Below are 72,089 nucleotides of genomic sequence, written 5' to 3'. Positions count from 1 at the left end.
AATATGGGAAGTTCACATAATATAAAATCTTAAAACATGGAAGTCCTAATCTGTGAGCCTCCTTCCACAGAATTCTACTGTACTTGTTTTTGATCAGATTCAATTTCAAGCGGACTTAGGTTAATGTTAATGTTTCTAGCTAGTTAAGACAATAATAGAATTACTAATATCTATGACCTCAGGGCTGCACACTGGAAGGCATTCCAGTGCAATCCTTCACATCATCCATCAGTTGCTTTCAAGACATACACAGCTGTATTCTGATACATCTTCTTCATCTCTATGAAATACTTGTGCTCTATAACCAAGTGCATCCCAGTGCTGAAGTTGTTGATGTGAAATCCCAGGCAGTTCGCTCAATAAGCTTGATAAAGCATAAGCCCTCATCTCAAAATGCCTCATCAGTTCTAAATTAGATTTTTGCTGTTATTCATACAGTTTAAACTAGAAGGGACCATTGCAATAATCCTCATGGTAACATACTATAAAATGGAAACCAGTAAAGATTAATGGAACCCACAAAGGAAGATTTTTGGATGCTTATAGGAATTGAACAGTCAATCTTTTCATGTTTCCCCCCAAATAGTTTTATATGCAGCTCTTCAGTGTTGAGGCTTGTTTCCTGTGTGCTTTTACATCTATCTCAGTTTTAATGCTCACATTTGCACGTCATTTAAAAATTATATCACTCTCGTAGAACTAGAAACAAGGCAAGAATTATGTAAAAGAGAAAAGACTTATTTTAGTCCAGGGGTCACATGTGAGCAAGGAAAACATGGCGAATATAAGATAGGCCTATAGACCAGGAGTCAAAAGCCAAAATCTTTTCACCTCATCCCAGCTCTATTTTTTGTATGTGGCTGCTATGTAAAAAAACCCAGAACATGGTTGGGAGGTAGTTGCCTCATTAATTTCATTTTATATATTGTCCCTGGTAAAGATGCTCTGCGCTTGATGGCATCTGCTCTGGTGGCCCTTCTCCCTTGGTGGGGCACAGGGCTGGGCATGCACGTGTAAGGCACACCTTTCTGTACATTACAGTAGTTCTGATGTGTGAGTCAACCCCACAGCTAATCTCCTGCATTAAGAGTAATATAGAGAGAGGCAGTGCCTAGAGCACCAGAATGGGAGTCAGGAGACCTAGTTTTAGTCCCAGCTCTGCCACTGACCTGCTGAAAAACACTGGGTAAGTCACTTCATTTCTCTGCCTCTATTTCCTCCACACCCACTGTTTGTGCAGTGCCCAGCACAATGGGGATGGGGCTCTATACACTACTGTAATGCAAATAAACATGCTCCATTCCTCATCCAAGGAAGATTTTGAAACCTGAAGCTCTCCACCCCACTATGCTCTACTGTCAGTTAACATCTGCATCCTCTCTGCTGCCTTCCTTCTCCCTGGCAGCTCATCCCTGCCCCCCAACTTCTTTCCTTTCCTCTTCTCAGTCACAAAGAGTCAGCCTGTTCTACCCTTACACTGAATAGTACTTAACATCATGAAGAGGTCAGAGATCACATCCCTTATGTTTTATTTTGTTTACATGACTATATATGTCCAAACTAGAAAGCTGACTGATTGCAGCATTTAACACAGGCCAGCTAAGAATTCATCACCACTGACTTTTAAGTAGTAGCAATGTTGGTGCTGGTAAACATTTAAAGAAAAATATTGCTACTTATAATGGACAATGTAGGTTCCTAGTACGATTTTTTTTTCTTTTTCCATAAACATTTTTGGTGCTGTAAATAAGTTCCACACAATTGTTTTGAATCTGACAATATAAGATCACATAATTTAGACTTTATGGACTAAAGTTAAAACATATAGCCAGCCTACCACCTATTGTGTTTTCCTGCAATATTATTCAATGACATTTGTAACAACACAACTGTTAGCAACAGTGAATACAATCCAAATTTCACTTCCTTTCACATTCTATTTTTGTTAATGGAAAATAGCTGAGACTTTAATGGGAATAATCTTATGCAGATGGAGGAGGCCCAGATGCATTTAAGCAAAGCAATTCTTTGCCAGTCAGAAGGAGTCCAGTGGACAGATGGGTTGTTTGCCAGTCATTCAGAACACCCTTGGGACAAGAATCTCTTAGATCTGACAAAGCAAGCCCATAGAAGAAAAGATGCACTGTACACCAGGACCATGGTGCTCCATTGGGGAAAAGACGAGCTTCCTCAGCCAGAAATCAGTAAGAACAATGTAAATGAGGTTATGCATAAGAGTCAAATAGGCTACACTGGGAATGGAAAGATGTAAATCCCATAAATCAAAGAGAAAGACCTGGTAAAGGGCAATATTCAACTATCTTACAAGTTAACAAGGCTGGAAGAAAAGAGAAGAGAGAATTTCCTTAAAACTCTTACCCATAGAAAACAGAGATTGAGGCTTGGTCCTACACTAGCAACTTAAGTCAGTATAACTGCATCGCTCAAGGGTGTGACATCTTTATACCATCCCAACCCCCGGTATAGACAGCTTGTGCCATTGATATAGCTACTGCCACTCGGGGAGGGGGATTACCTGCACGGATGGAAGAACCTCTCTTGTTGGTGTAGGTAGCATCTTCACTGAAATGCCACAGCTGTATCAGTGCACTGCACCTTTTTAAGTGTAGACAAGCCCTTAGAACTAAGCCGGTAATTTATGACTCCAGATAAAACACAAGTGGAAGCCAGCAGTACCAGAAACCCTTAAAAGTCATATGTTATAACCTCAACAGAAACTACTAACGAAATGAGTACCAGAGAACAGGATAAATAGTGAGTATACAATCAGAACTGACATTAGTGATAGGCAAAGATCATGTGGAACGTGGGAATTGCTGACATGTATCGAAATATCACACTTGCCCAGTTATCTCTAAAATACCTGCACTTAACATGAGTCTGAAAATGGCTATGGTTAGAGAAGGCTGGTTTTTTAAAACTCAACATAATGATTATAGTAGCAAAACAGCACATGTTCATCATAGTTCTGAATGCTAAAAAGGCAATGTTTAGTCTAACCACTGTATAATAGCTTTCAAGTCATTTCTTCAAATACTGAAAACCTAACTTTCTCCTTCCCCACTGATCCTGCTATCAATAACTAGGTCCATGGGATGGATGAAACTTCAACATGGACCTCTTATATTCATCCCTTGCTGAAAGGAATACCTAGCCTCCTGGGAATAACAGGTCAAGCCCAGCGAGGTTAACTCACTCCTTTATTGTTCTGAGGTATGTAAGTAATTTTACTTATTCTTCAATGTGAACAAAATCATTTTTCATCCACTCAATTGCCATTTGATACAGAGTTCTGGTGCAATGAGTAAAGTAAATGTAGATCAAGTATTCAGAAAGGAAGTGTAAGCTATTAGGTGACCATTAGGAATAAAAGCAGAAGATTGCACTGAAACAAAGTTAAAATTGGATTGATTCCTTGCTACTCATTCCAACATTTTGGTTCTCATTCATATGAGGCACGGTTTGTAACAGCAATTATACACGCCAGGAACACACCACCAACAAATAATTCTATGCCAATAACGTATATTTTGTTATGAATTTACATTTCTATTGCTTTATTGTGATATTGTTAATACACTGTGGTGGACAGTAAACACAAGTAGGCCAATACGATGATCCTGGAACAAAACTGTATCTTGGACACAGTACGAAAACATCAATATACTTAAGCCAACATTTAGCTCTCAGCCTCTCACTTTTGGTTTTAACCAGCAATGTTGCCAGCTGTCTCAAAATGTATAAACAGTTCATAAACCATAATAGTTCTTTTAGGCAGCTGTAAGTCCATTTTTCTTTCTCAAAAGCCTTTGTGAAACATAACAGTTTCCAGAGCGAGTAGATAATTCACAAAGGACATACAAGAAATGCAGAAGAAACATATTTTTTCTCTGATAGATTAAATTTGGGTTTGTAGAACATGCCTGCCACTTATCCCCACAAATTTAGTCCTAAAAGGGGCATATTTGCTAGATATATAAGGCTAGATTCTAAGGTAGTATAAAACAAAGTAGTTCCATTGCCTTTAATGGACCTATGTCAATTTTCAGCAGCTGAGGATCTGGCCTGTAGCCTTTTAGATATTTGGTTTTTTCCTTTTTCAGAAATGCAGCATTGGATCCTGATCCATATGTTTTTTAAACATATCATTTCTTTTATTCAAAAAAAAAAAAAGTAAAAATGATTAATTACAACTGGGCAAAACAGTACCAGTTGTTAAAGTCTATTTGTCCATAAAAGCAGTACCATTTATACTTGGAAAGAGGTTCAGCCCTTTTATCCTACATGTCATTGATGTTCATTACAAAGGGCTATATTTTACTCCCCCCAACTGCCTTCAGAGGAAGGAAGCATATGGATATAAATGACTCCAAAAACATAGCCTCAATAATTTCTATATACAAATTCTACAGCATAATTTTTGCCATGTGGGAAAAATGGAGAGTGGACCAGTAGAAGTAGGGAGGAGCCAAGGAATAGAAGCTCTATATGGCATGAGCCCATGGCAAACTAATAGCTAAAAGATATCCAGATATTAATTCTGCTCTATGTAGCATTTACTGCCTCCTTACAAGTCATGTGTCCCCATCAAAGGAGACATGAGTGTATGTCACAGAACTACTAAGGCAGCAGCAGCACCAGACAGACCCCAGCATCTGGGGTAAGGGGAGAAAAGGGAAAGGGAACTGGAGAGGTGCCTGAGGGCAAGACATCTGGCCTAGGATCCATTGTTTTGGGGCCATTTTTCACCTTTGGGTCTTCCTCTTCACAGACTCACGGGGCCATGCCTCTGCACCTTGCTAGAGGTGGTACTGCCTTACAGACAGGAAGATCTGACAAACCTTGGAGACCACAAAGCTATAAGTGAGTTAATGCTTCCCTGGCATGTATTTTTCCCACATAAAGAGACATACAAATATTAGTGCAGAATCAAGGGGTTGCAATCTCAGATCCTCTGCTGATTCTATAAAGCAGTGAATTCATAATGAAAAATGTATGACATAACAAAGTTAATTGCCTCCATATTATATAATTTATTTTTCCAAGTTTACTGCTGCTTCAGATTCTGCTGTAATCGATACATCCAAGTGTAATATATCAAGCTGCTCATAACAAGTTTTCACCTTGAGGATTCTAATGCATCAGATTCTATCACTATTACAATGCAGTAGTTTCTAAAACTCACCTATTCAGTAAGCTACAGGGCAATAAAGTAAACTGCAGCATATACCACCCTGAATCAGATAAACGGTAGCATAAAAATGCACAGCTAACTTTTCAAAACTGACTAGTGAATGAGGGCCTTTTTTTGACTGCCCAACTAAAGACACTTTGAAGGATTTTGATTTTCAGAAGTGCTGGGTATTTGTCCTCTTAAAAAAAAATCAAGCCCAATAAGATGTCCAAAGTTGGACACCTAAAATGCAAGCCCCCAAAACACTACCCTTTTTTTGAAAGTTAGGCTTACATTGATAATCCTGGTCACGCGGACAACAGAAAACCTATTAGGTAGATTTATGAAGCTTCTCTATCTAGTTATTACACTTTTTAAAGCATTCAGATGCTTTTAGGTATCTGACTACAACTTTATTCATTAAAAAAAGATTAAAAATATCACCTAGAAACTGAGCAAATAGTCCCTGCAGTTCACAGTCAGAAGACTCAGGTCTGAAAGAAAGATCATAATTTCCAGAGTCTCTTTGGGCTTCCCTGTAGGAGAATCGGTCTGCCATTCTCTAGGTTCCTGCCTGACATCAATCCTGCAGCTAATACTGAGGCCCTCTTTCTATAAAAAGATAACCAAAAATTGCCCCCTCTTTTGTCCCACCCTATATTTGTATTTTGGAGCAAAAAGGAACCCTTATCTTATTAAATCCTAAAAACCACGTCAAGTGTAAATATAATTGTCATGGGCTCACCTTAGCCAGTGGAACATCTCACAATGCTCACCTAATCTTACAGCAGTCCAAATAATCAACGCAGGATGGCCCATCTGGGCCTTACCACCACAAAACAAATAAAACACTCCCACTGATTCAAACAAAAAAGTGCAGCCAGAGTTAGACCCTGGCCAGGTTAGGCTTCTTGGGTTAAGACAGATAAAAGAGCTTTCCTCCCCTGTCCCAGTTTCATACAGTACTAACCCCTTTAAGAAACAGTCAGCCATTTTTATCCTACCTACTGGGCCCTGATTGACTTATGCCAGCTCTGCAGCCTTCTAGCCAGTAGAGAGGATCAATACTCATTGGTTCTATCCGCAGCTGATCCTGGCACTTCTAGACACCTCCTGGAAAACTCAACTTAGTGCTCTTTCCCTACAAAGACTTTGAGGCAGAAGGTGACAGTGAGCTCAGAGACAATATTTAGAGGATGCAGTAGAGCCATGTCAAACTTGGCAGTTTTCCTTTGCAGGGTTTGTGTGAACACTTTCTTCTGTTTCATATTCTTGAGATTTTTGCAACTCCTGAGTTTCAATTGAAATGCATGGTTGAACAATCCAAAATTCTCATAGCAAAACCTTAGTCAAAACTGCCAAGTCTCACCTATCTTTCACATCGCTACCAAGTAAAACCACAACTTTTTCATGACTTGGATGCAAAATCAGTGGCCCCGATTAGCTTGAATGGCTTATCAACCATAATGATTCTTTTGACCAACATGATTTCAGCATTAAGTTTATAACAAAATGTGAAATCTACTAAGATTCACTGAGTTTCAGATTCTCTTGTGATTCTTTGCATGGCCCTAATTCTGATAGAAAGTGAACGTGAGAGTGGGATTTGCTTGGTGACTCTGGTATAACCTGCTATCCTTTTGTAGCATAATATAAACATGAATTCCTCCACATTAGTCCCTTCTAAATACATTAACTAAGGTGATTAACAGAGGACATAATGTTCTGAAAGTTCTGCTTCTAAAGAGCCTGTTCCTGCTTCTACCTGGTATATATCAAAGCAGATTTGTGGAATATCAAGCTGTTGGTACTGTGCCTCATTTAATTTGATGGCTTTCTTTGCAGTAATAAAGGTACTTAAAATTTATAGATGAAGCCAAAGTTTATAGCCTCCAAAGTTCAGGTTTCAACCTATAATAGGTGTTCAGTTTCAGGTATTAAAACTTTTACTTTATTTTTCAGTAGCACATGCTCAATGGCACATTTTTATGGCTACAAATGTACTATTAACTTCAAATTGAATAGCTTTCTCTTTTAAAATCATCATTATTATATAATCAGTGCCAGGGAAGAATTACTAGAAGTGTACTAGCAAAATCGTGAAACTGAAATGTGCATGTTTTTACTAAGATACAAAAAGATTAGAGGAAATAAATTATGAAACTATGTGCATCAAGTAGAGAAGTGTTTGGTGACACCTGTCAAAATTGTTGCTGGAGGAGATGGCTTAGTCATGTTTGAACAGCTTACACTCTCTGAAACCACAGGTCCAACACCCAACAGTCACCTCAGCATTTCGTCCTTCCAAGGTACACTGATCCTATGCTTCTTTCAGCAGAGACTTTGCTAGAGGAGGTGCTGTTTGTTATGCAACAGAAGTTTGTCCGGCCTTGGACTGTCTTAGAAGGTCATTTAGAAATTACAATTGATTAAGTAGCCGTGCGCCTGCTCTGTGGAGTAACGAGATGGGAGAGCACAACACAATAGTGCTCCATCCTCTACAAAAGCTACTAATGCAATTCTGGAACCATTTAAAGGTTCCAGTTCTTGTCAAGAAAGTACTAACCGGCTAACGTTTGGCTACTGAAGAGACTGCAATTGCTTCTCCGAACTCCAGTTTGACAGCTCCACTCAGTACAGATGTTGTTGTTGACTGAGTCCAGGTCAGAAAATCATGGAGGTGGGAGTTAGGGACAAAGCATTCTCAGCGGAGAGTCCTCAGCTGTGGAACTCACTACCACTAGAAATTATGCAAAGCCTGAGACTTTCAACCTGCTGAACGTAATTTAGTTCTACCTTTATAGGCCCCTTGATGCAGTAAAGTGAAAAACTGTGCCCTGGCAGTACGTGGTTCTAGTCTGAGTAAGAAGGGAAGAGTCCAGTTTATTTCCTAGAAGGAAATAATGCCTTTTTAAAGTTATAGAATGGAGCCCAAAGAAGGGGTGAATGAGAAAAATCATAGATGAAAAAATGAAAGTCTCATGGAAAGTCTTCCTATGAGAGTTTTTTCTTCTGATGTTCTGGGGCAAAACTACTCTGCTCACCACTGTTTTGCAGTACATGGTGCATTAATTAGCTCCCACACACAGGTGGCTGCATTTTGGCAGTTCTGCTTGTATACTGGTACAGGCAAAGATTCTCTAGGCTGACCTTTAGGGGCTGTTCTAACTCCCACCAGTCAAGCATAGGTGAAGCACATAAGTCTCAGCCACATTCTCTGCACTGGGCCAAGCAGAGGGCTGGGGGTGCATGGGCTATATGTGCCAAGGAAGTTCTCAGCTGGGCAAGTCAAGCTACCTCAAGCAGCACAAAAGAGCTGCAGTTCACCTGAGCATCTGCCCCATAGCTTTTAACCACTTTGGTATCATGAAGAATGAAAGGTGCTAGAATACATATAAAATATCATCCAATAGCAAAATAATCATTCTGCTCCTTCACTCTTGCTTTTATTTGTTTCCACTTCTAGAACAATGGAAGAGTGCCTATTCTCATGTTCTAGGTGCACTTGACAAATATTTTAGAAATGCAGTTCTTATAAAATTACAGATTCAGCAATTTAATGATGAAACAAGAGAGAGAGAAAAATACCCACACATTCCACTACTTGCTAACGTTCACTATTCCCCCCCTCCCCAACCCATCTTCCCCAATTCAAGAGTTTGAGAAGGTCTTGAAGTATGCCTTAGAGTCAACAAATCTGGGGTGTTTCCAAGCACAGCAGGAGCAAGTTTGAAAGCAGATTTCCCACGAAAAATGACCTGCCAGGAAATCCTACCTATTAAGCAAAAAGTGCTCCAGCTTGAACATCTGCACTATCAGACAGGAAGAGAGGCAGTCTGCCAAATTTGTAGGTTGTAAGCTACTTGGGGCTTTATAGGTCAAAACTAACACCTTAAACTTCACACAAAAATTGGCAGCCGGGGCAGATCATGAAACACTGACAGGTGCCTACAGCAAGATAACCCATATCAGCAAGTGACCTACAACATTCTGCATTTGTTTCCCTCAACCAACCACCATCAGTTTTTCCTAGACTATGTCTCAACTAGGTACACTCATTCATGCCCTAATCTCAACCAGTCACTGTTTAAGGAATTTGACAGCACTGGGTTGACCCGATGAAATAGAGATGGCTGATATACTCAACACACTGCATTTGTGTCTCCTCACTAATCCTCTCAACTGACCCATGTGCAAGGTCAAATTTGAGCAGACCATGGGTAAGGAAGGAACAAGTCCTAGTTTCAACACAAATATACTTGATAATTATCAGTTGCTACATGAACTATATAATATACTTAAAATGCACATTAAGTTAGATTTAAATCCAATATACTTGAAAGATATCCCTGGTAAAATGTACATCTTTAAAGAACTCCTTTTGGTCTATGAATATTAGGACTCTGCAAGTTCAAATACTAGGTAGCTGAAGCTGAAGTTTGCCAGAAACTGTCTACAATCTCAAGGCAGCCACAGGGGCAAAGTAATCAAACCTCCCAGATGGGATACAGTCAGACTGAAAGAAGCTAGGTAAATAGGAGAGATGAATGATGAACAGTGAAGAAGAAAGATTTTTCCCCCTCTCTCTGCATGTTCTCATTTGGGCTATGGTTTGTGAGGCCTCTCTAGACTACCAGAAAACTTCAAATGTTCATAAGGATTGTGATGAAGGCCCCATAGAGTTCACAGAGGTTGGTGACATTTTTTTCCATCTTGGGCTTCATGGAGTTTCCTGTTCATGCAGAAAGTCAAATCATTCAAGGATATGGAAAACTGCCTTTATGCTTCATACCATGAAACCTGTCATAAGTAATCATTCAAGCAACCAACAGGAGTCATCTGTTTAATGGAGATGGGCTTGCAATGAAAATGAAACAAATATATGTTTGGGAAATAAGTTAGAACTGAGTCTTAAGAGAGAAGTTTATCTAATAAGGATGATTTGTTATACAGGTCTTGTGTACTTGGATGAGATTCATATTTTGGTCCAAATTACAAAGCCAGTCAGTATTTGTTTATCAAGATTCTGTTAAAAATGGGTTAGGGTGTAGTCTAGTTCAGATAAACTAGCTTTCTCTTCTGTTGACACCATCAAAATCAAAAAAATCCTTTTGTCCACACTGAAATTCATTCACCTCTGCCTGTGTCACCATGTATGCGTATATCAACGTATGGCATCAGATTTGCCATTTTCTATTGTCAAAGTGAATTGGGTATTTCAAACACAACCATAAATATTCGACAAAAGAAGAAAACAAAACTCTAACAGCACAACTCTTCCAAGCTATCATTATTTTACAAATCAGTGAGTCTGAGACTCTTTATTTATGAAACCTGTAGAATGACAAATGGCCTATCACAGTTTCAGCCAGTACCCTAAAGCAATGTGGCTCTTGGCTCACTACTAGCAATCTGAGAAGTTCAGTCCTCCTGGTTCCAGCCTATATATATTTACCTTTCCTTTGTGCCCTCTTTTCTTTCTTCCCCCACTTTAAAAAACTTTAGTGCCCATGTCTTGACATATTGAACTCTGCACTCCAGGCTGCTTTTGATTTGTGAGGAGAGTTACAATAATTAATTACAGAGCATGGTCTTCTGTGACTAAACATTTTGCATTTATAGGTTCTTGATGTAATCCAGAACAGGAGGCTAAACCATATTTAATTTGTCCAACACGTTTTTGGTTAAAGCTCCATCAAATGAGTGACTGGATTCCCTCCAATTCAGCTGGAAGAGTCACTTTGAAGAAAGCGTTTATTAGCAACATTTTCCTTGTCACAATAGGAGGCCCCGAGGGCTGGGGGGAATCAGTTGTTGCTTGTAATAGTCAAAACTGGCTAATTCCCTGCTGGATAATGTGTCAATAATAGGTTAGATATTATTTTGAACTGGTTTTACAGGGAGCACACAATTAAAGAAAATGAGTCAATTTCTATAGGTTGTAAAAGTCTATTCTTTGAAATGCCCTCAAGTTTGACCCTTACATCTGTAGTACTATAAGAACATTTTTGAGCTACAGCAGAGGTTTACCTACTGATCAGTGTGTGGAATCTTTACACAGATGTTGCTGGTGGAATAGGGGATACATAACTGAAGGAACAAGGCATTTAACACAATTAAATCATAGCTCATTCATCCAATCTGGAAAAAGGAAAAAGATCAAACATAGACAGATTTCCTTTTTTTCCCTAGCCTAACCTTTTTACCCTGACTTTTGTATCTGTTCTTAAGGCTATTCATTCTATGGATTTACACTCTGCTCAGCACCATAGCACATTAACATGAAGAGTCAGTGGACATGTGGCTTTGACTAAAAAATCATAAGTTTAGAATATCACTAGGTAGCATTCTTTTAAAATGCCATATTTAATATTTCATTACTTTTTTCTTTATTTTCAGAACGAAGCAAGGAGGTCATGGCACAGAACAGCAGCAAAGTTGTCCAATAAGCAGCAAAATCCACTTCAGAGGAGCTTTATAAAGAATAACACCCTGATATATTTTAAAGAAATCAAAAAGAAGAAGAAACAACAAGGAATACCTCCTATAACATAACTCCAACAGGCCTAAATTCCTCTAAATAACTCCTCTGCCCACACTGTAATCCTCAAGTGAAAGCCAGGGAGTTTTATAAAGGGCTTCCTTACTCAGAACCCTTGGGAGGAAGGGAAGTCCAATTCTGAGCTCTCCAAGTGATTGGCAGCCCAGCTAGTCAATCAGCTCTATTCTCCCTCACTCTGAGCTCTACAAGAGCTTCATCCCATCACAGAAAGTTTCTAACAGTTTTGTCTCATATACTGGAACTTGTGCAGTCTATAATCACATATCTATTTCAGTTCTTACGAATGAATCCTCAACCATGGTATCTGAGCATCTCCACAAAAAACAACAAAAATTACATAGCAAAAGTCTCATTCTAAGATTGTTTCAAATTTCAGGAACAAGGTTCTCTTGATTTAGGCCCAGATCCTCAGTTACTTAAGCTCTTAACTTTCACTGAAACGGTTTCAGTGGAAATTAGGAGTACAAATACTTGTGAGGAGTTGGGCCTTAGGGCCTATGTAACTTGAAAATGAGACTTTAGGATAACATTTTCAAAAGTGCCTATGTGATGCCTAAGTCACTTCTGAAAAATGGGATTTAAGCTGCTAAATTTCTGAAAATTTTACTCAATGAGCTAAATTCAACGCTGGTGTAATAAGGTCCAACTCTATTAGCATATTTGGACTTGCTCCCAATTATCTCAGATCTGAATTTGGCCCAATAAATTTAGAAACTTGAACAAATAAAATATAATTTAATTCCTTTAAACTTGGCTGTCATCTTACTCTTTTACCCAACAATTTTCCCATCTTTATTCCCTTTTCCTCTTTCAAACACCCCTTTTCATTCCTCTATTTGCTTGTTTTTCTATCCCCTCTGTACCCCTTCACCATCTTTCTTTCAGCCTCGTTAAAAACCACACAGTTTCTTGGTATGTCTACACTAGAAAAATAGAAAGGAGTCTTATCCACTTTAACGGTGCTAAACTCTGTCTACAGGAAGAATTAAGTGTTGTTTTTTTAATTGTGTTAGCTATCATATTCAAAATGCCATTTAAAATGTTAGTCTAGACAGGGCCTGTGACTCAGAAGATGGTGGCTGCTGCTTTATTATTGAATAAGGTGTAAAAACTTGCACAGATATAGTATATAATAAGCTGAGGGGAAACTCTTTCTGCCCATGTCAAAGCACATAGTGTCTACCGAAATATACTTAGATTTTGGTAAGCAGCTAATGTTTCCTGGAGGACTGATTTATTTTTGTAAATATATTTTATAATTTTCTCACATGAAGTGCCAGCAATTACAATTAAAACAACATTCATGTACAGGGTACATTTAAATTCATTACATAGCTCTGACAGAGTATCTCACTTTTGCAATTGATCACCCTGGGCTGAATCCTGATTTTCTCTCCAACATGGCAGTAAGATGTGTGGCAACTCCCACTACATAGCCTGGTTTCACAGTGGGCTGACCAATCCAAAAATGGTTGGGCCCAGGTACAGAAAAAAATCAGGGCGTTCTGTGTTCATTCTATATTCAAAAGCCATGGAGTGCTGGGCTATGTAAATTAACTCTGTTCCCTCAAGCACCCCTCTGAAAATCCTGTTGTGCCTGTAGAAAGAGCCAGGGACACTGTAGTGGTTTCCTTCCGTTTATGAATCCCAAAGTAACTGTTTATCTTTTGGGGCAAATGAGATCTTATGCTCCATGTCAGGTGTGGGGGTGGAGAAGACGGTTGGCCCAGTGATGCCCTAGGTTCTCTCCAAGTCATCACCAGAGTGTGATTTTTCACGTGAGACCTCTTTAAGTTTTCCTCACTAAATGGGTCATCCTCCCCACAAGAAAGCAATGAATGTCTGACATCAGCCCAACAGCGCTCAGGTTGGACTGGAACAGAAGGTAGGAAATGGGTAATTGCATAAGGACTATACAGGTCCCCCAAGAAGGGGCATTATACACTTCGGTCATTGTAGTTGTGGATCCTAGATGCGTCATGTAGATTATATATTGTGGAGACATGTAGGGCCAGTATTTGGCCTCATGAAACTCTATTAATATTATTTATAATACTGTAGTGGATAGAGGCCTCAGTAAGGATCAGGGCTTATTGTATTAGTGCTGAACAAATAATAAGTAAAGAGACAGTCTCTGCCCTAAGTAGCTTTCATATATAGCCTTCAACAGATTTGTCAATCATATAACAACCTTACCTACAATTTAATGACCTTAATAACTGTGTGTGCTTTATTAATTTAATTGTAAGCAGGTATTATACCACAACCATTCATCACTAAGCATGCCAAGGGTTTTGTGCTGGGAGAGCAGCTGAGCCCTGCCTAGGGGGTGGGGCTTCTGACTAGGGGCCCTATAAAGGTAGCCAGCCAGTCAGGCAGTGGCACAGACAGCTGCAGTGGCACAGGAGCTAGCAAACAGAACTCTAAATGGGAGTTGTAAGGGGGGGTTTGGATTGTGGTGCTTGTTTGGGGTTTGCTTTTGCTGGGGGGGGTGGTCGTTTTGGTGTGGCTTGTGTTTCCCAGATTAACAGGATTTAGGTGGGAAGGAGATGACAGATACAGAGGCAGCTGTGGGAGTGACTCCTGTAGTGAAAGACACATTGAGGATGACTGGATGTGGAAGCTGTGGTATGTACATGATCCTGGAGGGGGGAACCGGTAAGAGTTTCTTCTGCATGAAATGCCGTCTGATAGAGCTGATGGAGGAAAAGATCCGAGGTTTGGAGATGCAGGTGGAAAGTCTGGTTGAGTTTAGGAAGGGGTTTGAGCAGATGATGGAGCAAAGACATGAGGTATCTGAAGGGAAAAGCTCAGACTCACAGATGGAAGCAGGGCTGGGGAATTTTGAGGAGAGACTGGGTGAAGAAAGTGGTCAGTGGAAACATGTGACTCAAAGAACCAGGCAGAGAAAAAGATGGGCTAGTGAAGGAGAAATAGAGCTTAGGAACAGGTTTGCAGAGTTGGAAAATGAAGAAGGGGCTCAGCAGGTACTTGTTGAAGGTGGAACGGTAAGGAAGAAGAGAGGCTAGTCCTATAGGAAAAGGGAAAGAGTCAAGGGAGACTACACCAAATATGAGCCCCAGGAGGATACAGGATGGGTTGAAGAGGATTGTAAGGGAAAATAGGAATGGAAAGAACTTGCAGCCAGAGGGAACAGGGGAGAGACTGGAGAATACCACTGTCACCAGGAAAAGGCAGGTCTATGTGATCGGGGACTCTTTATTGAGAAGAATAGACAGGCCTGTAACTAGAGCTGATTCTGAGAATAGAAGGGTGTGCTGTCTTCCGGGTGCTAAGATACGGGATGTAGACCTGAGGTTGAAAAGGATCCTCAAGGGAGCGGGAAAGAATCCCCTAATTATCCTTCATGTGGAACAAATGATACAGCCAGATTCTTGCTGGAAAGTATCAAGGGAGACTATGCTAGGCTGGGGAAGACACTTAAGGAAATTGAGGCTCAGGTGATCTTTAGTGGGATCCTTCCTGTTCCTAGAGAAGGGCAACAAAGGTCTGACAAGATTATGGCTGTCAACAGATGGCTTAGGCAGTGGTGCTATAAGGGGGCTTTGGGATGTATGGCCACTGGGAGGCATTCATGGACAGAGGTCAGTTCTCTCGGGATAGACTTCATCTGAGTAGGGAAGGAAATAGACTTCTAGGATCGAGGCTGGCACAACTGATAAAGAGAGCTTTAAACTAGGAATTGGGGGGAGATGGATGGGAGATGTCCGGAAAATCTCCACTCCAGATTTTAGCATTGAGAGGGAAGAAGATGAAGTAAGAAAGGATACAGCCGTGGGTTTGGAGAATGTATATAAGGAGCGAGGGCGGTGTGGATACTAGTCTAATAGGTTATACTGGCTGTAGAATGACTGTGCCTAATAGGGTACAAAATGTGAGCGAGGCCAAACAGCAAAAATTAAGATGTTTGTACACCAATGCGAGGAGTCTAGGTAACAAAATGGAGGAACTAGAGCTACTGGTACAGGAAGTGAACCAGATATTATAGGGATAACAGAAACATGGTGGAATAGTAGTCATGACTGGACTACAGGTATTGAAGGGTATGTGCTGTTTAGGAAAGACAGAAACAAAGGTAAAGGGGGTGGAGTAGCATTGTATATCAATGATGAGGTAGAATGTAAAGAAATAAGAAGCGATGCAATGGATAAGACAGAGTCCGTCTGGGCAAAAATTACATTGGGGAAGAAAACTAGTAAAGCCTCTCCTACGATAGTGCTTGGGGTGTGCTATAGACCTCCGGGATCTAATTTGGATATGGATACAGCCCTTTTTAATGTCTTTAATCAAGTAAATACTAATGGAAACTGCGTGATCATGGGAGACTTTAACTTCCCAGATATAGACTGGAGGACCAGTGCTAGTAATAATAATAGGGCTCAGATTTTCCTAGATGCGATAGCTGATGGATTCCTTCATCAAGTAGTTGCTGAACCGACTAGAGGGGAGCCATTTTAGATTTAATTTTGGTGAGTAGCGAGGACCTCATAGAAGAAATGGTTGTAGGGGACAATCTTGGCTCCAGTGATCATGAGCTAATTCAGTTCAAACTAAATGGAAGGATTAACAAAAATAAATCTGCAACTAGTGTTTTTGATTTCAAAAGGGCTGATTTTCAAAAATTAAGGAAATTAGTTAGGGAAGTGGATTGGACTGAAGAACTTATGGATCTAAAGGTAGAGGAGGCCTGGGATTACTTTAAATCAAACTGCAGAAGCTATCGGAAGCCTGTATCCCAAGAAAGGGGAAAAAATTCATAGGAAGGAGTTGTAGACCAAGCTGGATGAGCAAGCATCTTAGAGAGGTGATTATGAAGAAGCAGAAAGCATACAGGGAGTGGAAGATGGAGGGATCAGCAAGGAAAGCTACCTAATTGAGGTCAGAACATGTAGGGATCAAGTGAGACAGGCTAAAAGTCGAGTAGAGTTGGACCTTGCAAAGGGAATTAAAACCAATAGTAAAAGGTTCTATAGCCATATAAATAAGAAGAAAACTAAGAAGGAAGAAGTGGGGCCGCTTAACACTGAGGACGGAGCGGAGGTTAAAGATAATCTAGGCATGGCCCAATATCTAAACAAATACTTTGCCTCAGTCTTTAATAAGGCTAAAGAGGATCTTGGGGATAATGGTAGCATGACAAATGGGAAGGAGGATATAGAGGTAGATAATACCATATCAGAGGTAGAAGCGAAACTGAAACAGCTTAATGGGACTAAATCGGGGGGCCCAGATAATCTTCATCCAAGAATATTAAAGGAATTGGCACCTGAAATTGCAAGCCCATTAGCAAGAATTTTTAATGCATCTGTAAACTCAGGAATAGTACCGAATGATTGGAGAATTGCTAATATAGTTCCTATTTTTAAGAAAGGAAAAAAAAGTGATCTGGGTAACTACAGGCCAGTTAGTTTGACATCTGTAGTATGCAAGGTCCTGGAAAAAATTTTGAAGGAGAAATTAGTTAAGGACATTGAAGTCCATGGCAAATGGGACAAAATACAACATGGTTTTACAAAAGGTAGATCGTGCCAAACCAACCTAATCTCCTTTTTTGAAAAAGTAACAGATTTTTTTAGATAAAGGAAATGCAGGGGTCTAATTTACCTCGATTTCAGTAAGGCATTTGATACCGTGCCACATGGGGAATTATTAGTTAAATTGGAGAAGATGGGGATCAATATGAACATCAGAAGGTGGATAAGGAATTGGTTAAAGGGGAGACTGCAACGGGTCCTACTGAAAGGCGAACTGTCAGGTTGGAGGGAGGTTACCAGTGGAGTTCCTCAGGGATCGGTTTTGGGACCAATCTTATTTAATCTTTTTGTTACTGACCTTGGCACAAAAAGTGGGAGTGTGCTAATAAAGTTTGCAGATGATACAAAGCTGGGAGGTATTGCCAATTCGGAGAAGGATCGGGATATTATACAGGAGGATCTGGATGACCTTGTAAACTGGAGTAATAGTAATAGGATGAAATTTAATAGTGAGAAGTGTAAGGTTATGCATTTAGGGATTAATAACAAGAATTTTAGTTATAAGTTGGGGACGCATCAATTAGAAGTAACGGAAGAGGAGAAGGACCTTGGAGTATTGGTTGATCATAGGATGACTATGAGCTGCCAATGTGATATGGCTGTGAAAAAAGCTAATGCGGTTTTGGGATGCATCAGGAGAGGCATTTCCAGTAGGGATAAGGAGGTTTTAGTACCGTTATACAAGGCACTGGTGAGACCTCACCTAGAATACTGTGTGCAGTTCTGGTCTCCCATGTTTAAAAAGGATGAATTCAAACTGGAGCAGGTACAGAGAAGGGCTACTAGGATGATCCGAGGAATGGAAAACTTGTCTTATGAAAGGAGACTTAAGGAGCTGGGCTTGTTTAGCCTAACTAAAAGAAGGTTGAGGGGAGATATGATTGCTCTCTATAAATATATCAGAGGGATAAATATAGGAGAGGGAGAGGAATTATTTAAGCTCAGCACCAATGTGGACACAAGAACAAATGGGTATAAACTGGCCACCAGGAAGTTTAGACTTGAAATCAGACGAAGGTTTTTAACCATCAGAGGAGTGAAGTTTTGGAATAACCTTCCAAGGGAAGCAGTGGGGGCAAAAGATCTATCTGGTTTTAAGATTCTACTTGATAAGTTTATGGAGGAGATGGTATGATGGGATAATGGGATTTTGGTAAGTAATTGATCTTTAAATATTCAGGGTAAATAGGCCAAATCCCCTGAGATGGGATATTAGATGGGTGGGATCTGATTTACTATAGAAAACTGGGTATCTGGCTGGTGAATCTTGCCCATGTGCTCAGGGTTTGGCTGATTGCCATGTTTGGGGTCGGGAGGGAGTTTTCCTCCAGGGCAGATTGGAGAGGCCCTGGAGTTTTTTTGCCTTCCTTTGTAGCATGGGGCATGGTTGACTGGAGGGAGGCTTCTCTGCTCCCTCGAAGTTTTGAACCATGATTTGAGGACTTCAATAGCTCAGACATGGGTGAGGTTTTTCATAGGAGTGGGTGGGTGACATTCTGTGGCCTGCGCTGTGCAGGAGGTCGGACTAGATGATCAGAGTGGTCCCTTCTGACCTTAGTATCTATGAATCTAAGTAAAAAAAATAGAGAGAGAGAGGAAAAAAAACACCACAAAAAAAGGAGGAGCAAATTTGAGCTGCATCAGTCTAATCAATTCACCCCATAGCTTCCTCTCAGCTGTGTCCCCCTTTTTTGGTTCTTGAAATTCAAATAAATAAATAACCCCACATAACCTTGATCTGAGTGAAATCATCATATAATAACCTATATATTAAATAGTTATTGGAGATGATTTTCAGCATGTCCTCAGCAGTATTTTCTAATGGATTGTGTAAAGAAAAAACAATTTGGACTATTAAGCATATGTGCTATTTAGAAATGTGTGCAAGAGGAACAAACCACCATATGTGACAGACTGATGAAAAGGCTAACAGTCAATTCTATAAACTTAAATATGTGCCAAATGTGGGAGTCTGATTCTGATCCTACACGTGTGTAAATCTGAGATAATTTAACTGAAATCTCTGATGCCACACTGGTACAAATCTGGCAGGAAATCAGAATCAGGAACCAGAGTGCTAAATGGTATTCCAAACTGAACCTAAAGTAGTCAGGGTCCTTTTCTTTTAAATAAATAAATACATACATTTTTCTCTTATTTAATGTGGCACAGTGTGAGATTTTTGTATAAGTTTCTGCACTTTTATGTGCAGATGTGTCCACTTTAAATGAAATATTTGCTACATTGCGGAAAAGTTGCCTTTAATTTTCCTCCTATGATTAATATCTGACTAAGAATTATTTTTGAAGAAGAAGTTTTATTTTCATAGCCCTCTTGTAAATAATATTTTGAAGCCTATTTCACTATTTGTATAATTGTAAACAATGAATCAATCATTTTTCAATAAAACCTATAGTAACCAAGCTAACCCAAAAAATTCCTTTGGCTAGTTAGAGTCATGATGAAGAAAATAAACTGAACACACAAATCTTGACTAAGCATAATTCTTGCCTTTAAATATCAGTGTTGATGATGCCTAAGATGTTCAATATTTTTGTAGCAAGACTCAGGTGCACCATTTTTAACTTTCTGATTGGTTTCATTTATAAAATTAGTAGGTAATAGTGATAGTCCTGGTAGTAATTACACATGGAAACAGAAAAAAAGCTGTAGTAAATCTGGTAGCATTTTAAGAATCCAGTCGTCATGAATTCATCTGGTATTTACTGAAGTAGCCCTGTTCATAATGAATTCATGATGTATTGTTATCAGTGTGACATGTACAATCATTGTTGTTCTACTGAAATCATCATTTAATTTACTCAGTGGTAGAGTAGATCAATTTTGCTTCAACAGTAATGGTTTGTGTAGCTTTTCTGCATGGTACTTCCTATAATACAAAAAAGGAAGATGTTGTAAGACAAAGTGAAGTCTAGTATGTGCTTTTAACTTTACACTTTCCCCCACAATAAGCACAAAAGTGGCCATAACTTTAAGTATATAAGAGCTATACAAATTCAAGAGTGACTGAGATGCAGTTAAGTTAATGTGGCACAAGTTACTTCAGCTGAAAAGAAAATGATGCCGTCTCTGCACAAAGACACTGTATAGTGTGTCATTTCGGTATCTTTGCTTTGTCAGATTTGCTAAAGAAGAAAAAAAGCAGCATTAATATGCAGAAGGTTTCTCAGATACTAAGTGCACACTTGGGGCATGACAAATAATGAATTAAGCAACACATTCACTGGCTTTGTTTGGAAGGGAAAGATGTTCTAACCTGTACTGCTATATTCTAGGAGCTGCACTAGATGAGTAATTTTATTTTTAAATATATGGTATCCAATTTGCTATAGTAATACACAAGGGAGATGCAAATTACAGGTGTACTGCTGTTTCTTATATAATTCCAGAAATGAGGGTAACTACAAAGTGAAATCGGAGAGAATATTTTCAGCTCTCTATTGAAGATGTTTACAAGCTCACTCAAAATCTTAGTTTCTACTCCTAAGTGACTTGGTGTTTCACGTTTGACATCATTTTCAACACAATGTATTTTGCTTGAAATTTTAAAATGCTAACTTTAAAAAATGAGTTATGGCCACTGAAAATATTACATGTGATGTTATATTGAACAAGAGTGTCAGATAATCAAATCTATTATCCCTTTTTCAACGTAGGTCCTTTATATTTTTGGGCTTACATGACAGGCCGAGGACCCAGACTTCCATGAGTTCTTTGTGTTGATGGCTCAGACCATCAAACTTCCTGGTCCGACATCAAGTGACATCCCTCAACATTTCGAGCTTCTTCAGACATAAAACAGAAATGTCTGAGTTTACTGGCTCAGCACCAATGGTTAAAGTAGATCAAAAAGGATGGGGGAAATTCATATATTATAATGTTTGGATGTTTTCATTTATAGATTCCAAAGCCAGAGGAGACTACTGTGGTCATTCAGTCTGACCACCTGCATAACACAGGCTATAGAACTTCCCCAAAATAATTCCTAGAGCATATCTTTTAGAAAAGCATCCAATCTTGATTTTAAAATTGCCAGCGATGGAGAATGCATTAAAACCCATGGTAAACTGTTCCAGTGATTAAACTCTCACTATAAATATTTACACTTATTTCCAATCTGAATTAGTCTAGCTTCAGCTTCCCTCTATTGGATCATGTTATACCTTCCTCTACGAGATTGATGACCCCATTATCAAATATTTGTTTCCCATGTAGGTACTTACAGACTGGGATCAAATCATTAGTGTCAATATGAACTATCGCCAATGGGTCCTTGCCCATCATCTTCAGAAGCCTAATCAGTCTTAGAGTGGCATCTCCTGTTCTGGCTCCAGGAAGGCAGCACACCATCCTGTTGTCCACTTGTCCCTTGCAGAACGTTCTTTCTATTCTTCTGAGTGCTGAATGCAAACATAGCTGTTTATAGCATGCAGTGAAGTGACATTTATCATCTTGAATGATGAAAAATGGCACAGAGCAAAGAATGAGGACAAGTGAATGTGTATGAAAGAAGCAAGCTTATAGAAAGCCAAAGTATGTGTACGAGTGTGCACAAGCACATACAGTGTGGGGCTGTGTAGAGGAACAACGCTTGTGCTCCTAACCTTATTCCTCATCCACATTCCTTCTGTGGAGAGCCAGAAAAGACAAGGGCCACTGCATTTCCCCTGGATTCTAGGCGGATGAAGGGAGCTGGATGTGCCATGATTTTATTCTTTCCAGGGGATAGCTAGCTTGAACAATTCCTCTCCTCCCATCAGATACACGTGTTGTTCCCCAATGGGTGTGTAGGCTTGGAGTCACAGAAACGCCTTACGCAACAGCATCTTCTCAGACTCCCATTTCAGATTCTTCTGTCCGATAATTCCTCTCTCCACTGACCAATGGCAAAGCAGAAGGGAGGCAGAGCAAAGTTCCTTACATGTGTGTCTTTAGGCCCTGTCTTTAAATAAAAACCAGGAAGATCTAAAGGGTAGAGAAATGGGATCCAACAAGACTTTTTTCCTTTTATCTCATTGTCAGATTTATATCTGAGGCACTAAACACTGTGATTTCAATAGCATCTCTTTCACAGGTTCTTTTCGTTTACTTATCATATGACCTGATAATCTTATTTCTATTACTACTTCCAATTTCCATCCATAGAGATTCATCTCCAGCTTTAGTTCCTGTATGCTGCCTACTTCTATTTGCAGTTAGTATTTCTTTGTCCCAATGACACATTTCATTGCTCTTTCTTTTAAATGGCCACTCGCCTGGAAAAACTATATTTCCTTCTGGAAAATGTTATACTTGCTCCTATTACATGTAACCCATAAGATTAATGTAACAAAGATTAGTGAAATATTTCTGCTCTTCTCTCTCCATTTCAGTTGTTTTGTGCATTACATTGTTCTGTTGACTGTGCATTCCCTTCCCCAGCCTCTGTAAAAGGGCACTCACCAGTGACAGCCATGGTAGAGCTGAAAGTGACACTGAAATGAGGCAGCAAACGGGATTGTGTGAGCACAGAAAGAAAAGGGAGGAGGAGATGTGAGCTCTAGCATGTTTGGTTTTGTTGCTCTCCACCTGCCCAAAAGAGCCTTCTGCACATAAACAGGGAGTAGAAACAAACATTTTAAAAATTCAGCAATACTATGTATGCTATTTTTAAACAATTACTACAAAAATTCAAGGTGTCAGTGTACCTCAAAGGGGTCTATATTACTCAGTGTTCATCCACATTAGTTTTCATCACCCACCAGGTTTCTGTTATGGTCATTACTGCATCACAGCCATCACTTCTTGACTCGAAAGTTTCGCTCCACTGGTGGTACCACTATGAAAGCGTGTATGTTTTAGTGAAGGAACACAACAAACAAATTGAATACTTCAATATAAGTCATCAGCTGCATTTCTGCATACAGAAATTTTTAAAAATCTAAACAGGAAAGTCTGGAAAATCTCCCCCTGAAAATATTTTTGTATAAAATAAGGCACTTTGGAACTTAATTAGGAGCAGACCAGTTTTTATACTGAATAATATGCTCCCTGAGGGGAAAAAAAAATCATAGTTAAGGGGAATTCAGGGAAGTCTCACCCAAGTTGTTTGAAATAGTTACTATAAGAATTTAATTTTTCAAAGAGTGACAAGGAAAGTGGTCAAATTTATCCCTGCGGTAAACCCACTGGCAACACTAGAGATTAATTTTGCTCAGTAAATAAAATAACTGAACATATGACACTACAGAACTTAACAAAATGTACTAAATATTTAGCCAGTCAAGGGAGTGGAGGAAGAGGCATGTTTTTGTGATCTCATGGAATCAGGCCAAGCCACATGTGTGCAAAAGGGCCCTCATTATTCTGTCTATCTCTAATATATTCAGAAGCAGAAATGTTCCTTTGAGGATTAAAGGAGTGATATAGCAACTCTGGATATAGATCAGAATTGCCAAGAGGAGGAAAACAACTCACAAGAAATACCACAACAGGGAATGAAGTGGCCATCAACCAAAAAAAACACAATACAATAACTGTAGATACCCAAACAATTTAACCACACTATTTTCATTACTCTATTAATGTAATATAAATAGCCAGAGTATCTGGTTTATAACAAGATAAATACCAGCATGGAAAGGTTATTAGCTCCTCCATTTCACTCTCTGGAATCCAGGGGCCTTGCTGGAAGAGTAGTTGACTGGCTTCTTTCCATTCTGACTAATGAAATATTTGTTTTTCTTTTTGAGTGCCAATCCCACCCTTTATTATATGAAATTATTTTTAAAATTTTCTCTATATCCCAAATCAAAGTTGGACAGTAAATACATTACCATAGATGCTGGAACAGTTTTTACAATGGAGGTGTTGAGAGCCATTGAGCCAAACTGTAAACGCTGTATCTGATGGAAATCACTTCAAGCTAGGGGATGCTGCCACACCCTCAGCACCCTTAGTTCCAGCCCCTACGTACATAACTGGCCATTATGGCACATTTTCAATATGACAGCTTAGATTCTGGAAAAAAGGAGGCAAACTCAGGAGAGGTGGGTATACAACATACATGTCCCATACACTCACCTAGTTTAGTCTGGAATGGATTAAAGCTGAGCTGACCATGTGAGAAACAGTCTCTTCTCCTCTCTCTGGAACCATTTCCTGATAGGCTATGTACACAACAGAGCTGGTCAACATTCTTTTTCAGCAAAACCTTTTTTCCTCTAATGAACAGAGTTTTTTTTTTTTTGTTTGTTTGTTTGTTTTTTACCAAAATGAATTTTTTTGTGGAAAATTTTCAAAGCTTTCTATATTTTCAATGAAAAAGCAGAAACCAACATCTGAAGTTTTTCACTGAACACTAAAAAAGTTTTTTGAAAACTGAAAAATTTGGTAGATTTCAATCTTGGTTTTTCATCAAAACCAAAATGTTTAGAAGAAATTTTTTTAAAAATTCAAAAATTTTTAAAGAATTGGTATTTCTCAATTAACTTTAGGGTACAGTTTCTTTAAAATTGTAGCAGCAAACCAGGCAGCATGGGAGCTAAAGAAAGGTGCAGGCAGAATTTCTCCAGAGAAACACACAGAGAGTAGCTGTAAGGATAATGCTGCTTTCTTGATCCTAATCCGAATAAAGATCCTTGTTCAATATTATAGAAAGAGTTGATTTCTTCTAATTCTTTATTGTTGTCATATGACACCTCCCAATTCAGGACCTCTTGTAACCACAGATTCTGCAGCCTCAAAACCAACCCTGCCTACAGCCTCTCTCTCATCCCCAAGTCAGCTGCTGCCTTTTCAGCTCATACAGGCGGCTGGTTAGCCAAAAAACACACACACAGCTGAATAAAATAAGTGGCCTTGCTCAACTTGCCTGTTCTTAAGACCACTCCTAGCTCGGACACTTATTAGAATGTGATTATTTGGCAGGATATACTCAGCACAAGCCTGCTGCGAGCTTATAGAGTAGATTGGGAAATGATTTTTTTCTCTTTGAAAAACTTGGCCAAAAAACATTTTCATTTTAGTCAAAATGTTTCTTCCAAATGTTTCTGGTTCTGTCAACAAAACAAAAAAACAAACATTTCTGGTTTGCTGAAATTAAAAAAAAAAACCACTCTGTTTTGTCAGTTTCAATAAAGCCAGAATTTTTTTCACAAAAAAATTCATTTAGTCAAAAAGCCATTTTTTGCCAAAACACATTTGACAGAAACTTTTCAAGTAGCTTTAATTCCTAGTCTATCCAACTTGTATGGACTCTCCAACAGTCTCATGAACCTAAGCTATTTGTAGCTATACCAAAGTTTTTGATCATTCCTGACTTATCTGGTTGTCAATGTGGCATGACAGTACTTCTGCTATTGTTAGCTAGGTTGGCACAAAACACATCTGTGACATGCTGTACCCCATGTTCACACCTTTATCTGGTTAGGATATATTTTCTACAAAGTATGCCTTGTGAGGTATCATTTGAAAACTCATAGTCTGCTGAATATTACTATCCTCTTAAAAGGTATGTAACAACACTGCATGTACAATTATAACATTTTACAGTACGATTGTTACTGAAATATGTTGTAGTTCTGGGTAACACCCACAAATCATTTTCTCAAAGACAACGGCACACTAGCATGCCAGCAAGGTGCTAAAGAGCCATTACCTCCTTAACTGGCCGTTCACTAGCAGGGGACAAGGTATAAACAAGAAATTTACATTTCATCCTAGACACAAGTCCAAATGTCACATACACAGGTAGCTATTTGTTTACACTCCGGCGGGGGGCTAATCCTCAAAGAGAGGAGAAGAGACAGTGACCTCCATATCACCCATCTCCTCCTCCAGTCCCTCTGCTTGCGGAATCAATGAATACCTGAAGAACACTGAGGGAGGGGTCCCTGGCTGAAAGGAAATTCAGCCTGTGAACTGTTACAGCTTATGCTGAGAGAGACGTCTTGCTTTTAAGTTCATGCAGGTATTAGCTTGTGGTTTTATCTTTTTATTTCTTTTGCAACCAGTTCTGACTTTTATGTCTTATCGCTAGTACTCACTTAAAATCTACCTTTCTCTAGTTAATAAACATGTTTTATTGTTTTATCTAAATCAGTGTGTTTGGACTGCAGTGTTTGGGAATCCCAACTTAGGATAAGAAGGCTGATGCATAATCATTACCCAGTGTTGGAATGAGGGACTTACTATGAGCTTGCACTACCTAGGAGAATACTGAGCAGTGCAAGATGCACATTTCTTGGGAACAAGGCTGGGACTGAAGAATTTGCGGGTGTTGCCCGCTATGTAGTTCATGAGTGGCTGGGAGAGCATTCGTGTATTTAGCTGGGAATGAATTTACTGGCTGATGACTGCATGAGCAGACCAGGAGTGGCTGTTCTGGCAGCAAAGCAATGTAAAAGGCACCTCAGGGTAGAGTGTTCAGCAGACAGAAGAGTTCAACAGTGCAGATTGTACCCTGGGGAATGTCACAATGTCATGCATGTCTTTAACTTATTTCATCAGAGATTTCCCCACCTACTTCATATTCTCTTTATGGTTTTACCATTCTCAGCAGGATTACGTTTCACATCAAATTGTTCTTCAATTTCATCCTGCAGAATAAAAATATTGGTCAGTAACAGAACCACAATGCTTCAGTTTAATAAGAACAGAAACATTCACAGACCTTCACATCCCATTTTCATAATATTTTGGTTTCATTCGTCTTGTCCTTGATGAGATAGCTGCTGACAGCTAACATTTCTCAGAATACCACTAGACAGATAAGCACATATTGTGGATATTGATGTCTTCTCATTACAGTATTATATATTCCCTTGAAAATATGAAACTGACAATAAACACTACATTGGCTTTTGATCAAGCTCTTGATCCTGTAACCTACCTCTCTGTTTTAATAATACCTACCTCAAGTTCTTCCTATAGGGTCATAAAAGTACCACTACCTTCATCTATATATTGGACAGTACACTGACTGCCCTCAGACAACCATGGAATTAATGTTCCTTTTCAAAGTGGGTGCATTGTAATTGTCTTCATCAAGTGCAGCCACAAAGTGTTTATAATGCTTTAAATGCAGTCTTTAATTAGCAATGGCAAGATCAGCAGGTGTGCTGATGAAAATGGCATGCAACACAGCCTATCACTTTTGGATGTGCAAATAAATACCCAGTGGATGTGATTTTTTTTTAATTTCGTGGGACACAAGAATGTCTCCATAAAATTGTCACTTCAAGGGAGGAAGTGTTAATTTCATGCAAGTGTAGGTGAAAAATATATTTAATTAAATTTAGTGGCATGAAGTTCATGGAATATGTAGTAAGCATAGAAAAATGACAGCCCTGTTATATGGATGAAGAATGGAAAGGCACATAAAAGGTAGAACCATCACTTGAGTTTTCTTGCACAGTGCTCGTGAAATAATGAGTTTGCTGAGTCAAACTCATAATAATGAATATAAATATAAAACTATAACTCAAAAAACAAAAAGATCCCAGTATTTCATTTAAAATTAATATTAATGTTCTGGTAACACGGCTGCTCCAAGGTTTTCATAGTTTCCTGCTAAACTTCTCTAGAATTTGCTATTACACACCAAAGGATCTTTCGCAATTATTATTTGTATTACCATAGTGCCTAGGATCCCCAGTCATGGCCCAAGACTCCATTGTTTGCACAAACACCAAACAAAAAGATGGTCCCTGCCCTAGGTGGGTCAAGAGTTTCTCCAATTCATGCCCCCCATCCCTTTTTTGTATAATGCTGTATATAAATCAAGAAACAATGTACTGCTTAGCCCAGATCTTTGATTTTTAGCAGGATATGCCAGTGGAATATGAACAAGCTTTCCAGCTCTGGGCTCTATATATTACTTGAATTCACCAAAATGGAAGAAGTCTGTTTCTGCTCCCTCTTTGCCCACCACCAATAGATTCTGACCTTTTTATACCTACTAGTATACTATGTGCACTCAGGTAATTTCATTAACATACGTTAGTTGGAGGTTTCAGTGTTTGTTCTATAAACTTGTGCTCAGTATTAACAGTAAGTAAGTCCAGGGCTCTTCCTAAGTGAATGGATATCTTGTTATTTTAGGCATTAATAGGCAAATAGATTTACCAACGATCTGATCAGCTGTATAATTAAATACATTGAGAAGCCATATCATATGTGAACATGAAAGGGGAAAGAGAAATCTGCTCTCTGCAGGAAATACATTATGCTGCTTTTACAGTATTTATTGTAAATAAACAAACTGATATTTTGGGCTGGTTTATTAAAAAGACAAAGGCTACAAATAAATTATTTGTAAGCAGGAATAATATAAGATTCAGAATAATTATTGCAAAATAAGTGTGTAACCAGAGAGTCCATTTTTGATAAATTAATAAAAGTAAGAGAAGCATCAGATTACAAATATCCTCTTGTTGCTACTTGTGAGTTGTAGAAAGACACCTGGCTTTTATGGCAAAGTTTGTTGTCCTTTACATTGTGTAAATCTGGAGTAAATATATTGGTTTCACAGATTAGCTGAGCCTTCCTTGCTGAGAATTTCCGTTGGGATATTAGTCAGCATTCCTGAGGACATTCCCATGTGGGATTTGTCATGTCATGACCACTGCTGAAATTTGTAAGGGTGTTCTCTCACATGGCAAAGGCTTTAACTCCTTAATCATCACACAGGATCTTAAAGTTTCTACATTTATTGACTATTGCACAGAGGGAAATTGCAAGTTACAAAACAGTTAGTTTTGTAAAACTAACTTTTTTTAAATGGAACAAGCAAGACACATGCCAGACTTTACTGTTGGCCTTTCCCTCCATTGGTGCTGAAAGCTATAAAAGCAACAGAACCACTGTACTTCCATTGTGGGGGGCCTGCAGAGAGCCAGAGTAAGAAGATCCACACTCACCGCATGCTGCAGAGTCTCTCTCTGCAGGGGTGTTGTGAGAAGAGCATGGAAATAGCCAGTAAACTCAACCTCTTTGTAGATCCACAGGCTTCACCGTCCCTCTCTGCAGTTCTGTAAGAGAAGTGCAGAGACCCCAGCTCTTAGTACAGCTTGTAATCTAGAGGTGGGGCTGCACGTTTTATCCCAGGGAGATAGAGGAGATTCCTGTCCCAAGCCCAATCTACCGTAGATCCCCTGCACAAAACTCTGTCACTAGGATGATCAAATTTGGCCTTGAGAAGGAGAGAGAAACAATCACAAGGACCAAATGTACTTACTTATAGATATAAACAAATGCTGGTAATCTAATTGCTCACTTAAACTTTCATTTCCTTCAAAGTGTGAGAAGGAAATGTATTATGAATATGTATGATTTACTCTTCTATTACCTGCAACAAATATCACAGGAAAATCCATCAAAGCAAATAGAAAACTGTCTGAAGTGGAATTAGTATATGCAAAATACATCATGGTGAATTCAAATGAATAATACTTAAACCTTGACTTGCTAATGGCTGTGTTTCATTCCATCACACCTAAGTTTTATATATCTTATTCCTCTTATTGGTTCTTTATATTAACTCAAAAAATTCTGTTTTTCACTTTACTCAAATATGGACAAATTTGGTGATTTATAAAATCTGTCCGCAAGCTGTTGCAAATTTTAATAGATCCCTGATTTAGACTTGTTTTCAGTTTAATTGACATTTTCTTATTTGAAACACAAAAATGTCCATTGAGGGAAAAAATCACAGTTTTCACAGCATCATGGCAATATCAGGAACAGCAGACCATAAATCACCAAACATGATTTCTAGATTAAAGAACTTTCCCCACAGAATGAGGAATTTGTGTGTCAAACAGAACAGAGAGTTTGATGGAGAAAACATATTTTTTCTGGACTTAATTATTTCACTTTACAAAAATGAGTCCAATTGTAACAGGATATCACATTCTGAAGACGGCAAAGTTGACCTGTTTAATAATTAAATTAATCTAATATAACTATTAATTTTCAAGCTAATTCATGAAACAAAAAAAATTAATAATGGCAATCTCTCCAGACAGGAGAAAAGACAGAATCCATGAAATCTCACTTTAATGCAGTGAAAGACAGACACTTTCTACTATAAATCTTGAATGGAAATAAGACATTCCATATATTTATACTTCTGCAGCCACAGCTTATGTCCTGTTCATTCAAAGAGAATGAGACAGGATCTGCAGTTGGAAAAAAGAAAAACAGAGGGGCAAGGGAGGTGTGAAGTGCTGGCAACCTTATTGATAAAAAAAGAACTAAAAATATATTGACTTTTGTTGAGGTGAATGTCAATAGGTATATTTCAATACCCAATAGGTATATTTCAAATGAGAAGCTCAGAGATAATATATCAGTAAATATTTTATTTCCGATCAGTGTGTAGTTGTTTTCATCAATAGACAGGTCTGTTTATTTATTTATTTGTATTTGGGCAAGGAACTGTTTATGAAATATATTGCAGTCACCCATTTTTCAAAATGTTTTTAAATTATCCCAGTCATTTAAGTGCATCATTAAGCCACCTATGCATGAGATCTTCAAAAGCAACAATTTCTTCTGTACAAGAAAACCAGTTATTCAATGTAGAAGGAGGGAGATTCTGCCATTAATTATTTTTTGCCTAGTAAAACAATTGCATACCACCGCAAATTCATGTTTAAGTATTTTTGCTGGTGGGACTCTGTAGGTTGAGTGCTCAGAAGTCGCTAGCCAGAGACAACATGAGAACTCTCTCAGCAGGGGCTGGCTATCATGGGTATATTCCCACATCCACTGTCTGGCAACTGGCAGAACATATCCAAGGATACAAAGTTCTTTACAAACATAAGTTAATCATGGTAATTCTAAATGATAACACTCCATGTTATAGGTAATGAAACTGAGGCACAGATGGGGTAAGTGACACACACAGCAACTCAGAGAAATGAGTGGGAATAGATCCTGGGATTCCTGAATCCCAGTCCTGTTTTAATAATTAGAACACACACCTGTATGGAAATAATCTCCCCCTGTATCAAATTCATTTGGTTTATTGCATATTTTGGGGGAGAAGGGTCACATTTTTTTTATTTTCTCTAATAAACCATTTGAAACAGGATCGGTATTGCTTTGATTATACCGTTTTGTGTAGTCCTGTAGAATTTTTACCAAGTGTTGCCTGTCTGGTCAAGATAACACACAATCATTCAACTAGGGAATCTGCAGAAACCTGAAGATCACAAAGAGCTATTATTGCTTTTAAATCTATATGCAATGTGATATGGCAAAACACACAAAAGGATAAACTAAAATTAAGGCTGCTACTGAGATGAAGTCTAAACATCATTAATCTAATGTAAAACAGTTGTATAGCAGCAATCAGAGATATGCATTCACTGTAAGAATTGAGGCACTCAGCAGAGGAAGGTCAGCAAATTGGTAATTTTTTAGAAGGGAAAAAGTTGCTCACAGCTTTTGAAGAGTTTAGGAGTCCTAAAAATATACTAGGGGCCCCATCAGTTATATCAGCTACCAACATTTCAAGCATTTAAGATTTTACTTGGCAAACATTGAATTATTTCTGGAAATGATTCAAGTTAAAAAAAAATGGTAAGTTTCCAATTACAAAACACCCCTAAGCATTCCTACTACTGCTAAAGTGGCATGATCTTGTCATTTTCTGCCCATATGTCATTCTGAAAAAAGTGGCTGATTTTCCTAGTTTTAAGGACTGTTGTGAAAATATTGCATAAAACACACTATCAGCTACATATAGAAAAGCACAGGTTAAAAAGAGATTAAACAAAAAATAGTTTAATTTACAATGGGTCATATCAATACCTTTGGATTAATCTTACTTTCAAGACTCATTGGCACATGAAGGAAAACCTACCAGCAGCGGAATACACTGCAGCTCCTTTAGAAAGGATCAAGTATACTGCTAAGTAGTTGCAGCACTGAGTGAAACCCTACCATGCCTTATCTCTGTGTTTCAGGAGCTAGATGTTTCAAATACAGCCACTTTATTGATACTAAATTCAGCAAGCACTAAAACTTAAGGGAGGCACTGCTGTCAATAGTCACTGGGACTTGGCCTTTGAAGGAAAGGGGAATTATGGAAAATGTAGTCCCCAGGGAAGCATGGGGCTGATGGGAGGTGAAGGCTCAGATGGGTCACATGACAAGGTTAAGTAATTAGCCCAAATTCATATTATGAGTCACTTCCAGAGATGGGAACACAACACAAAAGTACTGATTCCCATTTCCCTGATCTATTCACTAGAAGATACATTTCATCCAATTTAAGGCACTTCCCTCTTATTTGTATTACAGTAGCTGTAGTCATTGATCAGGGCTCCACTTTACTAGGCACTGTACAAAAATATAATAAATAGATGGTCCCTGCTCCCAAAAACTTACAATGAAAATAGAAAGTGAGACAACAGATGGATGCAACAAACAGTCAGGAGTGGTGGGAGAAAGCACAAATCAACAATGAGACAACCCCTAAATGGGATATGTAGTGCTTACTGAATTATTTTCTCTTGTTAAGCAGATAGTCTGTACACTTTATTTGTCATTCTACAGTAGATTATCACAGTGCAATTACATTGCATTTCGGCAACAATTTCAGCAACAGCAATACCACATGGGTCAATTTATGATCCCTTTTTGTTCTGTTCTACAATGCATTCTACGATCAGAGAAACAACTAATCTATATGTCATTGCCTCAGGCTGCTGTTTTGTTTTGTCAGTCCCCCTCCCCACCCTCACCCCCCTTTTTCCTTCTGACACTGACTTTAATATATTTAAGAGACATAAAAGAACTAATCATGTCAAAGTTGTGACAAATCAGTCAGACTAACAACAAATGAGGTACAATATTGCTTTAGATAGACCAATTTTCCTTGGTATTAAGAGTGATCTTAACCTTGAAGAGCTTGGTGTAAATATTTACCCTTGATAACAGTGGTTCCCATTTGCCCACCAGCTTAGCTTTTAAAAAAAAAAGCCTCACCAAGAGAAATAATGCCATATTTTTACTCAAATTAGATTTCAAAGAAGGGGAGAAATGGAGGAACAATTAATGTCAAACTGCTTCTCACATTACTGACCCATCTGGTTTCAATTTTTCCTTCTGGCAACATCTCATCAGGAGGCTTGGATGATGCCATCGTTGCTGGTAACTAGTATGAACTTTCAAAAGATTAGACAAGATTAAAGAATTTTCCCTCCTAACAATATTGGCAGCACTGACTATTATGCAACAAGTTTCAGTAGACTGTTCTCCAAGGCCCAGTTATGACCTAACAATGAAGTGGTGGTAATCAAATTGTCCTAGTAAACCCTTTCTTCACCTGTTTTTCTTGGCTACCTTGCAAAGGATTCCACTGATTATCTTTAATTGCCTTTTTTGGTCTTCAAAGGAAAAAGAAAATCCAAAAGAGCCTTCCCAAGTTTTCTTACAGCATGAAAAACTGGAAATGTGTCAAGAGCTAAACTCCAAAAAAATTCTGAACATAGCACTAAGTATTATTTATTACTTGTAGAGTGCCATTTTAAAAAGCGCTAATTAAAAAATATAGGAACTTAAAAAGATTTGTTCTCCACTTTATCAGTGAGTTGAAGGATGAATTATGATGCAATTGTAGCCACTCCATAGTTAAGATTGTAACTGGGTTTTGTGAGCTTGATTTGTGCCCCATCCCCTCCATAGCACACCTACTCATTCAGCCCATAGGAGTTTTCCTTACACAAAGACAGCATCTTTTCTCACGTTCAAGTTACTGATGTAAACCAAATATTTCTTGCCCATATTTTCAAACATATGCACTTCCTGTCATAACAATCCACATAACCCACATGTTCCCTAAGCTTTTGTCCACTATTAACCAACACAGCAGAAAAATATGATAAAGTATTCCTGTGAAACGAAGAAGTTGCTAGTTATATAGGGCTAGATTCCCTGGTGCAGCAAAACTGCATTGAGAGGGACAAGGCAGGATGGAAGATGGAGAATACTGGTCAAGATTGTCAATTATTTCCCATGATCCCAAAGTCTGTCTCTACAAGAGTTCCATCAGTGCAACTCAGTTCATAGTCCCAGAACATCTGGCCTGAGCAACACAAAAAGAAATGGCCAGGCCAATCTTGCCATCACTCCTGCTCACCCAGCCACATAATAAGCAAAGAGATCCACATGGTACACAGAGATTGGGAGCAGTAAACAGGGTAGGAAGGCAAATTAAGTAGAAAAATGCCTGCAAAGCTCCTCAAATTACCATGAGGACAGAATGGATGCCAGACCCTGGCTAGTATCACAGTGGGCACTGAGTGCAGGTCATAATGCAAGCGTAACACACATGCTGATATAGACAGAATGCATAAGATCAGGAAAGGTGATTGGTGCTAAATTGCACCAGGCCCTTATGGTCAGTCTGTATTCCCCAAGACACTGAGGATGAGCAAAGAATACTGGCAGGTTAATCAACCATCCTTTTCTCCTGGGACTTGATTTATAATTGATTCAATCAGCAAACTCATGGCAATCAAACTGCTTTTGGTCGGATGTGAACTCCATACTCCTACCTCTGGTTTAGATTAGTTATATCAGCTATATTTGTTACTGAGGTGATAACATTTGTCTCTGTCATCCTTACAAAGAAGAATGAGCCCACATCCCAAACCTGTGAGTATGGACATATAACCACAGCATAATCCATTGGACAACAAGCACGCTGTTTGGTTGGACTCTGAGTGCAAAGCCATGCAATTCTCCTGCAATGGCATCTCTGGGGTAAACTCATGCCGCACCTGCATTCTCTAACCATTCATTCTGGCACAGCCCAGGTTGCTGTCTCATCCATTTGTGTGAAAACAATCTAGGATTTTGTATGGATTTAATCTCATCATTCACTCTAAACAGGATTTGGCCGTGATCTTCCAGATGTTCCAGGGGATTTGCCTCAGAGGTGCAACAGTTTTTGACTATCCAGAAGGTGGTATGGAACTATTCATTTCAGTTGCTGGTGTCTAATCAGCAGGTCCCCTGCCTTGGAATGGTGGTTTAGTAGGGACCAGGAGGCATTGGCCTTGACCCATTGTATTTGCACAGCAAGGAGACAGCTTCCCTGTCTGTCATAGATTGAGGAACCCCTCACCTGTATCCTTAACCGTCACACAAAAAAGGGTAGTAAGAATCTCAGCTGTGGAGGGAGATTATAGAACAGTTCATACATGGAAGTGAAGCCATGGGGCCTTCAGGGCCATTGTCTGCAATCCCAGTTCTCAGAGTAACAGCCGTGTTAGTCTGTATTCGCAAAAAGAAAAGGAGTACTTGTGGCACCTTAGAGACTAACAAATTTATTAGAGCATAAGCTTTCGTGAGCTACAGCTCACTTCATCGGATGCATTTGGTGGAAAAAATCCCAGTTCTGTTACAATAAGGGTAGGATTATGGTTGCTAAAGCACATCTGTTTGTTGTCATTAACATGTTAATAATGTTGCATCCATTAGCTTTAACTTATACGGAGTGTCTGTGTCTCATTCCTTGTCATTAGTCACTTGAGGAGGTTGCTTTGAAATTAGCCCAAGTAATACATTACTTCCAGAGTTGTTATAAAATATTTAGAAGAGGGCCACATGTACAGAGAAAATAGGATAGAAAAAAAATCTCTTTCTTTCATAAAAAGTTCCCTGGTATTTCCCCTATATCATAGAATTACAGCTTTTGCAGCATACCCCATTTAGAACTCTAGTTGGTATTTCTCAGCATTTTACAACAATAGAAGTTTATTGTATTAACCACTCTCCAACTCAAATAATCTGTCTAGAACATGAAAAGGGATTCAGTTCCTGAATAAATTATGCTCCCCAAACTTCCTGCTCTTTCCACACTGAAATGGACATATCTATATATTACTCTTCCATTGTTTACTCATTTTGATTCTATATGTTAAGGGTGTATTATTCTGAGAACAGGGCACATGATGTGTGAATGACTGTAGATCCTGCCTGGGAAAATCTATTTTGGTTAATAAGATGCAGGCTATAACAATTCAAAACAAAAGACTTTTGTACTTATTTGCATGACAATACCCAGTGTGGTTTTCCTGTACACTAGCACAGACCTGGTGTCAAAGCTCTAGGGAAAAGAACAAACATTCTGAGATTGTGTTTGCAGCAAAAAGTTTTCTTTTCTTTTTCTTTCTCCAACACTTTGCTTTGCAGGTGAGAACTGTGAAGATACACCCACTTTTTGCTTCCAGATTTTTTTGTGATATATTTTGTACTACCCATCCATCTACATGCTAGTTATTTATATATCACCAGTCACCTACATTATCTAGATGCAGCTATCTCATGTAAGTTCCAATCTTATTCCTTTTAGAGTCACTGGGAGCGTCAAGCTGTCTGAAGTGGCTCAGGAGTGTGAGCCCAGGGCATATTGTTAAGAAGGGCACAAACCCCAAACTGGTTGTGAGTTCTACACTTAGATTTCACCAACCAAGTATCAAGTGTGAATTCCTCAAGCACTGCAACAGCCTTAACATGGAGTCACAGACAGACCCCTTGGCACTCCTATCTTGCCACCCAGACAAGCTTGCCTTTGTGATAGATAGTTCCTTACAGCAAAAATCACAAATATATTTAGGTTTCAGAGTAGCAGCCATGTTAGTTATATTTTATATAATATAAAAATATATTTAGGTTACTCCTAGTCCCAAAAGACAAGTCACTTCCCCAAGGTCAATTGCACCTTAGACCCTACACAACAAGACAACTCTTGAAGCCAATCCTATAATAAATTAACTAAAAAAAAAGAAATTAGAGTTATTTACATGGTTAAAGCAAGTAAACATACAGACACAAATGAGTTATGATCTTAGGTTCCAAAAGGTAATAAAAGCTGCTGTAATATGCAAGCTCTATAGTCCCCTAGAGATAACCCAGGCTAAGCAACTGGGGATCCCTTGCTTATGCTTAGAAATTTTGCCGCCCCAAACTCCAAGCAGCATAGAGATCTAGTTTCTTCCTCTCAGGGATTTTTATTTCCTTTGCCCATGGTTCAAAATGATGGGACAAGACCACATGCATATCTCCTTTTGGTCGTTGATATTTCACAATGGCTCATTTGCTTTCAGTGAGCCTTCCTGGTGGGCGGGACCTAACACCTTCTGTAGAAAGACCACATTTTACATCTGATGACCTGTTTGAAGACTTACACGATTACAGAGTTTGACAATGCAAACACACAATATAAACTTATAGCATGGGGTACAGATGTTATAAGTGAGATTACTACATGAGGCATCCTACAAGAATTTCATAAAGTCTAAACTCTAAACACATTCTTACAAACCTAACATCTATTTTAACAATGCTAACATACAGGTGAGCCAGACTGGTTTCCAGCTATGGATTGGTCAGTGTTCAGTTGAGGCCTAGGGGCCTTGGCATGAGCTGGCACTTGATCTGCCAGCATCACACAGAGTATTACCAATGATTGGGGAAGGATCAAGGATCATCTTACTTCAACAATCCCATCATGATTATGTATCAGAATTTACAGATTAAAATTTAAGTGGCAATAAAATGTTAAGCACAAGAAAATGTCTCACCCAAAAGGCATTATATTAATCAAAACATACGTAGCACATAGGATAGCCTCTCTTCTCCTTCCCACTCCATTGGTATATAATAACAGAACAGATATGCTAACCATTTCAAATGGTCTGTCTGAACATTTCGATTTCCAGCATTCTTTTGAAAAGTTCTGAGCTATTCTGAATTAAATGATAGATTGAAATACACCAAATTGTCTCATTAAAATGATTTAAGAGCAGCCAAATTTTATTTTAATATAAAAATAAGGAAACTTCTAATCTGAGATTCCCTTGGGAGCCAACATGAAGCAGATTAGCACCCAAATTACCATCTTTTCAGTTGTTTAATTGTGGTTATTAAAGAACCTTTGTCTAATGGGTGTAACATTACCCATTACCACTGTGACACGACGTCATATAACACTGCAATGTTGTCAATTTAGAAAAGCCTGTTAATGTTTTCCTTTTCCAGACAGAAATGTGATTCCTGTACTAGCTGACAAGTCTCCTCAGAATTGTCAACATTTAAATTGGTTTTAGTGTGATACAAACATAAATATAAATATATTAAAAATAAAAATCTGACATTTTTTGCATACAGTTCATTAACTAACCATCATTAGGCTAACATGGAACAGCATTTTTTAGCATCATTAAACTGCTCTATATTTTCATCCATCAAAAAAAGAACTACTTTTCCCCTTATCCTTCTCTGTAAAACACAAGGAAGTGCTGAAACAAATATTATTTAAATAATATAGGCAGCATTTATTTTATACCATATAATTCATACTTCATTAAATGCACAAACTAAACAGGAAATGATTACCCATCAACAAAGATCTTATGCTAATGATTGAATAAACCTGCAATAATATAACAGACATTTTGATACAATTTATGCCACTTCATCCTCCATTTGCAAAACTCTGCCATATTTTTTTCTATGCACTACATGAAATTTGCACAATACTTTTCTAAAATGTGTATAGTGAAAATCATTTACCCAAAGGTCAATACTTGGAGTTTTGGAATACTTTTAAAAGTTTATAAAATTGTAAAAGCCAGCATCACACATGACACTTGCATTCTTGTCAGTGATCTCAAGGGAGACCATAGAAAGAATGGGCTTGTACACTGATCTAGATAGGCTCTTGCCCTTACCGAAAAAGCCAGACTATGAGCCAAGTTCGTGGTGTACTTGTTAAATGGATAGAGTGTTGACCCCTATCTGAAGCAGTGAATTCATTTTACAAAATCAAGTGAATTTGAATGCAGGAGGAAAGAACTTCATAACTATTTTATAAGTGTTATGGAAATTAGAATGACAACAATTTATACTACTGAAAAATATTTGCTTGTGGAAAAAAGTAATGGTTAGATGCTGGGTATGAAATAAAAACAGTTAAACAGCTATTAAATCTAAAAGTAGATTATTTCCCTTGGGATAAATTTTTAGTTTCCAATTTTAAGTTAAATGTCTCCTTGACATTCTTATCATGTTTATAAAATTGGCAAAAATCTACCTAGAACTGGGTTTGAATTAAATATTTTTAAAGCCCATGAAGATAAGTGAAATAAATATATTTTATGAGCTGAATGAAAGGGCACAGATTTCATATGTAAACAGTGCCATCTTCTGGTAGTCCAGATGCAAAGCTAGCATAAAAATCCCTCCTAATTCATTTGCATAAATATCATTTGGAAATAGGGGTCTTTGTAAAGAAATTAGCCAATCGTTGTTTCATATTAATAATTACTATTTTTTTTCAAAATTAGTAAGAAAGTTATTTTTTATGAAGTAAGGACTTGATCTGCTCCATTCAAGTCACTGAGAGTTTTTCCATTGACTTTGATGGGGCTGTGGCAAGCCCCAAATCAATTTCTTCTTCCAAGAAAGAAACAGTCATCTGAATAAGTACAGTTTACAAAACACATGCAGTACTACTTACATTATTCAAAACAAAAAGTAAATCTTACAAAAAAAATCCTACAGGTTTATACATTTTTATTTTTAAATTTTAAAACTCCACTAAAAAGAAATTGACTTAAATTTGCAGACAATTTTTTCCAATTTTAGTGGCTGAGTATTCAAGTTTTGGGAGAGTTTTGTCAAGAAAAAAACTGAACTTCAAATAATCATGTCTGATTTCTCTCATCAGAGTTATTGGGAGAGGAAGAAAGAAGTCAAGGGTCGCAATAGCTCTCAACAATTACTTCAAGTTCCCTTTTTCTCCATAAGCATATAGTTTATCTTTGGAGATTTAAAATTGTAGATGAAAGAGCACTAGATTAAATGAGTTAGAATACTAGTCCATGATTTACATTATTAAAGATGGCTTCAGCCAATCAAAACAGAAATAATTGTTTAAACTATTTTGATTGTTAATATTAAGTGCCAGTATTTATTCTGTAAATCCAATACTACAGAGATACAAAACTACAAAGGGAACCTTTTAAAAACAAACTACATCAACAAGAAAGAAACTAAATTAAGTCAAACCGTACCATAATATATGTCAAATATATGTCAAAAACAATAATTTCCTTAGCACTTAATTCAACAGTAAAATGTTCTATCAATTATTTATATAACCTGTGATGGCTGAATACAGGACCTTCACTTGTAACACAGAAATGCCCACACATTGGTGGACTATCACACTTAATGTGCTTTGCTCTAGCCAAAAGTGATTTAATACTGATCCCACCTACTTCCTGAGAAACAATATATTTACTAAAAAGAAAGCCAATTTCATGCATTTTTCACATTTTATTTCTTTTGCACACTGACAACTCCTGACCTATTTTAAGTATTTTGATAATATGCAGAAGCACTTCAATGCACAATAGCTAAGCCTTCTATGCTTAGGGTGACCATATGTCCCATTTTTCAGCTCTGTTCTGGCCATCCCTACTTTTTCACTAAAACTGGGCATTTGTCCCTGATTTGTGCAGGCAGCACTGCCTTCAGAGATGTCCACCAGACAGCAGCCGCCCGCTCTCCAACTGGACACTACAGTGTCTGGGTCAACCTGGGACAGCATCCACTGCTTGCACCGCAGGATAGTGAGGAGTTTACTTAAAGGATTGTGCCTCAGAGATGTAAAATCCCTTCCCAAGCAGCCTGGTGTTCTGGTCAAATGAGTGTGCTGCCCACATTATAGATTCATAGATACTAAGGTCAGAAGGGACCATTCTGATCATCTAGTCCGACCTCCTGCACAGTGCAGGCCACAGAATCTCACCTACCCACTCCTACGAAAAACCTCACCTATGTCCGAGCTATTGAAGTCCTCAAATCATGGTTTAAAGACTTCAAGGAGCAGAGAAGCCTCCCTCAAGTCACCCATGCCCCATGATACAGAGGAAGGCGAAAAACCTCCAGGGCCTCTCCAATCTGGAGATTTCCCGACCCCAAATATGGCGATCAGTTAAACCCTGAGCATATGGGCAAGATTCACCAGCCAGATACTACAGAAAATTCTTTCCTGGGTAACTCAGATCCCATCCATCTAATATCCCATCTCAGGGGATTAGGCCTATTTACCCTGAATATTTAAAGATCAATTACTTACCAAAATCCCATTATCCCATCATACCATCTCCTCCATAAACTTATCAAGTAGAATCTTAAAACCAGATAGATCTTTTGCCCCCACTGCTTCCCTTGGAAGGCTAGTCCAAAACTTCACTCCTCTGATGGTTAGAAACCTTCATTTAATTTCAAGTCTAAACTTCCTGGTGGCCAGTTTATACCCATTTGTTCTTGTGTCCACATTGGTGCTGAGCTGAAATAATTCCTCTCCCTCTCCTGTATTTATCCCTCTGATATATTTATAGAGAGCAATCATATCTCCCCTCAACCTTCTTTTAGTTAGGCTAAACAAGCCAAGCTCCTTAAGTCTCCTTTCATAAGACAAGTTTTCCATTCCTCGGATCATCCTAGTAGCCTTTCTCTGTACCTGCTCCAGTTTGAATTCATCCTTTTAAACATGGGAGACCAGAACTGCACACAGTATTCTAGGTGAGGTCTCACCAGTGCCTTGTATAATGGTACTAAAACCTCCTTATCCCTACTGGAAATACCTCTCCTGATGCATCCCAAAACCGCATTAGCTTTTTTCACAGCCATATCACATTGGCAGCTCATAGTCATCCTATGATCAACCAATACTCCAAGATCCTTCTCCTCTTCTGTTACTTCTAATTGATGCATCCCCAGTTTATAACTAAAATTCTTGTTATTAATCCCTAAATGCATAACCTTACACTTCTCACTATTAAATTTCATCCTATTACTATTACTCCAGTTTACAAGGTCATCCAGATCCTCCTGTATAATATCCCAATCCTTCTCTGAATTGGCAATACCTCCCAGCTTTGTATCATCTGCAAACTTTATTAGCACACTCCCACTTTTTGTGCCAAGGTCAGTAATAAATAAGATTGGTCCCAAAACCGATCCCTGAGGAACTCCACTGGTAACCTCCCTCCCATTAGAATGGTGCACCCCTCTCTGAGTTCAGTGACTGCAGCCACGGATCTTTGAGCAAGATGCACAATGAGTACGGTGACAAAGCGGAGAGCTGTGGCTGCTGCCAGGGGCGGGGGGTCAGGTCTGAAGAGGAATTTGCTGCTGGCAGGCATCGCTGCTTTCAGAGCTGACCCCCTGGTCAGCAGCCCCACTTGCTGGCTGCAAGGCAGTGCAGAGAAGTAAGGGTGACATGGTTTTCCCACCCTTACCTCTGCGCTGCCTTAGAGTCTGAGCCTTCCTTATTGTGAGGCTTTGAGCAACTTGACCAGGAGGCTGTGTAGGTTTCAGAGTAGCAGCCGTGTTAGTCTGTATTCGCAAAAAGAAAAGGAGTGCTTGTGGCACCTTAGAGACTAACAAATTTATTTGAGCATAAGCTTTTGTGAGCTACAGCTCACTTCATCGGATGCATCGATGCTGTAGCTCACAAAAGCTTATGCTCAAATAAATTTGTTAGTCTCTAAGGTGCCACAAGTACTCCTTTTCTTTTTAGGAGGCTGTATAGAAGCACTAAATTAATTTTCCTATCAGCTCATTGCAAGGTCAGCAACAAGAAGGTAGGATCCCCATTTATTGATGGGCACAAAACGTGGCTATGTGGATTGTCAGCATCAGCAAGGTTGAAGGATGCCGTACAGAGGTCATCCGATGCGGGTTAGTGGTAGTGCTCTAATTTGTAAATTCTGATTTTTGTTGGTTAGCTGAGTTGCAGCTGCAGCTGAAAGCAATGTGATGGTCTCTTCACAGCTTCAATGTTTGCCTAGAATGGGAGCCTGAGTGATGAGACAGTCTGAAATAGGAAGGGTTTTTAATTGCACATTTTATGGTAGCTAAGAGTCTCCCTGAGCCAAAAAGGCTGCCTGCCATAGAGGCAGAATGCTGTGTTCAGACGCTGGGCTGAGCCAGTATTCAGAAAATGCCTTGTGAAGGAACATTTGCAAATAAATTCTACCCTAGTGTTTCAGTAGCAGATTTACCAGACCATAGAGATCTCTGGTGTAAACCCTTCAACTTGGAGATTAACTTGGCCCACAGCTAGGAATTGGTTCAGCAAAACAGGGACTGTCAGGAGCAGGGTTCCGCCAGAGGCAGACTGACATCATGTATCCCAAAAATCCCTATAAGGAGCATAAACAGTTCATTCACACACATTCTCCGTTGTCAAGAGCTGGTTGTGTTTGAAGTAAGGGTGGCAACACCACCATGCTACCATTACTTCTGTGCTGCTGCTGGCAGGGGCACTGTCTTCAGAGCTAGGCACCCCCAAAAGCAGTTGATGCTCTCCATTGTCCAGCTGTGAAGGCAGTGCTGCCACCAATCATGTGATGCTTTAGCTCCTTTTGTGTGTGTGGGGGTGCCGGGGGATGGGGCTGTGCATACCTGTGTCCTGAGAAGAATCAATAGGTTGTGTGTGATCATTTTTTGCTATAAAAATGTCTAGGAAATGTCTGTGTTATTGTAATGAAGCCCTCCAAAAACCATTCGAGTTTTTAAAAAAAAGACACTTCAACATTGGACAACAGCACAGTTGTATGTGAGGCATGTGAAGCACATTTCTCAATTGCCCACAGCGGTCAAAATGACATTACCCAGAACCTTCTAAGCAAGAAACACAGAGATGCTGATAAAAGTAAGTGTTTAACACCAAGTGTTTCCGGATTTTTTCTTGAAGCAAGACATAGAAGCTGAAAGAGTTTTTGCCAGTGAGGGAGTGTTTGCTTACCACTCCGTGCAGTACACACACAGTTTCTGGTCTAAAGAAAAGGAGTACTTGTGGCACCTTAGAGACTAACAAATTTATTAGAGCATAAGCTTTCGTGAGCTACAGCTCACTTCATCGGATGCATTTGGTGGAAAAAACAGAGGAGAGATTTATATACACACACAGAGAACATGAAACAATGGGTTTATCATACACACTGTAAGGAGAGTGATCACTTAAGATAAGCCATCACCAGCAGCAGGGGGGGGAAAGGAGGAAAACCTTTCATGGTGACAAGCAAGGTAGGCTAATTCCAGCAGTTAACAAGAATATCAGAGGAACAGTGGGGGGTGGGGTGGGAGGGAGAAATACCATGGGGAAATAGTTTTACTTTGTGTAATGACTCATCCATTCCCAGTCTCTATTCAAGCCTAAGTTAATTGTATCCAGTTTGCAATTCCAATTCAGCAATAATTCCAATTCAGCAGTCTCTCATTGGAGTCTGTTTTTGAAGCTTTTTTGTTGAAGGATAGCCACTCTTAGGTCTGTAATCGAGTGACCAGAGAGATTGAAGTGTTCTCCAACTGGTTTTTGAATGTTATAATTCTTGACGTCTAATTTGTGTCCATTCATTCTTTTACGTAGAGACTGTCCAGTTTGGCCAATGTACATGGCAGAGGGGCATTGCTGGCACATGATGGCATATATCATATTTCTGCGGAAAAGGACCTAGGGGTGACAGTGGACGAGAAGCTGGATATGAGTCAGCAGTGTGCCCTTGTTGCCAAGAAGGCCAATGGCATTTTGGGTTGTATAAGTAGGGGCATAGCGAGCAGATCGAGGGACGTGATCGTTCCCCTCTATTCGACACTGGTGAGGCCTCATCTGGAGTACTGTGTCCAGTTTTGGGCCCCACACTACAGGAAGGATGTGGATAAATTGGAAAGAGTACAACGAAGGGCAACAAAAATGATTAGGGGTCTAGAGCACATGACTTATGAGGAGAGGCTGAGGGAGCTGGGATTGTTTAGTCTGCAGAAGAGAAGAATGAGGGGGGATTTGATAGCTGCTTTCAACTACCTGAAAGGGGGTTTCAAAGAGGATGGCTCTAGACTGTTCTCAATGGTAGCAGATGACAGAACGAGGAGTAATGGTCTCAAGTTGCAATGGGGGAGGTTTAGATTGGATATTAGGAAAAACTTTTTCACTAAGAGGGTGGTGAAACACTGGAATGCGTTACCTAGGGAGGTGGTAGAATCTCCTTCCTTAGAGGTTTTTAAGGTCAGGCTTGACAAAGCCCTGGCTGGGATGATTTAACTGGGACTTGGTCCTGCTTTGAGCAGGGGGTTGGACTAGATGACCTTCTGGGGTCCCTTCCAACCCTGATATTCTATGATTCTATGATTCTATGATCACATTGGTAGATGCACAGGTGAACGAGCCTCTGATAGTGTGGCTGATGTGATTAGGCCCTATGATGCTGTCCCCTGAATAGATACGTGGACAGAGTTGGCAACGGGCTTTGTTGCAAGGATAGGTTCCTGGGTTAGTGGTTCTGTTGTGTGGTGTGTGGTTGCTGGTGAGTATTTGCTTCAGATTGGGGAGCTGTCTGTAAGCAAGGACTGGCCTGTCTCCCAAGATCTGTGAGAGTGATGGGTCGTCCTTCAGGATAGGTTGTAGATCCTTGATGACGCGTTGGAGAGGTTTTAGTTGGGGGCTGAAGGTGATGGCTAATGGTGTTCTGTTATTTTCTTTGTTGCGCCTGTCCTGTAGTAGGTGACTTCTGGGTACTCTTCTGGCTCTGTCAATCTGTTTCTTCACTTCAGCAGGTGGGTATTGTAGTTGTAAGAATGCATGATAGAGATCTTGTAGGTGTTTGTCTCTGTCTGAGGGGTTGGAGCAAATGCGGTTATATCGTAGAGTTTGGCTGTAGACAATGGATGGAGTGGTATGATCTGGATGAAAGCTAGAGGCATGTAGGTAGGAATAGCGGTCAGTAGGTTTCCGATATAGGGTGGTGTTTATGTGACCATCGCTTATTAGCACTGTAGTGTCCAGGAAGTGGATCTCTTGTGTGGACTGGTCCAGGCTGAGGTTGATGGTGGGATGGAAATTGTTGAAATCATGGTGGAATTCCTCAAGAGCTTCTTTTCCATGGGTCCAGATGATGAAGATGTCATCAATGTACATTACAATTAATTAAGAAACTGTACCAACCTAGAGTTTTCATCTGCTCGCACAAAGTCTGAGGCAATCGTTTGCAATGTCTTAGCCCCTTTATCCTTTGAAGAAGTGCAGCTTGAGCTGGACAAGTGTTCCTTTATTATACTGAGTGTGGATGCATCGAACAAAAAGAAGCAAAAACCTATTTCCTGTTCTTATATGGTATTTTTTCCCACTGAGTGGAGCTTGCACAAAAATTATTGACTTTTCATCTCTACCCAGAGAAACATCAGATTTGCAGTGTGCATTCAGCCAGCAAGTGATTGAGAAGTACTCTCTTATGTTGAAATTTGTGCAGACAATATGTTGGAATTTGTGCAGACAACATTAATACTAACTTTAGGGGTGCCACACATTGTGGGAAAACCAATTTGAGGCGAAAGCTCCAGGCCAACTTAGGAAAAGAGATCTTCGGTATTGGAGGTGGTGCACATATTGTGAGTAACTGCCTCTGAACTGCAGTCGACTATCTTCCTTTAGATGTGGAGAGCTTTGCTGTAAAGGTTTACAAATACCTTCATATCTACACAGTGAGTGTAGAAGAGCTGAAAGATTTCTGTCCATTTGTTGAAATTGAGGATACCAAATTACTGGAGCAGGTAGTACACGATTCCTCTCATTGGGACCAGCAATACACAGGATTTTGTTGATTTTCGATGGGCTTAAAGCATATTTTCTTTCTCAAGATAAATGCCCAACCCTGCTAAAGAAGCTCTTTGATGATACTGCCCCTCAACTGTGTCTTTTATTTGCCACCAAAACAAACTGCCATGTTTCAAAACATAATTATGATAGAGAAAACGATTTGTCAGTGACTAAAGTTGCACTGCAAATATGTTCCCTGAACGTTAACTTATCTGAGAGGTTTGGAGAAAGATTTGTCACAACAGAAGCGAAGAACCTACTGCACAAGAATCTTGTAGAATGCAGGCAAATGAAAGAAAAGGAGTTTTACGATGTAGTTGACAATTTTTACACAGCATGCCTGTCCTACTTAGAGCACTGAAGACCTGCCTTTGAGTGCACCGAAAAGTCTGAGTGGGCTCTGCTGAGGAATATGCTGCAGTGGGAGCAAATGCAAGACAGCCTCGCTGCATGCCACACCAGAATTCCCACCTTAAATATGTTGGATGAGAATAGTCTCTTTGACAAGTGGTCTAGTGCTAAATCAGTTGTCTTCAGGTGTCTTTTAGACTGGAACCATCAGAGAACGCCCATCACTGAAAGGTGGCAGAAAAGTTTGAGACATGGACCGTAATGCAGTACAATACACAGATCTAGCCAAGTCTGTGGAATCTGTGCTGTACCTGCCGGGTAAGACTGTACCTGTTGAACGTGTCTTTTCAATTACGAATGGTGTTTGGTCTCCTGAAAAAAATCACATCTGAATGTCTCCACCATGAAGGCTGTCTTGTGTGTGCGAGTTAACTTTTCTCTAGACTGTACTGAATTCTACGACAAGGTGCTGAAAGACAAGCAAATCTGATGAAAAAAGCATCATCAGAGAAATGCAACTGATATCAAGCAGCTTCATACCCTGAAGAACGACAAGAAACAATGACAGTAACTACTGAGTTTTAAGTAAAATAAAACCATGAAATATATCTTTTTTGCATACTGTAAGTAAGCTCCTCTGAGCACTCACCATCTCTCACCAGAGTCCTGTTTTCAGTTTACAGAAATATGGCACCTTATCTGTGCTGTAGATCAGAGATGGGCAAACTATGGCCTGCGGGACCATCCTGCCTGGCCCTTGAGCTCCTGACTGGGGAGGCTAGCCCCCAGCCCCACCCCTGCTGTCCCCCATCACCCGCAGCCTCAGCTTGCCGTGCCGCCAGCGCTCTACGAGGCAGGGCTGCGAGCTCCTGCTGGGCAGTGCAGCATCATGGCTGGCTCTGGCTGGGCTGCGGGGCTGCCAGACATGCTGCTCTGAGCAGCATGGTAATGGGGCAGGGAGCGGGGGAGTTGGATAAGGGGCAGGGAGTTCCGGGGGGCAGTCAGGGGACAGAGAGCAGGGGGCAGTTGGATGGGCAGAGGTTCTGGAGGGGGAGGTCAGGAGACGGGGAATGGGGGGGTTTGGATAGACGTGGGAGTCCCGGTGGGCCTGTCAGAGGGCGGGGGTGTGGATAGGGATTGGGGCAGTCAGGGGACAGGGAGCTTGGATGGGTCAAGGGTTCTGAGGGGGGGCAGTTATGTTATGCTATACAAAGCAAACGGGATCTTGCATAAGAGAGAAGGCAAATATGCCATATTTATTGAAAATACAACAGTTAGCATATGCTTTTCAGTCACACACACATCCACCTCATGCACACAGTCCTGCCAGTTGATGTCTTTATAGTTACCGAGTCTGGATCAATCTAGTGGCCAGCCAGATTGGTCGCAGTGGGGAGCCGGGCTTTGTCAGTTGCGATCCAATGCTCCTGGAGTAGTGGCAAGACAAACCCAAAATCCCATGGCAAAGCACCCTATTCTTATAGTTCCTTTTCTCTGTTGAAGTCTATGGATTTTGCTGTGTCAGTTTGTGACAAGTTACTTCTTAATTGGTGTTATCTTCTGATGTAAACATTCCAATACACCTCCAAGAGGGTTATCCTGCCCTGGTTTCGATTTAATCAATTGTCCTGTCTTTAGGGATGCCAGCCTTCACCTCAGAGTCGTCAATTTGCCCTTCCTTCATTATGGATGCGCACTGATGATTTTTTGGTGTTCTTAAGTTTCTTTACTCCTTTTTCCTTGACCATCTGGCTGTAACAATGGCCTTCATAACTTATCTTTTCCTGATACATACATTCCTCATTCACACAAACAGTCTTTTTACAGAGAATACAAACAGTGTCAGTTTATTTTGAATCTCCTTAACATAGACACAATACAAGATCCTGTCTTTTACTTACTAAATCTTAAAAACAATGAAATGTATATTTAACTAGAGTGCCTAATTATTAATACATATAGGAAACCATAGTAGACATTATAACTTATCCTAAAAAGGGTGACCATAATCAGTCATAAGAATTGTTCTGGTCTGTCCCTGCCTTAACATCAGTACAGACACCGGCATTCTGTCAGATGCATTTCTACCAATGTCCCAGAGGGTCATTCCTTTCTGCTATTCAAAAAGGGTGGCTGGTAAAATGAAATCAAGACGTACATTAGTATCTCTATTCTTATAATACAATTATAAAACTCTGCTCCTACAGTTAGGGGGTAGGAAGTGGGAGGGGGCAGATAGGGGGCAGGGGCCAGGCTGTTTGGGGAGGCACAGCCTTCCCTACGGGGCCCTCCATATGGTTTTGGAACCCCTCAGGCCAAAAAGTTTGTCCACACCTGCTGTAGATCCAGATCTGGAAGAGACACACCTGAATAAAAGAAGGGTCAGTGGCAGAAGAAGCCAATATTTAAATCAGAAGAACCTCTGGATGAAATCTGTGGAGTCAGAGGTGAACAGAGACCTCATGTATAGTAACAATTATTTAAATTGCTAAATATTAAAAAAAAGATATTAAATGAGTGGAATAGTGATGTTACCCAACAGGAATGGCAGCCTACTCCGTACTCAGAAAGGCAGAAACAAATTCTGCTTCCATCAGCTACCCAAACTTGCACCTCAACACCCCCTAAAGTTGCCTAGTGGAAGTCTAACAGTCACACCTAAGAAAAAAATAATCATTTTGTCAAAAGAAGTGAGAAATTTGTCATGCCAGGAGGAACTATCTCAGCCCAGTGAAGGAGTCAAGCTGGCATCTGTGATGTGGTGAGTAAACTTCAGTCAAAGCAGGGAGGGATTAAAGGTCTAACCTGCAGACAGAGCATCTTCAACACCTGCCATAAATGTTGAGCTTGGAAGATATTTAGAGACTGTGGTGATGGGCAGCACTGTAAAATCTTAAGGAGACTTCAGGAGGGGAACAAGAAATAAAAGGAAGAAAAGCAAGTTTTAGACTGCTGGCTGCCTCAATAGAGAGAGGATCTCTCTCTTCTAAGCCCGGAAAGAATTGGAGCTAAAAGCCATGAGAACTATAGGGAAAGAAGCAGCAATAAGGCTGTCCTGCCAAGGAGACTTGCTTTTCCAGCTGGATTTACAAAGCCTAAGAGCTGCAGTTGGCCAGTAAGATGCAAGGGTTTTTCTAGGGAAGAGAAGTTTCATAGTACAGACCATTTATCCTTGGACCCAGATCCATCTTTTCAGCTCCTGCTGAAGCCTTTTGGGTTGACACAGAGCTACTATGCACTAGCTAAACCAAATTAGATGGAAAAGGAAAAAAAGTATGTTAGCCACCAAGGCTGATACTAATGAACTTTTGTTGGAATTTCAAACATAAGAACAGATACACACACCGAATTACTGGCTATAAAGAAAAGTACCTGATCAGGAAGAAAGGATAAGTACATCTGAAGCTGGAGCAAACTCTGATGTGACACTGAACCTGTAGACGTGGGTGAAACAGCAAGTGCAAAGTCTTGGTAATCATATTCAATAATGAGACATGGAATAACAGACCACAAAGAGTTCCAGAACATTTAGAAAACAGGAAATCCTGTTCTACTAAAGGCAAAGATCTTTTAGGAATTATTTTGAAGAAGTGGTGATAGATATGGTGCATGGAGACCTTTTTTCCTTCTCCCTAGAGTTGGCAACTGCCCAAGGGACATAATTGTAATATTATACCATTTCCAACAGAAGAAGTAATTATGAGAAAAGCCAAGGAGGATAAAGAATATCTCCTTCCAGGGCCACAGAATCAAAATATTTCAAGATCTCTCCGCCATAGTGTTAAGAAAGAAATGGAGCAATGATTGAAGAATTATGAGAAAACTGAATAAAATATAAATAAGGTTTCCTTTTCAAAACTCTCCTCAATAAAGGCAACCTAGTGAGAGATCTAAAGGAATGGTAGAAAATAATGTGGATCTCGAGACTTATAACAAGGAGCATAGAAGAAGACAATCAGAGGACTCTAAAGAAAAGCAAGGGGGGGGAGAAATCTCTGGCAAGCAACTAAACCCACTCATAAACAAATTCTCAAGTTTAAAAAAAGGAACAAGAGCTACACCTGAAACAGACAGAAATGAAGATGAGCACACCTCTGAAACACTCAGTTTTGTGTATTTGTAGCCATAAACAACACAAGATAGAAAGAAAGGGCATGCAGCTGTGAATAAAGAACTGTATTTCACTGACCTTTAAAACATTAAACTTTTCAAAATTGAGAGTAATCAGACATTGAAGAATATTACAAATTAAAAAGGATTAAAAAGCAATAAAATTAAAAAACTTCCAGCACCAAAAAAAATAAAGGGGAAAAGTATTAAACATAGGCAATTTATTATAGTTAGATTACATTTTCATGTCAAATAAGACATGCAAACAAAATATTAATGTGTTGATTGAAAAGCAAATATAGTGGACTAAAAGATAGCAAAATCTAAACTGCAAAAAGCATAGATAGCAGGGTGAGAGGAGCATGGAAATAGAAATAGTATGAACTGTACTAGGGCATAGGCAAGCCTTGAAGGATACTGTGAAATACTGTATATCAAATCCACTGAACACAGTTTACTCCTTTAATGAGTGGGCTTTAGGTATCCACAGTAGATTGAGTGTCTCTTATGATCTGCCGTGGATAAGCAGTTAAACTAATCTTTGAGACAAATCAAGAAAATACGATTTAGAGCTGCATGGGATTGTGATAACAGAAGGTCTAAATCAGTTAGTAAATACACCAAAATGGTCATATAAATAATAGAGTCTCAAAACAGTTGTATTGAGACAACATAAGAGGGATGTCTTCATCACCAAAATTCAGTTAATTGCCATGGGAGTCATTGGGGATGTAAAGGGAGCTAAGTTGTATGACATGACTTCTTCCCACACTTGTGATTTTGCTTTTGCTTTAGTGTGATTAAAGAATCCAAGCAGTCAGACAGCTTTAGTGATTGAAGGCAACTTACTGATTGTTGTTTCTAGGCATATAATTTGTTCCAGTTGGACCAAATGTTTTTCCGTGTTAAAATGTACCCAATCAACTAGAACAGAAATATGGAAAGCTTAATAACAGAACGGTCATTTCTCCTAGTCCAACTGGTCCATACAGTGCATTTGCTTTTTCCCTTTATTCCTAAACTATACCGCCAGAGGATCCAATTAAAATACGTGAAAGCCAGCTGGAGGGAACCAAGGCCAGGGACTATAATAGAGAACATGATGATGCCTGAGAACTAGAGGAAGAAAGAAAAAAGGCACTGGGCCAATTTGTAAAAGACAGGTTCTAACCCAACTGTATCTATCTAGATATTAACTGCACACATAAATTTACAGTCAGGCACACTTTGATACAAAGCTGGCATCAGCAGATTAAAGCATTGTTGCTGTGATCTTTTGTTTCAGTAGCCAAATAGGCACCAGCAATCAGGTGAATCAGCAGTGGAGAAAGCATGTACTGTGGAGACATTCCATCCAAACTCCACAATAGTGGGTGTGACATGTTGCCCCCCGGGGTGTCACCTGGAACTGGCGTACCACTGAGCCCTCAGACCAACCAGCCTGGGCTCCCTCTCACACTGTGCTGCTGTGACAAGCTGCAGACCTGCTCCCAGTCATACACCTCCACCAGCATTCACAGGTAGGGACACACCCAGAGGCAGTTACATGTAGGCTCTCTGATCAGCCACTGCATATGAACCAACAATAGAGAGGATATAGCCAAAATAACCACCAGCTTCCCAGCCTAGGACACCAGAGTTGTAATGTCCTGCCCTGATCCAAACCCCAACCAGTATGAATTTATTATCCACTTCGCCTCCCCCTCAATGTGGGGAGGATTATGCAACAGCCTTTGCCCATTAAGCTACAATTCCTACGCACTTCACTCCAAACTCACTGGTTTAGATTAAACTTAAAATAAATTTATTAACTACAAAAGATAGATTTTAAGTGATTATAAGTGACAGCAAACAGAACAAAGCAGATTACCTAGCAAATAAACAAAAACGCAAACTACACCTAAGATATTAGAAAGACAGGATATGAATTAGCAAATTCTCACGCTGGTTGATTATACAAGCAGGCTGAAGATTCTTAAGGGACAAGCTGCACTGGCTTTACAGCTTGGAATCCTCACATCCATCACACACAGGCTAGAAATTCTGTTAGCCTGGGTTCAGCACTTCCCCCTATTCAGTCTTTGTTTCTCAGGTGTTTTCAGGAGTCTTCTTGTGTGGAAAGTGAAGAACAACAGATGATGTCACTCCCTGCCTTATGTAGCTTTAGCATATGGTGGGAACCCTTTGTTTCAAAACTTGGTTCCCAGACCAGTTTGTGGAAAAATACTGAAATCCCAAGATGGAGTCCAATCCAGAAACATGCTGGTCACATGCCCTTGCACTGTGTAGCAGCCATTGCTTTCAGGCTGGCCAAAACACCCACAGGAAGGTTAAGCTATTCCACAGTCCATTGTTTTTACTGATGGGCCATGAGCCCTGTCTGGCTTCTTCATTGTTGTACCTAAAAGACCGACTGTGGATGTTTTCCAGAGTAAGGCCATTTGAAATACAGATTCCCTAGTCAATATTCATAACTTCAGATACAAAAATGATACATGCATACAAATAGGATAATCATATTCAGCAAATCATAACCTTTCCAGTGACTCCTCACATGGCCTGTCTTGTACAAAACGCATCATAATTATGTCATAATTATATCATATCACTGTGAGGAATATGGGGTGCAGTGTCACACTGGGCTCCTTCTGATCCAAGTGACCCAGCAAAAGCTCTGGCATTGGGGCTCATTCACTTTTCTTTTAGCCATCCATATATTCAGAACTACTCCTAGTAGGACTCCCAGAGGTCTCAGCAGGAAGCTAGAAAAGCCCACTGGCTCTCAAGCAGCAGGTGATTCAATATCTGAGACATACCATGATAGAAGTATGGTATACTGGAGAGTGCGTATATGTAACACTGAGAAGTTAGTGAATTATTAACAGCTTTGTTATCCATATTTTGAAAAGCATGATTAAACTGAAAAATTATTTGCCATTTTAAAAACTCTTTTTACACTGAAATTTTGTAAACTGAATATAGATTGGTTTCAGAGGACAGGCCCAACAAAGAAAATAACAGAACGCCACCAGCCATCACCTTCAGCCCCAACTAAAACCTCTCCAATGCATCATCAAGGATCTACAACCTATCCTGAAGGATGACCCATCACTCTCACAGATCTTGGGAGACAGGCCAGTCCTTGCTTACAGACAGGCTCCAAACCTGAAGCAAATACTCTCCAGTAACCACACACCACACAACAAAAACACTAACCCAGGAACCTATCCCTGCAACAAAGCCCGATGCCAACTCTGTCCACATATTTATTCAAGTGACACCATCATAGGACCTAATCACATCAGCCACGGCATATGGGCTCGTTCACCTGCATATCTACTAATGTGATATATACCATCATGTGTCAGCAATGCCCCTCTGCCATGTACATTGGTCAAACTGGACAGTCTCTACGTAAAAGAATAAATGGACACAAATCAGACGTCAAGAATTATAACATTCAAAAACCAGTCGGAGAACACTTCAATCTCTCCGGTCACTCGATTACAGACCTGAGGGTGGCTATCCTTCAACAAAAAAACTTCAAAAACAGACTCCAACGAGAGACTGCTGAATTGGAATTAATTTGCAAACTGGATACAATTAACTTAGGCTTGAATAGTGACTGGGAATGGATGAGTCATTACACAAAGTTAAACTATTTCCCCATGTTATTTCTCCCCGCACCCCACACTGTTCCTCAGATGTTCTTGTTAACTGCTGGAAATGGCCTACCTTGCTTGTCACCATGAAAGGTTTTCCTCCCTCCCCCCCCGCTGCTGGTGATGGCTCATCTTAAGTGATCACTCTCCTTACAGCGTGTATGATAAAACCCATTGTTTCATGTTCTCTGTGTGTGTGTATATATAAATCTCCCCACTGTATTTTCCACCAAATGCATCCGATGAAGTGAGCTGTAGCTCACGAAAGCTTATGCTCAAATAAATTTGTTAGTCTCTAAGGTGCCACAAGTACTCCTTGAATATAGATTAAGGATGTAAACATTCCTCTGTATTCTCTAAAACAAACACACAGACACAAATCTTTCTTAAAGACCTAGCAAGTCTCATTTGGGCTTCACTTTAAAGCAAATTCTTTATTCAGATAAGACTAGGTGGCAGTATCTCAATAAGTGATTTGAGGGAGGTAGGGCTGAGCAGCACAGTACAAACTCCCTTCACCTGCACTTCTGATGACATGCATACTGGGAGAAATATCTCTTTGACTTGTGTGAGTCTCTAATGAAAGTAAGTACAGAACACACCACTTCCCAGAGGTTCTCTAACTGTGCCAATAGATGCTGATTCTGGATCTTACAATCATATTTATTCAGGTCATCTTTTTCAAATCCTTTTTTCCCATATGGGGAATGGGAATGTATTTCAACGGGATTGAAAACATGTTCCTTAATTTTCCCGCCCTTTTAACTGCTGTTCTTTACTTCTCATGTACAGAAACAAATTCAGAGTCTTGCAGATAAAAAAGGAGATGACCTGGATGCATTCTGGCTATACTGAAAACAGGGATGCATAATGTTAACCAAACGACTCTCCCCCCTCCAGAGTATTAAAGCTCTTCAACCACGTGTGAATCGCACGTACTGAAATACGGAGACGGAGAATAAAGACGCCCCAGTGTCCGATCTCCCTCCTCATCTGACGGCGCACGGTTGCAGTCCCACTGCAGGACCCTGACGCGGCTTGCGTTGCAACACGCCAAGCCGCACTTTATCAGGCATTTAAAATCTCCCGCCCTGGATCAGTGGCCCCAGCCCTGGCTGGGGATCACACATTGGGCGGCAGCTCCAGCTCCCCCTCCCCCCAGCTGATGCAGCAGCCCCTCTTCCCACCGTGCTTGCAGCTAACGTTTGCTTTTAGGAACATGGGATGGGGACCCCCTCTTTGCAGTCACTCGCAGCCCTTCTCCTAGCCAGCGCGGCGTGGCAGCGCGTTCGCAATTTCAAGCCTCCCCGCCGCCCTCCGTAGCTCGACGCGACGCTGTCTCGCGCACAGCACGCTGAAGGCGCGGCGAGGGCACGCGCGGCAGAGTCCCCCTTCCGGTCTGCGCGTTCAGAGGCGCCGCCCCCGAAATAGACAGAACGTGCAACTCCCCAATCCCCGCCAGGCAACGCTGACCACTTGGGCTGGCCCGCCGAGGCAGAAAAAGTTACTGCGCCTGCGCAAGGGTGGAGGTTCCGGGAGAGACGGCGCATGCTGAAACTGTTATGTCAGCGGGCAACGCGCATGCGTCAGCGGCACACCTAAAGGAAGTAGGGTCAGCAAGAGCCTATGAGGCGCTTTTGTGGCCGCGGCGCAGGGGGCGGCGCCTGATTTGAACGGGCCGGCGGCGGCGGCGGGGACTGTGCGGGCGCCGTCTGTCCGCGCCATGGCCAAGCAGCTGAGCCGGGAGCAGGGCATCACCCTGCGGGGCAGCGCCGAGATCGTCGCCGAGTTCTTCTGTGAGTGAGCGAGCGAGCGGGGGCCGCGGCTCCGGGGGGAGGGGCCTTGCAGCACACCGGGGTGCGCGCTGGCCCCGGGAGGGAGCTCGAGGCAGCGCGGTGACCGCTCGGGGGCTCCCGGGAGCTGCGTCTCTGCCCAGCCACTCGTGGTGCGGCGTTTTGTCCCCTTCCCTTCCCATCCCGGTAACGCGGCGGAGGGAAGGGGCTGCACGTGCGGGTGCCGTCTGGGAGAGTCCAGTGACTGGGCCGACTCTACCTGCCTTTCAGCTTATGGCATCAACAGCATTTTATATCAGCGTGGGATCTATCCCTCGGAGACCTTCACACGTGTCCAGAAGTACGGGCTCACTCTGCTGGTAACTACAGATCCTGAACTTAAAAACTACCTGAACAACGTGGTAGAACAGCTGAAAGGTACAGCAGATCAAATGCACCTCCATGATAGTCCACCCGATGTTATGAGCTTTGCACTCCCGGGTTTTCCTCACCTACCATAATCCTGTAGAATCATGATGGCTTTTAGAGTGTGGCTTGCATGTGACTGATGTTTCGCTTATGTGACAAGACAGGCCATCTGTTTTATTTATATTTATCTATTCTATTTGTTTAAACTGGGGAGCGCCTTATTCTAGCAAACACGTATAGGTTCTAACCCGTCTTCTGAGGCAGAGCCCTGTATTCGATCCCTTCACCATTCGGAGCTCAAATGTGAATTTATTAATTGCTAAGAGGTTGCATTAGTCTTAACGCGTCTGTTCAGCATGCCTGTTTATATAGCCAACTTCTCTCGATCATATTGGTTTTATATTTCTGGATTAGCTATTAGAATTGGAGAGAATGTACACCGTGAAACTTGTCACTAACTTAATATAGTCAAACTGAAGACTGCATAGCATGCTAACTGCTTTTCCATAAACAGTAATATACTAGTGCAGCTAGTAAATGGGGTTAATGAAGGCTCCCTCTACTACATTATCTATATTTTCTGACTTGGGGAAGTTATTTTTCTCTTGCTTCTTTCAGACTGGTTATGCAAGTGTTTAGTACAGCGGCTGGTGGTGGTAATCTCTAGTATTGAAAGCAGTGATGTTCTTGAAAGGTGGCAGTTTGACATTGAATGTGACAAGACTGCAAAGGATGAGAGGTAATGTAGTCAAAAATTACACTGTTATAAACCCTTCCTGTTGACTGCTGCTAGTAGTTGATTAGATGCAAGTATTAAAGGCCATCTGTTTTGTATTTATAAACGGTGCTGCAAAAAGTATAATCTAGGTCAATCTTTTTTAAAAAAAAAAAAAACTAGCTGTAGAGGGAAAACATACCAGCTCAGGTCATCTTTGACAGCATTTTGTAGCTTTTGGTCTACTGGTGTGCTTCACTCTAAATCAAATGGAAAACTTTTTGATTTCGGATGAATATGTAACTCCTATTTACTTTAAAAGGAGCTGCATAGAAAAGGTAAAATTTTCCCTTGGTGGGTTTTTTTTTTTTTTTTTTTTTTTAAAGTCTACTTGAGCAGCCATTATAGACCTCCATGGTGGTACTTACGTGTTTGTTTTTTCATCACTGTTCTGTTTCTTGATTTCTCATATTCAGAAGTAGTTGCTTTGGTAACAGTAATACCCCATAAACTCCAGATCACAGGAGAAATCGAGACAGAGGCTGGTATCCTTAAACAGTGAAGGCTTCATGGAAGAACAATGAACTGAAATTTTAAACTATCATTTTGGTTATAGTTTTCCAAACCTTGATCATCTACCTTGTACTGTACTATATAATAATTGTCCCTCACCCAAGAAATGTAAGTCTCTCAATTGCACAATCTGTCCCTTTATTGTATAGCAAGAACAATAACCGCTTTTAAACAATGGAGGAGAGAGCTAGATTTGGAGAAACTTCTCATTATAACAAAAGCTTCATTTTTCCCCCCCCTATATTGACAACATATTACTCTCTTGTAGTGTACCAAGAGAGAAATCTCAAAAAGCTATCCAGGAGGAAATTCGATCTGTTATCAGACAAATAACTGCCACAGTAACATTTCTGCCTTTGTTGGAAACATCCTGTGAGTATTCCAAACCTTTGTGTGACTAATGAAACACTTTGTGTAGAAGAAAACACCTTAAACCTGAACTGAAATTTAATCAAAATGAGACTACCACCTTTCTAATTATAAGCCGTATACTGCTTATGTAGATTTAAATAACAATCTCTAATTCAAAATGAAGGATTTAAGTATGACACCTGACCTCATGTCTCTTCTGCAATTATATAACATTCTATATGCAAGTTGTCTGCTTTTGCAAAGAAAGCACAGTTAAATGTGAATACTGTAAGTCTAGTCTATGCCTGGTTTGGGATCTCACTTCAATTAAAAAGCATTTATTTAAATGTGCTAATAGTTCTAAACATATGTTTTCTCTTCCTCCCACTGAAGAATTTGTAAAGCTATTCCTGGTGAAGTGACCCTCTTCAAAAAAAAAAAAAAAAAAAATGAACCCTGCTACTGAATTTAAAATTATTCAACTCTGAGTTTAGGCATACATATTTGGCAAAAAAAAAAGTTTGCCTGCTACGTGTCACAGAGTCCCTGGGCGATGCTCTGGAACTGCTCCCTACGAAGCCAGTCAGGACTCTGGGAAAGTCCCTTTTCTGTGAGCAGACTGTCTTCAGGACACACAGCTCACACAACTTCCACCTTCCTGGGTCTGACCTCAGAGCATTCAGCATCCTCTGCCCCTCCGTGCGCTTCCCACAGTGAGTCCACCCAGGTGGGGCTCCTGGGGAAGCCAGAGGGTCCACACCCCAACTCCGCAGTCAGACGCAACTCTCAGCCAGTGAGTAAAACAGAAGGTTTGTTAGACGACAGGAACATGGTCTAAAACAGAGCTTGTAGGTGCAGAGAACAGGACCCCTCAACTGGGTCCATTTTGGGGGGCAGTGAGCCAGAGAACCACGTCTGCACTTCACTCCATGTCCCCAGCCATCCCCAAACTGACTCGCCCTCCAGCCCCTTCTCCTCTGGGCTTTGTCCCTTTCCGGGCCAGGAGGGTACCTGATTCCTTTGTTCTCCAACCCTTTAGCTCTCACCTTGCAGGGGGGAAGGGCCAGGCCATCAGTTGCCAGGAAACAGACTGTTGGCCATTCTCTGTGTCCAGACCCCTGCACATACCTGCCCTCTAGGGCTCTGCAATGATCATACCCTCCTATCCCACCTCCTAGATACTTAAGAATTGCATAGGGGAAACTGAGGCACCCCCACAATATTCAGAGGAAGCATTAAGAACAGTCCCGCTTTGTCACACTATGTATAGCAAAAATGTTTTCCAATAATTACTATAGAATAACTTAATAGCAAATTACTAGTCTATAAAAGTTAGTTCACAGCTATGCTCAAATACAGTCATCACTCAAATGGATATTTAGGCCCTAGTACTGCAAATATACCAGTAACTTTTGCATGAGATGTTCTGTTTATACAATAGAACTACTGAACTGCATAAATGAAGTAAAAACTGAAAGATAAGCACTTATTGCAGGATTTGATATCACAGGTTGTGTTTTAGGTGATCTTTTTGGAGGCTATGCAGAAGATTGAAAATTGTTAGTCTGAATATATGTATGTTTCAAACATAAAAAGCTCACTGTTTTAACTTAGTCTCACATACACATCATGTATAGCCATGTGTAAGCATATATGTGAGCTGGGTTTGCGGGGAGGCTTTTGGTCAGTGGTTTATGGACTCTCTGAAAATGCATAACCCATCTGAAAGGTATACATAACTATTGACAATTCTCTTTTGCCTATAGGTGCCTTTGACTTACTCATTTACACAGACAAAGATTTGGCAGTGCCAGAAAAATGGGAAGAGTCAGGACCACAGTTTATTGCCAACTCTGAAGAGGTCCGTCTTCGTTCCTTCACTACCACCATTCACAAAGTAAATAGTACGGTGGCCTACAAAAGGATTCCTTTCCTTGATGGAATGAATAATGTGGCTGTGTCCAGAAACTGCCTTCTTGTAATCTGATGCTATGAACTGTAGTTTCATCCTGAACAGTGTGTTTTGTGTGGGTGTTTTTCTGAATCCTTTACTCAAGTTTGGATCAAAATAATAGCAAAAACAAAACACTTTTCTTGGTTCACATACACCGTATGCTGTGCTGAGGCCTTGTTGACCTTTGTCATCCCTCTAATGAGAGACAAAGGATTTACTTAGGAATATGGCAGTATCTGCTTATACTGAACAGTATGCCAAATCCATTCTAGATTGGAGCACCAAGAGCAATATCGAACACTTAACCCCTCTAAAACCTGGCTTAGAAAGGCTGCTTAGAGATAGTACACTTATGATTGCCCTGGAATACTTTAAGTGGCAGCTGTTACCTAATCTTCAATATGATCTCATAATATATGAGGTGCGTACTAACAGACTTCTAAAAATATACTGTTACTTGAGAAAAATGGGTTCTGACAAATAGGGATTGTTCTTGATAGCAATTTAGATGGATAGTGGTGTTAATGAAGATGATCCTGGAATTAATTCACTGCTGAAGTCTCATCTATTCCTCCCACCTCTCTGCTCCAGGACAGAAATTATAAAATCAGTCCTTTCCACTGTGTAATGAAAGGTCTGGATATGAATGACTGATTGTACTCTAGTCTATACCCAAAATCTCTGTATTGTTTTACTCTGTGGGTAACGTCATGTTAATATTTGTCTTATTTTCTATTCATGTTTTATAGAATAAAGCTCTAATCTTAATGAAAACCTTTTTACATTTGTTCAGTATCTGGGAACTGCATGTTTCATGCTTCTTAGACAATGTCCTTAAATTTGTGCAAGTAAAACTATTCCCTCAGAAAGGCTTAACATCACTATCACAGCTTCTGTTACTTGTTCACCTGGTGTTAATTGTCTAACTCTGAAGATTAGAATAAAGTCTCACTCTTGCATGGGCTTACAGGATTTGTGCACAAGATAAGAAAAAAATGATTTAATGGTACTTGGTGTATAAAATCCACTGCTCTGTGTAGGTCTTTATATAAAAGAACATTGAGTGAGGGTCCTTAAAGGCAAAAATAGTACCTGAAACTGCTTCTATTTCAACTCAGCAATATCCCTTTTAAGCAGAGTTAGAAAATGACAAAGTTGTTTGGACAACTTTTAAGAATGCACACCTCCAGAATTTTATTAGTGTAACAGTTAAGATCAGATCCAACTTTCTTTATCTGTGCATATTATAATCTTAAGAACACTCAAACATACTGTCATGGCCAAATCCCCACTGTGTCACTTTAAATACAGAAAGGTGGGGGCCTGCAAGTGTTCTAAAAAATACTTGCCATTCCAGCTTGTAATTAAAACTCCCAAGGTTCAGCTTTTTCTCTGACTTTGGCTTGGTAAACGCTGCCATCACCCAATGCAAAAAACCCCAACCCTTTGACCCAGGAAGGAACACTTGTAAAATTCCTCCCTTGGGGTACCTTCAAGCCCTTTCACCCACCCCTCAGGGATAGAGCTTGAGAAAGAAAACAGGAAATTTAATTGTGCTACCAGCTAATCAAACAAGCACAAAACTCTAGGACACCAAAAATACATCCTGTTCTTAAGGTAAATTTTATTAAAAACAAGGAAAAAAATTACATTTGGAACTTAGGCTTTTGCTAGATTTTTAAAAGAGCAATTTCAAAAAATAAGCACCCAACTAGCTTTCTTGAGGGTTCAGCTTAAAAGTTACAAGCAAAACAAAACCATCAGGGGTTAGCACAGAGGAGATCAACAGGACAATAAGAACTAAACCTGATTGTATCTACCTAAACATTCCCTATCCAAATAATTTCTTCTAGGTATGGAAGATACTTTTTCATACGTGGTTCAAACCTTACACAGCATTTCTGCTTATAGCATTGCTTGCTCTGTCCCTGTAGCCCAGAGAACAACAGACAAAGGGAAAGTTTCTTTCTCAGTTTTAAAAGTTCTAGCCTTCCTATTGGCTCTTTTGGTCAGGTGCCCACTCCTTTTTTTTCTCTTTACCACAGGACTGTTTAACCTTTTACAGGTAAAGCAAGTAGAGAACAGCTACTGACAGGGATTTTACAGCTAATTGGCTGGCTGGGTGTCCATCAAAGGGAGCTACCTCCCCCCCGCCTTCATTATCACACATACTTTAGGGGAGTAGAGTGCTAATTTCAAGGCAATAATCTGATCAAATAAGAATTTAAGAGGAAAGCTAAATACCTCGTCTGATGGTATTTATCAGATTTATTCTGATATATCTTCAAGTCATTTTGGCAATAAGGCCCTTTTGAAGAAAAAAAATCTCTTGCTGTTAAAAATTTAGATTTAACTTTTCATTAAAAAAAAAAAAACAAAACTTTAGGCTGAAGAGGTTTCAGTCTAAAAAGTGAAATGAAAAGTGAGTGTGAATGATAAAATTTAGAATGGAAAACCCTTATGCAGTTCATTCTTAATTACCTATTTGCAGAAAAAAGTAAGTTTTGGGGGGGTTTTTTAAGCTGTGTATTGCAAAAATACATTATAGGCAGAGCTGGTAGCTCTGCCCATAAAAGTTGCCTGACTCTTATAAGAGCTAATCTTTAGTCCAGGGGTTCTCACAACAAATGTTTTGGTTGTTTCTTTGCTTTTTTGGTTGCTTTAAAAAAAAATTGCTAGCTAGTAAGTCTTCTGCTGTGAAAAGCCCTGGGACCAAATTAAGACCTGGATGGGGGAGGTATGCAGGGAGGCTGTGGGCCCAGGGATGATGGTGTGGGTGGTAGCCTGAGACAAGAGCCAGCTACTCACGGTGGATGGAGCCCAAAACCCCATGGCTGAAGACTGCCCCCCCCCACCTTCAGGAAAGTGGGGCATTCACCAGCTGCCTGCATCTCCAGCATGTGTGTTTCCAGGGTGGGGGGCAGGGCCAAACCCCCACTGGTGACACTGGGAGAGGGCCCTCTGCTTCTCCACCCACAATCACAACCAGGAGGATGTGATCACAAGAAAAGCCTCTGGTGGCTTGCATTTGAGAAACACTGCTTTAGTCGCTCGTAACTTTCCCAAACTTCAGTGGTTTGAAATGAAATTCTACAGGGGGGGCTGAACTTTTATTAGAAAGTTTCTGACACCAGTCCAGTTTCTGAGAATGGAGTTAGGGGAAAATGTTTTTGTTTTTACCACTGTGTTAAAAATATAACCTTAAAATGATTTGTTTGAAACTTTAACGACTAGTTCTTTATAGCTGACTTTCACTTTGGCTAAGGTTAATTGACCGCTCAAAGCTTTTTTTTTTTTGCTATTCCTATGAAAATCTGCTCCTATTTATCGAAATTATAAGCCTTTGGAAAAATCTTAGTTCACAGCTAAAAATCTGTGGGTTTTGTATGCATTGAGCTCCTCTCAGCTCCCTACATATGACTAGACTGTGCAAGTGCCATCCCTACAACAGTATCTGAGTGGTGCTCTGGCTCTGGATGGGGGGACAGCAGGACTTTCCTGCAATTGCAGCTCCTAGTATCCGCAGCCAGCAGCCTGTAAAAACAGGGAGACTGTCTCCTTTTCTCTCAGTGCAGGAGTTGAATACAGAGGAGATGGGATGATCAGCTCTGGGGAAAGAAGTAGATTGGGGAAAGGAGTTGATGAGCATTGAAGAGGGGGAGCTGGGGCAGGCGTACCAAGGAGACTCAGAAGGAGTGGGGATGAGGTCGGACAGAAGTTGAAGGATGGGAAGAAAAGGTCAAGACTGAGGGGAACAGGCACAATAGTTTGTGCCCATTAGAGCAGGGGTTCTCAGCCTTTTTTCCTTCTGAGGCCTCCCCCAACATGCTATAAAATGTCCATGGGTCCACCTGTGCCACAACAGCTTTTTCTGCATATAAAAGCCAAGACAGCATTTGGGGTAGGAAGCAGGGCAATTGCCAGGGTCTCCACAAGTTAAGTTGCTCAGGTTTCAGCTTCAGCCCCAGGTAGCGGGACTTGGGGCAGCGGCACTTCGCTTTGCCCTAGGCGCAGCAAACCACAGCAGGGAGTTCTAATGCTGGCCCTGCTTGGTGGACCCCCTGAAACCTGCTTCCAGCCCCCCAGGGTGCGCATCGGACCCCTGCTTGAGAACTGCTGTATTAGAGCAAACTCCCCTATAGACCCTGGAAATGGAAGCCAAGTTCTAGAAGTCCACAATTCTTCTGCAATCAACATGTCTGACAAAATGGGCTCTCATCGCTCTAATGCTGCAGCCTACCTATTATTGCTATGAGTTGTGGCAGTGGATCTATTGGTTCCCACATGCTGGTGCCACAGATGGATAGTAATGTGATGCCACATGAGGTAATTCCCATTTTCTTCAGGTTTTTTTTTTTAAACAGCTAGGAAATGATACCCCATAAGTACATTAAAACAAACATTATAGATTACAAAATCAAGGGATTGAACGTTAGGAATTGCCAGAATTAAGGTTTGCCTGTGCACTCTATTTTCACACCTTATGCATGCACATTATGCTACAGTCTCATTATATGATCACATAGTATTTTTCCCCCACAGCTCCCTCATCTCATTCAGTACACAGAATGGAGCTGCTCTGGCTATGAATCAGGGTTATGTTCTGAAGGAGGCTTGTCTTTAGGACCACATGTATCATTTGTTGCAGAAAATTGGAAGGTACATAGTGAATGAGGCAGTGGATTGCAGGAGGAGAAAAGATGGTTTCATGGTTAAGGTAGTTGAATGCTGCCCTAGAGAAACTGGATTCTGCTGGAGTTCTATGTGATGCTAAGTAAGTCACTTACACCAAACTCTGTCAGTATGTGTGCATCTCTTTTTCTAGGGTCCAACTTGAGATCCTGGGGTCTGAGTTGCATAAGTGCTAAGCACCCACAGCTGCTAACTGAAGTAAATAGGAGAGTGCTTTGAACATATTAATTGCCCAATAATGCTAAGTACTCTGAAAAATCAGGTCTTAGGCCTCTTAATTAGGTATCCAAAATTATTGACACTTTTGGCCTTAATCGGTCTGGACAGTATGCACTTAAGTAGCTATTCACTATTTGTTTTCTCCTTTATAGTTCATGAGTGGACCCATGCCTTACTTCTTGCATACTATTCAAACCCTGCTCTAGGGACAGAATTGTTAACTTCCACGTAGGCTTTTATAGGATGCTCATCATTATAGTAGCTGAGGCTCAAATCTACAAAAGGGCTTAAGTGCCATAAAATGAAGATAAGCATTCTTATCCCCATATACCCATCTCTGCTACAGTACCTGATCTGGCAGGTATTTTCTGAGCACAATAACTGCACAAAATAGCTGGGCAGGGAAGGGAAAGGCAACCTACCTCCTTATAGCCCAGTAGTTAGGGCACTGATGTAAGAACCGTGGTTCAACTGCCCCCTGTGCCTGATGAGAAGGAGTTGAACTTGTGCTCCCCAATTCTGACTGAGTTACCCTAACCACTGAACTATGGTATATTGGGGGGGGGGGGAAGAGGGGCTCTCTCAGCCTTTCCTGATGTAGCTGGCCCAGTGTGTAGAAATTACTAAAATATGCATTGAGCTAGAGAGAGAGAGAAAAAGCATCCTGTAGTCCAGTGGTTAAGACATTCACCTGTTAGCTGGGAAAGCCATGTTCAAATCCCTTCTTGTCAGGCAACAAGGGGAACTGAACCAGGATCTCCCATATGGGTGCCATAACGATTAGGCTAAAAAAGTTATAATCGGGGCTGCCTTCTCTACTCCTTTTCATGTAGAGAAGGCCTGTTTTTAAGGTGTCCTACTGGATTGGGCCCCTGCAGGCAAGCTATGCGGGCAACGCCTATCTTTACCTGGTTTTGAGGATCCTGCTGCAGCTTTTATGTTTGTGATAGGCACTGGCCTCAGGCCAAAGCAGCAGTATGCTGTCATGAGGAAGAAATGTAAGCACCGAGATACTTCAGATTTCTCTAGGGTTAGGTGGCAATTTAACAGAGAATGAGGGAGAGATCCTGTAGAAAAAAAGTTTTGTGATCATGTAATTAAAGATCTTCAGATGCATGCATACATAGGGCCCAAATGAAGGCACACGCAACCTTAATTCTGGCATTTCTTAACTTTTGAGTATGTGACTTTGTAACCTTAACATTCTAATATAGGTGGGTTTTGTGTGCATGTGTATAAGAGTGTGTTTTCTGCCTATACAGTCATGGGCTTTTTCTTTTTCCAGCATTTCTGCACCACCAAACTATGCACATAAGTACTAAAAATAATGAAGAATCTTGAAAAAGGTAAGGGTTTTTAGCAAAGCATTTTCTTCAGTAGTGCTTATGGTAATGTAAACTGCAGGTCCAATTTGGAGCATCTTGACATATCACACTGACTTGGCTATCAATGCCCTGGGCCAAGTTTTTAAAGGTACTTGGGTACCTAAAGCCAGTCAGGCATCAGGTGGGAGTTTCAAAAGCCTGTCTGCATCTTTAGGCACTTAAATACCTTTAAAAATCTGGACCCGAGTGATTGTCTGTTCCTAGTTACAATAGAAAAGGTCCTTGCCTCTTTTATTTAATCTTTCATTTGTCTATAGCCAATAGGCCTTGGCACACTGATAAGCCAATTTGGTTCAATGAAAGTACAGCTGAAACTGCCTTTGCCTGGTTCACTGTATCTGACAGCAAATACTCACTGTCAGTGTATATTTTATAAAATTCTGCTGAAAGGATAACTCAAAATTAGTATTAATCAAATTTTAATCAATCAATCACTCTTATACTGCTGTTGAAACAACATTCAGAAGGCCAGCTCAGGTTTACAATGGTTCTGTTAAGTATAACTAGAAATATGAAATAAAAATAAGGTATGCACACAGTTGAGGTGATTCTGAGCTCTGGCATTTGAGAAAAAATTTAAATATTTTTCTGGTGAAGTTTGGGACTTTTTGTCAAACAAAAACTTATTTTATAATATTACTAGAAGTTAGAGATAGGTTTTTTTTTCCTATCGGGTTACCTATTAGCCCTTCCCCTACAGAACAGTGCCTATTCCTTAGTATTTTTGTGTTACACAGACTAACATTTTCTATTCTGTGTAGTTCTAGCTTTAAATATCCCAAGTAGTGAGAACACTACTTTCATTGTAAAGATTATTCACTACTTAAATTTCTGATGGTATCTCTCTCTCTAAATAAGCCTCTTAAAACGTCATGTTGGTAACGTGCTGTGGGCTAAGTTAGGGTTGCTGCAGCAAATTCTTGCTTTCCCTGCCTTTTGGCTTTATGTTTGTAACCCTATTGCATTAAAGTAGGGTTCTTTTATATTCCTTGTATGTAGTTTATTACTAGAATGGGGAAAAAAAACCAAAACCACAAGCACTGCTACTGTTTATTTTTATACCTTGTTTATTTCCACTAGAGGTCATCAAAACTGTAAAGTTTAACAGAAGGAATTCCGGAGGAAATCGGGCGGCTGCAATGGGTAAACGGTTTTGGCTTGTCCATTGTGTATATTTGCTTATCAGCTATTTCATGTAGATATTCAAATTCTGCCTCTTCAGAAAATGTTAACTGTGGACTTTTAAGTGCTGAATTATATCTTAAATAGAGTTCAAACGAGCATAAAAATGATCAGTCATGGAAAGATTCCAGAGGGGGAGAGATGGGGACGTTTAGGTTAGAGAGAGACCGTAACAGAAGTATACAGATAATGATGGACATAGAGAAGGTATAGAGGGCATTCCTGTTTAGCCTCTTTCATAATACAAGGAGATATCCACAAATTAAAAGGACAACACAAACAACTGATAAAATGAAACTCTCTTTACAGAGAGAGAATAATTATCTTGTAGAACTTATTACCACAAGGTATTACTGATGCTAAAAGTTTTAAATTAGAAAAAGAAATTACATGGTATATGATGACAAAAGTTAGTGTAGGAACACAGAAAATTAGGAATATACTTACTTATACTTCAGGAGGTAAGTTAACACTTACTGGGAGCTGAACAGAAGAGCAGCTAGAAACAGGTTAAGCGATGAGTCGTTTCTTGGGCATCCAGTTACAGGCACTTGTGAGACAGAACATTAGAACAAACAAACTGTCCCAGATCTGTCCACTGGTAATTCCTATTTGAAATCATTTGGGCATTGTTTCTTCATGTATCATCACTTAAGTAATTTTTCAAACAAGGTCATGGGAAACAATGCTGTGGAAAATTGAATTTTTCCAAGGTATATTGTTCCTATAAATGCAATAATTTATAAGTGGCTTATAGAAGCTAGAAATCTAAATACTAAGAAGGTGTGAACAAGAGTGCCTGGTACTAATGAGAGGAAACGATATAATAATAGACATTACAGCGACTTGCAATGATGATAATCAATGGGATACTGTAATACTAATGTACAAATATATAGGAAAGACTGAGTAGGTTTGTATGATGGGGGTGTGGCACTGCAAGTGAAAGAAAGCACAGAGGTCAGAGTAAAAATCTTAAGTGAATCGACTGTAGCACAGAATCTCTACGGAGAGAATTCAATGTTTGAATAATAAGAGTAACAGTAGGAGTATACTACTGACTACCTGATCAGGATGGTGATAGCGACTGTGGAATACTAAGGAAGATACAGACCTACAAACTAGAAAACCAGAATGGGATACACAGATAGAACTTCAACCCCATTAATGACTGCTTCTTGGAGCAGGTAGTCCTGGAAACTCACAAAAGGAGGGGCAATTCTTGATTTAGTCTTAAATGGTTCACAGAATCTGATCCAAGAGATGATAGGGTTGCCAACTTTGCAATATTTAAAAATTGGACACTCCAGCAGGGGTGCCAGAACTGCCTCACCCAACCTCTTCCCCTGAGGGCCCTGCCCCGCCCATTCGCCTCTCACCCTTCCCCTCTACTCCCCATCATGTCTCTCGCCGCTTCTCCCTGTAAACCCCTCTTTCAGCCCAGGTCATGACATGCCTGCACAGTCATATACAGGTAGGAGACAGCCCTAGCTGAGTGGGGGCTGGGTGCAGCTGAGGACCAGGACACCTCCCTGCCTCCAGTAACCAAACTTTGGGTGGTCCAGTCAGTACTACTGACTGGACAGTCAGGTCCCCTTTTCAACAGAACTTTCTGGTCAAGAACTGGACACCTGGCTATCCTAGATGATTATAGCTCAGTAAATAGCAACCATAATGTAAGTAAATTTAATCCTTGGGGGAGATAGATTATTAAAGAAACCCACCACAGTAGCATTTAACATCAACAATGGGAACTACACAAAAATGAGGCGGCCAGTTAAATGGGAAATTAAAGGAACAGTCACAAGAGTGAATACCTGCAAGCTGCATGGAAAACTACTTGAAAACACCATAATAGCACTTCAAACTAAATGTATACCCTAAATAAACAAACAACAACAATAATAATAATAATAAAAAATAATAAAAACAAAACAGTAAGAGGACCCAAAAAACTGGACACCATGGGCCTAAAGAGTAAAAGGGGGGAAGATATCCTTTGAAAATCAGAAAGCCAAATCCTACTGAGGAAAAAAGACACAGGAGCATAAATAATGGCAAATCCAGGCAAAAATATAATTAGACATGCCAAAAAAAGAATTTGAAGAACAATTAGCAAGAACACAAAAGCTAACAGCAAAAAAAATTTAAGTACATCAGAAGCAGGAAGTCCTGCTCGAGGTGCTAAAGCGGTGGTGGGCAAACTTTTTGGCCTGAGGGCCACCATCGAGAAATAGAAATTGTATGGCTGGCCATAAATGCCTCACAAAAAGTGGGGTTGGGGTGAGGGAGGGGGTGTGGGCTCCGGTTGGGGGTTTGGACTCTGGGCTGGGGATGAGGAGTTTGGGGTGTAGGAGGGTGCTCTGGGCTGGGACTGAGGGGTTCCGAGGGCAGGAAGGGGAACAGGGCTGGGGTAGGGGGTGTGGGAAGTGGTCCAGGTTCCAGCTGGCGGTGCGGGCTCTGGGGATGAGAGGTTTGGATTTCAGGAAGGTACTCTGGGCTGAGATTGAGGGGTTGGAGAGTGGGAGGGGGCCAGGGCTGGGGAAGGGAGTTGGGGCATGGGGAGGGGCTCAGGCTCTCAGTGGCGCTTACCTCAAGCAGCTCCTGGAAGCAGTGGCATGTCCCTTCTCCAGCTCTTAAGCTTGGAGTGGCCCCCGACCCTGCTAGCGCCAGAGTGGGGCCATGCGGCTGCTTCCAGGAGCCCCGGGGTGCAACCCCTGACCCAGTGCCCTGGCTGGAGTGGGGCTGAGCCGCACAGTGCAGCTCCTGACCCCGCGCCCTAGTGGGAGCTCGCGGACTGGCTTAAACTGGCCCGCAGACCGTAATTTGCCTACCCTTATGCTAACAGAAAAGGAGTACTTGTGGCACCTTAGAGACTAACAAATTTATTTGAGCATAAGCTTTTGTGAGCTACAGCTCACTTCACTGAATGCATCAAATGAAGCAAGTTGTAGCTCACGAAAGCTAATGCTCAAACAAATTTGCTAGTCTCCAAGGTGCCACAAGTACTCTTTTTTTTTTTTTTGCGAATACAGACTAACACAGCTGCTATTCTGAAACCTGTCCTTATGCTAAAGGATCACTCCAGGAAGAAAAGGTCATTGTGGAGAAGCTAAATGAATACTTTGCATCAGTCTCCCTCACATCCTCTGCAGTGAAGATTGATATACCTGAAACATCCTTTTTGGGTGACAAATCTGAGGAACTGTTTCAGACTGAGGTGTCAACAGAAGAGGTTTTGGAACAAACTGATAAGTCACTGGAACCAGATGGTATTCACCCAAGAGTTCTGAAGGAACTCAAAAGTGAAACTGAAGAACTATCATCTGTGGCATATAACCTACTGCTTAAATCACCCTCTGAACCAGATGAGTGGAAAATAGCTAATGTGACACCTATTTTTAAAAAGGCTCCAGAAGCAATCCTGACAATTACAGGCCAGTAAGCCTAACTTCAGTACCAGGCAAACTGGTTGAAACTATAGTAAAGAATAGAATTATCAGATACATGGATGAACATGAGACATCAGGGAAGAGTTGACAGTCTTTGTAAAGGGAAATTGTGCCTTGCCAGTCTATTAGAATTCTTTTAGGGTGTCAACAAGAATGTGGACATGGGTGATCCAGATGAGAGTGTACTCAGACTTTCAGAAAGCTTTTGACAAGGCCCCACACCAAAGGCTCTTAAACAA

At 40.3% G+C, this 72,089-nt stretch overlaps 1 protein-coding gene and 1 long non-coding RNA gene across 3 annotated transcripts; one reads left to right on the top strand and one right to left on the bottom strand.

The window, feature by feature from the left end:
- Positions 1-19,626: 19,626 nt before the first annotated feature.
- LOC119855281 lies at positions 19,627-56,548 on the bottom strand. Of its 2 annotated transcripts, none has more exons than XR_005292814.2 (6): positions 56,314-56,548; positions 26,838-26,910; positions 24,395-24,472; positions 23,020-23,150; positions 21,556-21,732; positions 19,627-20,201 (listed from the first exon to the last, which is right to left on the bottom strand). It is a non-coding gene; the product is annotated as an uncharacterized LOC119855281 (long non-coding RNA). The 2 variants fall into 2 exon arrangements; XR_006280878.1 differs by lacking the exon at positions 21,556-21,732 and adding an exon at positions 22,775-22,917 and having other exon boundaries at positions 23,074-23,150.
- Positions 56,549-56,700: 152 nt separating this feature from the next.
- Positions 56,701-61,694, top strand: MAD2L1 (mitotic arrest deficient 2 like 1). Its single transcript, XM_038401033.2, has 5 exons — positions 56,701-56,922; positions 57,190-57,336; positions 57,946-58,066; positions 58,884-58,987; positions 60,733-61,694. Exons 1-5 carry the CDS (start codon positions 56,850-56,852, stop codon positions 60,951-60,953), a joined length of 666 nt encoding a protein of 221 aa, XP_038256961.1. The 5' UTR covers positions 56,701-56,849; the 3' UTR covers positions 60,954-61,694.
- The last annotated feature ends 10,395 nt before the right edge of the window (positions 61,695-72,089 follow it).

The sequence above is a fragment of the Dermochelys coriacea genome, chromosome 4 (assembly GCF_009764565.3).
Source record: "Dermochelys coriacea isolate rDerCor1 chromosome 4, rDerCor1.pri.v4, whole genome shotgun sequence".
In the NCBI taxonomy this organism is placed as follows: domain Eukaryota; kingdom Metazoa; phylum Chordata; order Testudines; family Dermochelyidae; genus Dermochelys; species Dermochelys coriacea.
Note: the sequence above shows the minus strand (reverse complement) of the source record. Positions and strands in the feature narration are given on the sequence as shown.

Excerpts from the sequence above, each read along its gene's own strand:
- MAD2L1 (XM_038401033.2), top strand. The coding sequence starts at position 56,850 with ATGGCCAAGCAGCTGAGCCGGGAGCAGGGCATCACCCTGCGGGGCAGC. Across the intron at positions 57,337-57,945 it reads CGTGGTAGAACAGCTGAAAG|ACTGGTTATGCAAGTGTTTA; the intron begins GTACAGCAGATC and ends TGCTTCTTTCAG. Across the intron at positions 58,988-60,732 it reads GCCTTTGTTGGAAACATCCT|GTGCCTTTGACTTACTCATT; the intron begins GTGAGTATTCCA and ends TTTTGCCTATAG.